Here is a 72,089-nt window from a genome sequence, read left to right as displayed (position 1 = left end):
AGCCCGGGACAGTTTTCTTTCTTCTCTTTTTACAACTAGTGGCATTTGTGATCGTCTTATCTACACTGCTGATCTTTATTTTTTATTTTCATTAGTATCATTGCTTTAGTTTACACTTTACTTTCTGCTCATAGCTTATCAACTTGTTCCTCTTTTGATGGCTCTTTTTGTCATAATCAACTAACTTTAGTGGAGCCAGAATATCACTTAGTGCAGCTTGGTTTATTCTGTTTTAAGACTCACATTGCTAACTTGCTCATAACTCTTTCTTATATGATCAATCCAGCTGAAGGCAGAAAGGTTAAGGGAAAATTAAGTAGTGTGATTTGTCACCTAGATTTTACATTGCTTAAGATTTAATTGAAGAGTTAAAGTAGTTGTTCTTATTTTTTTTAATTGAGTTAATGTAGATGTCATTTTCAATTTCATTTTCATCAGCAGTAGAGGTACTGGGCCGATGCCATTGGTCTTTATTTGATGCCTTCATTTTCCTTTAAGAGTTGATTTCATTTCAGTTGTTCTTCAAAGCTTTCTTGTAGATTACTTTTAAGTTTTAAGAAATCATTTAGAACTCATCACAATCACACACACTTCACTCACTTTATTTCATTTCCATCACACCATTGTAGGAGAAATATATTTGAAAACAAACTTAAAAAGTTAAAAACGACAAAAACGTAAGAAACAGTTGCCTAAGTACATACAGTACACATCACTTCATCAGCTTACGAGCCCCGGGTTGACATTTAAAAGTTGCAATTTAGACATCACTAAATTGACCAAACATTTTGGCGCCGTTGCCGGGGAAGTGAAAATTAGGTAGCCAATTCTTAAAAAAAAAAAAAAACAAGAAAATTTCAAGGAAGGAAAATTAATAACCTCTCAAAGTATGCTCTCCTCTTGCACCTAGAGTGACCTGGAAGATCAGAAAGAGAATTATTACCCTGACTTGAAGGAAAATAAAAAATGACATGCATAGAGCAAGAGATTCTAGGGGAAGGTTTTTAGCTAGAGCTAAGAGTTCGATTTTTACAAGTCCATCTACTTCAAGGAATAGACAAGAGACACCTCCATCATCTCCAACTCACACTCCTAGCCCTAGGATTCCTGGAATTCAAGAGGCAATAGTTGACTCTCCCACACCATCCATCAAATCTGAAAGAGACCCTTTTCTTCCTTCCATAGGAGGACAAATTGTAATTGAAGAAGTAGAATCATCTGAAGAAGAGGGAGAAATTCCTTCTCGTTCACCCTTAGTAGAGGAACCGGAAAACTCTGAAGTCTCCGAGGAAACTACCATGACAGAAGAAGGAGCACCTAGATTTGGTAGGGGTAGAGGTAGAGGAGGAGGAGGAGGAAACAATGGAGGAGGTCGAGGTAACATTGGGGGAAATAGGGATGGAGATAACTCATTCGGGTTTCCTATAGTCGATGAGGACTCCCGAGCCACCATGAAAAACATCTCACCATCTGTCCTCCCAAATTTCCATGGGATGAGGAATGAGGACCCTGAAACATTTCTATTTGAGTTTGAAGTCGTTTGTCGAACTTATGATTATCTGGAAGACTCTCAAAAACTCAAACTGTTTCCTTCAACATTGAAAGGAGCAGCTCTGAAGTGGTTCATGGGATTACTCACTCAATCCATTAGGTCTTGGAATGATATGAAACAAACATTTTTGGATAGGTACCTGGACTATTGTATGCCCACCAATCATAAGGATGAGGTATTCAAAATGGTACAAAAGGAAGATGAAAATTTGGAGGATTTGCTTGAAAGATTTCAATACAATTTGAAAAGAGCAAAAATGAACAACTTAGATGAGGAGACCTTGAAAGCCCTTTTGTTAAAAGCCATTAGAGATGAATGGATAGACATTTTGAACATGATGGGGAAGGAAGATATATCTCAACTTTCACTCAATGATATAGCAGAACTATGTGTCCATCTCTCAAGGGGGAAATCTAAAACTCAAAAAGGGCCTAGAGATCCTTCTCTCCTCAGAGCAAACAAATCTGCAACTGGATCAGTAAGTAGGGCTGAGATTGGCAGTATGCTTGATGAATTTAAAACTGACATCTTAGGGAGTCTTAGTGAACAACTAGACACTCTTAAGATTCACAATAAGCAGAAAGCAGAAGCTGAGGCTTTGGCCATCTTTTGCCCAAAGTGTAGAAAGAAACATGCTCTAAGGGAATGTCCCTTGGAAGCAAAAGTTGTAGAGACATGTGTAATTTGCTCAGAGAATCATGAGACCAAGGATTGTCCTTCAATCCCTGGGCTCAAAGCTGTTTTTCAAGAAGATCCAAGTACACTTGAATCTCTCTGTTTTGTTGCAAGAAGACCTTGGCAGGGGCAACAAAATCAAGGGTTTAACAACTCTATGAATTTTCAACCTCCACCAAATTGGAATCCTTGGCAACAACCTTGGCCCCAACCTCAAAATCCTTTTCAAGCATGGGTACAAGGTATGCAGAATCCTTATGGGAGATTTGCTCAGTTCTACCAATATCCTCCATCTTTTCAAAACCAACAAGCTCCACAACTTCCAAATCAAAATCCACAACTATCATTACCATTTCCACAACAACAACAACCTTCTCAACAGAATCCCAATTCTCAACTCTTGCTTCCATTCCAACAGAAGTCAAATCAACTTCCTTCTCAGCCATTGCCAAACCCCAACAATAAAAATCCTCAAAATGCTTACATGATGGAAGGACAACCTTTTCCTACCTATATGATTGTTCCTCTCAACGAAGTACAACTCAGATCAGGTAGAGTTTTAGACAAACCTTCTATAAAAGCTCAAGAGAAAAGCATTTTTGAGGAAGAATCTCTTGATGCCAATAAGGGTTCTGAAGCATCTCTTCAAAACCCAAACACACAAAAAGGAAAAGAAAAAGAATTAACCCCCACAACTCCCATAGTTGAGCAACCTACATCTCTATCCACACCTCCTTTTCCTGAAAGATTACAAATTGACAAAGGAGTGGAAAAACAAATTTGGTTGCCTGACTATAATTTCCTAGATGAATTGAAAAATGTCTGTATCAAGATTCCCTTGTTACAAGCCATTAAGGAAATTCCTATTCTAGCAAAAACAATAAAGGAGTTGAGCCTTAAAAGACCAGGAAGGAAACCAAGAGATACCAGAAGGATCCACCTGGTAGGAAAAATTGCAGACATCATGATGGGAAAGATTACTATGCAGAAATATGTAGATCCCGGTAGTCCAATTGTCAAAACACATATCAATGGGGTAGAAATACCAAATACTTTGATTGATTTAGGGGCTGCTATTAACATTATGAGTAGACAGACTATGGAACAGCTAAAAATTCCTAATCTTCTTTTTACACCTACTTTATTGCAACTTGCAGATCGATCAATTATTAAACCAGATGGTGTATTAGAAGACATTCTTGTCTCCTTAGATTCTTGGGAATATCCAGTGGATTTCATGATTTTAACTCCCAAAAGTAATCTAGGAGGACATCCTCTTATTTTAGGAAGACCTTGGCTAGCCACAGCTGATGCTTTCATAAGTTGTAGGTCTGGGGATATGTACATTTCTGATGGTAATTCGACAAAGAAGTTCAATCTGTATCCTCCAGCAAAAGCAATCACAGAAATAGGAGATAATGAGTGGGTTGATGATGAAGATACTATACAACCTGTCTTTACCATTTCTGAGATTAGTGAAGATAGTCAAATTCTGAACACATTAGAAAATTTTGAACCATCTTCAGAATATGACTCCACACAATTTCAGTTGGATTCTGACATAGAGTGTCTATCATCTAGACAAATGTCTCTTTTCTCTATGGAAGAGTTTGGTAGTTCTGCCATTGAGATCTTTCCAGGAAAAACACTAAACATCAACAGAAACTTGGAAAAATCACAACAGGGAGAGCTAACCAAAATGTTGCAAAGACATTCTACTGCATTTGCATGGGAGTACACCGATATGAAAGGTATTGATCCTAAGACTTGCATTCATCACATCTACATTGAGGAAAACAGTAGACCAATCAGACAACCTCAAAGAAGGATGAATCCAAACCTTAGGGAGATAGTGAAAGAAGAGCTCCAAAAGTTACTTAATGTAAACTTCATTTACCCTATTTCAGATAGCCGGTGGGTTTCCCCTTTGGTTATAGTACCTAAAAAGAATGGTAAATGGAGGGTTTGCATTGATTACAGAGAATTGAACAAAGCAACCTTGAAGGATCACTTTCCTTTACCCTTTATTGATCAAGTATTAGATACTCTAGCAGGTAAAAAGTATTTCTCATTTTTGGATGGTTTTAGTGGTTACAATCAAATTCAGGTAGCACCTGAAGACCAGGACAAGACCACATTTACCTGTCCATGGGGAACTTTTGCTTATCGAGTACTTCCTTTTGGATTATGTAATGCACCTGCAACATTTCAAAGGGCAGTACTAGGAATCTTTTCTGATCTAATTCATGATTGTGTAGAGGTCTATATGGATGACTTTACAGTTTATGGTAATTCATTTGAAGAGGCATTAGAAAATTTGGAAAAAGTCCTTGTAAGATGTAAAGAAACAAATCTTTCATTAAGTCATGAAAAATGTTTTATGATGTTTACTGAAGGGATTGTTTTAGGACATCATATTTCAGGAGATGGAATCAAAGTTGATAGATCAAAAGTCGAAGTCATCTCCAAGTTACCTATTCCAAATTGTCAAAAAGATGTTAGAAGTTTTCTTGGGTTTACTGGGTATTATAGAAGATTTATTGAAAACTTCACCAAGATAGCATCTCCACTCTTCAAATTACTTACCAAAGACTGTGAATTCAAGTGGGATCCTGACTGTCAATCTGCATTTGAAACTTTAAAAACTAGAATATCTGAAGCACCCATTTTGAGAGGGCCAAATTGGAAACTCCCTTTCCACATTTCTACAGATGCTTCAGATACAGCTCTAGGAGTTGTGTTGGGTCAAAAGGATTTAGTTCCTTATGCCATTTATTACACCAGTAAAAATTTGACTCCCACTGAGTTAAATTATACTGTGACTGAAAAAGAGTTCTTAGCCGTTGTTCATGCAATCAACAAGTTTAGACACTATATAACAGGCTATGAAACTTTTGTCCATACTGATCATTCTGCAATTAGATATCTCATGAACAAACCTGTTACTAATGGCAGAGTTACAAGATGGCTTTTACTTCTACAAGAATTCAATATTACTGTGTTAGATAGACCAGGAAAACAAAATACAGTAGCTGATTTCTTGTCTAGAATTCAAAATACTAACGAAGATTCTCCCGTAGAGGATAAGTTTCCAGATGAATATCTGTTTGCAGTAACTACTAAAACTCCTTGGTATGCAGATATTGCTAACTATTTGGTTACAGGGAAGCTACCTCCACACTTATTTCCTAATGAGAAAAGGAAATCATTCAGGAGAGCTCAAAGTATTCTTGGATTTCTAATGAATTGTTCAAAACAGGGCTAGATTGTGTGATCAGAAGATGTGTTCGGGAAGATGAAATGCCTGACATCCTTAAGGCATGTCATGATGAACCGTGTGGTGGACACTTTGCTGACAAGAGGACAGCATATAAAATCCTTTCTTTAGTATATTATTGGCCTTCTCTCTTCAAAGATGCAAAGCAATATGTTAGAAGGTGTGACAGCTGCCAAAGAGTTGGGAGACCAACTCCTTCAAATGAAATGCCACTACAGCCACAGGTACTCATCGAACCCTTTGAGAAATGGGCTTTAGATTTCGTTGGACCTATTAATCCACCATCTAAACAAAAGAAGTATATATTGGTTTGCACTGATTATGTTACTAAATGGGTAGAAGCCAAGGCATTGCCTTCTGCCACTGAAAATTCAGTTGTTCAATTTCTTTTTGAGGATATTTTTACTCGTTTTGGTGTCCCAAGAGAAATTGTGACAGATCAGGGAAGTCAATTTACATCTAAATTGATGGAGAAGCTGATGGAGGAATACAAAATCAAGCATAGAAAATCTACTCCATACCATCCGCAAGCAAATGGTCAAGTGGAATCTACAAACAAAGTTCTTGAGAGCATCATCACCAAGACTGTTCATCTCCACAGAAGAGATTGGGTAGAAAGGCTTCCTGAAGCCTTATGGGCCTATAGAACTACATGGAGGAACACAACAGGACATTCTCCCTATGAACTTGTTTATGGGAAAGAAGTCTTGCTCCCCATTGAGTTTCAAATCAAGACCTTCAAGATGGAAGTTCAGTTGGGGATGAGTCTATCAGAAGTCCAAAAGCACAGAATGGAGCAGCTGAATGAGCTAGATGAAATAAGACAAGATGAAATTTTAAGGACCGATCTAGTTCAGCACCAAAGAACTAAGTGGCATGACCGATATATCAAAGAGAAGAAGTTTCAAAAGGGAGATTGGGCGTTATTGTTTGATTCAAAGTTTAAAGACTTCAAAGGGAAATTTCAAACTCATTGGCTTGGGCCATATGAGATTGATGAAGTCTTTAGTAATGGAGCAGTTCGAATCAAGACTATTGATGAGTTTCAAACTCCTCTCATTGTGAATGGCCACCGATTGAAAATTTATCATAAGCCACTCTCAAAAGAGGACTTTGTCAAAGTATTTCAAGGAAATTCTGCAATGAGGCTAGTGGAGAAGAATTCTTCTCCTCCATCAGCCTAATCTTTGTTTCTTTCTGAATTGAAAAAATAATAATAATAATAATGTGTATAAGCCTGAAAACCAATCTCAGATTGGCAGTCTTATACAGAAAATATGGAGTGAAAATCAGGGACACCTGACACTCTATATTTTCCAAAAAAAAAAATCTCTCTCTCTCTCCATCCTCACTTCACCTTCATCATTTTTCATCTCCATTTCACTTCATTCCATTTCATTTTTTCCACTTCACTCCATCTCATTCCATTAATAAAAGTCTCTTTCAGGACTATTTCCATTCAGTTAGTCTTTTTCTAACTAACTTTGTTCAGTTAAAAGGGAGATGTTTTAGTTTCCGCAGCTCGCACCAGTTTCCGCAGCCAGAAACGATTTCCGCAGCCAGCACCACTCTGTCTCTACAGCTAGCAGCACTCTGTTTCAAAAAGATTAACATCATCATCATCATCACTAAAGGCAAAAAGGATATGAGGCACCTGCAGGATCAAAAAGCAATCATGGATCAGCAACCTTAATCAACAAATGGCAAACCCATGAAGGTATGATCAAAATCTTTTCCAAACAACCATTTAAATGTCATTTTATGCATAATTATTAAATCGTGGACAGAGCCACTAAATGCAATGATTCGGCAAGATCATCCCACTTCTCCTCCACGATAACACTTCATCCACCTCATACCCTCCTAACGGTCTCATAATCACTCTTAGTTCAAACTCAAATTGAGACTGTGCTTTCATTTTTTAGCCGTACAAGGAAGAAGAGACCTATCGTACTACGTCTCTTCTCCACCACGATCTCCGCAGCCAATGATGAAACGTGTGCGTAAGCCACCCGACTCCAAGGGATTCGGCCGTTATTCCATCCTCTTATCACCCCATTTCCGCACGAATTTGAACTCATTCTCGTGTTTGTCTTCTACTCCCTCGCACTCACACCATTTTCACTCTCATTTTCACTGCAAACTCCATAGCTCTGTTTCAAACCCCGTAGCTCTGTTTCAAACTCCACAGTTCTGTTTCAAACCCGTATTGCCTTGCATTACGTTGCGGCTATTCCACTTACAGTCGTAATCCATCTGTTTTTCCCGTGAGCATCCTCCTTGAGCATCCATACACAGTCAAAGCTTCAGCCGAAGTTGAGAGCCGAAGATGGGGAAGCTGCTTAGAGCTGAACCTGAAGGTTCAAAGTATTTAGAAGGGTACCCACAGACGAAAGAAGCATTAAAGAAGGCAAAATGGTTGAAGTTTATTCAAAAATTCAGAGGATATGATAAGGAGGTAACGAAAGCGTTTGCTCGATCCTTCAATGGACACACTGTGGAAGTAGGGGACCTGAAATTCACAATAACAGAGAACACCATAGCAACAGCAACCAGTCTACCTCAGGTGGGAGACAGATGGTTTAAGAACAGAGGAGTGGAAGATCAGGGATGGAAAGACATGCTTAAGAACCCAGGTATGGACACTTCAATATTCACCAAAGGGATTCATGTACATGTAATTAAGGAAGAATGGACTGCATTGTTATTACTTGTTCAAAAGTTTGTTACATGTGAGGGCCGCTTTGGCACTATGTATATGTACCATGCAAGAATTATGATGAACTTCATGGAAGGCCATGCCATCAATTTACCCTACTTTCTGTTAAGAAGCCTAACGAAAATGAGTTCCACTGTCCAAAAGAATATAGGCCATATTGAACCTCACTTGTATCATCACGGGTTCATTAAAATTCTCATAGAGGACCAATTGAAAAATAACAATGATACATGGGAAAAGTTTTTAGTCATGAATCATTTTCAAGAGGTAACTGAAGCTTCCGCTAGTAGTTCTCCTAGAGTCCCAAAAAAAAGTAGGAGAAGGAAAAGAGATGTTGCAGCCCAAGATCCTCCTATTGTAGAAACTCAGGAAACTACTCAAGAAGAAGAGGAAGAGAGAGATAAAACTAAGAAACAGAAAAAGGATAAAGGGAAAACAATTGTTCAAGAATCATATCCATCACCTGAACCTTCAGTAGAAGAAGACTCTCAAACCTTGGCTGATAGACTCTCACAACTTCAAGCTGTTGCCCTCTCAAAGAAGAAACAGAAAGAAAAACAGAGTGCCCAGCAAAAGAGCACTAGTACACAAGTGAGAAGAAGCAGTAGACTTAAAGAAAGAATGAGTGTGACTAAAGAAAAACATTCACATTTCATTGATTTGGTAGAAAGAACACCTGAAAAGGTTCCAACTCAGCTTGACCTTGAGTCCACTCCTCCACGGGAAGAGAGCCCCCTTCAGCCAGAACCTCAAACAGAGTTTGATTTTGAACATAGCCCAAGAAGAACACCTGAAATTGACCCTGACCAGCAGGAGGTATACAATTATTTGGAGACCTTGGAGCAATCAGTTGCAGGTCCAAGCACTATATTGCCTCTTAATGAACAGGTCCAATCTTTAAAACAAGAGGTGTTTGAGCTAGAAGTCCTGAACCAGCATATTAAACAAGAAAATGAAGCATTGAAAGAACAAAGCAAGGTGGACAAAATTGTCCATGACAATACCATGCTTCACTTAGGACTCTGGCAGAAGAAGAATAGAAAATTGAAGAGAAAATGTAAGAAACTGAGCAGGGCCTTGATCAATTTGAAATTCAGGTGTTTAATCAAGAAACCAAGAACAATTTTGGCAGCAAGAAGAAAGAAAAGAAGGCTAGATGTTTTGGCAGAAGCATCTGAGCACATGGATTGAAAAGCAATAACAATGTTTTGGTTGCATGAGGACATGCAACACCTTCACAGTGGGGGTATGTTGAGCCTCAAACCTGCACTTCTTTACACATCCTCTCAACCTCCTTTTCCTATTCATTTCCTTCTTTTGCCACTCATTCCCTTCATCAAATTGCTCAAATCATTGTATTTTAGGACTTTTTACATGGTTTGTTAATTATGCTAATGACTGTGTTGTTGGTTTAGAATTTTGGTTCAAGTGTTGTGTTTCCGCAGCTCACACAGGGTTTCCGCAGCTGATCCCGGTTTCCGCAGCCAACCCCGGATTCCGCAGTTGTTTTATTAAACGGTATGTTCCAGGTGTCCTCCGGGAAGAAGAGCCACATGGGCAAGTTCGTGGAACCAAGGACATGGTGTGTGTCCTTCCAGCTCAGCCAAACCAGTCATAAAAACCCATGGTCAACGAGGAGGCAACTACGGTCAACAGAGGTCATTGGCGGTGGCACGGCTCTGCGTGTTCTGTTTTAGAGCACGTGAAGAACAGCTGGCCTCTTCCTCAGCCACGCAAACAGTGGGAAACACGAATCCAACAGAAGATTTAATGCCCACCACGACCGTTGCCTAAATCCGAGGACGCTGCCAGATTACGTGTTTTTACACAGCTGATAGAATAGCCTAGTTTGCGTTAAGTTAGTTTGCTTTCTCTGCTATAAATAAAGCGTCTCTAAATGCTGGATAGTTAGCTGCTGATATGTAATTTTGAACCCCACTGTACTTTCTATTTTGATACATAATATATGAGAAGACTGTTCTCCATTTGAGCGTGTAATTGATCTTTGAGCTGGCTGGAGTAGGCAGAGGGCCCCTGTTTACTTAAGGCCTGTACAGTGCTTTTAATTTCCTGCATTTCTTTTTATCATTTTATGTATAATAGTTGTACAGAATGCCTTTGATTGCTGTGTTTTGATCATGTACAATAGTTGTATATAACTTTGAATTCCACTTATCTATATTTCTGCACTTTTGTTCATGACTGATCAGTGTGTTTTTGCAGATTTCTTAGGAGCCCGGGACAATTTTCTTTCTTCTCTTTTTACAACTAGTGGCATTTGTGATCGTCTTATCTAGACTGCTGATCTTTATTTTTTATTTTCATTAGTATCATTGCTTTAGTTTACACTTTACTTTCTGCTCATAGCTTATCAACTTGTTCCTCTTTTGATGGCTCTTTTTGTCATAATCAACTAACTTTAGTGGAGCCAGAATACCACTTAGTGCAGCTTGGTTTATTCTATTTTAAGACTCACATTGCTAACTTGCTCATAACTCTTTCTTATATGATCAATCCAGCTGAAGGCAGAAAGGTTAAGGGAAAACTAAGTAGTGTGATTTGTCACCTAGATTTTACATTGCTTAAGATTTAATTGAAGAGTTAAAGTAGATGTTCTTATTTTTTTTAATTGAGTTAATGTAGATGTCATTTTCAATTTCATTTTCATCAGCAGTAGAGGTACTGGGCCGATGCCATTGGTCTTTATTTGATGCCTTCATTTTCCTTTAAGAGTTGATTTCATTTCAGTTGTTGTTCAAAGCTTTCTTGTAGATTACTTTTAAGTTTTAAGAAATCATTTAGAACTCATCACAATCACACACACTTCACTCACTTTATTTCATTTCCATCACACCATTGTAGGAGAAATATATTTGAAAACAAACTTAAAAAGTTAAAAACGACAAAAACGTAAGAAACAGTTGCCTAAGTACATACAGTACACATCACTTCATCAGCTTACGAGCCCCGGGTTGACATTTAAAAGTTGCAATTTAGACATCACTAAATTGACCAAACAGTTAACTGAAGATTCCCTCATGAGAAACTCATGCATGTCAGTTCTGAGAAAGACCCAGTTGAGACTAGAGTGCAGGGACAATGTACTGTCGGTTGTATGATTTACTGAGTTGTAAATATCATGCATGCAATCAGAGAAGGACCTATTTTTGGATTGCGCAGTTCTGGAAGCATGAATTCCCTTTAAATACGGGTTATTCATCCTAGGAATTGGGAAAAGAATTAGAAGCGTGGAGGCTTGGAAATTTGGCTAAGTATTAGCTAAAGGAAGTCATCAGGCGGAGGATAGGAAATACTTGTGCAGGTTAAGCTCAAGGTTGAGCAGAGCATATTGTATTCATCTAAATTCTTTATCCAAGGGCGCAAGTTAATAAGGGCTTGGATGGTAGTAGAATTGGCTAAGTGTTGGCCAAGAGCTTGTTTGTGCGCTGAAAGAGTTGAGCATACTTGTGCGGAATTGTTCTAGTGAGAACAAGCTTTGTATCTTCACTCATATTTCTGATAAATGCAATACAGATAACGGGGTTTAGAGCAGTGACCTCCCCTGGATAAATTTTGTGTTATGTGCCATTGATTTATCTTCTTGTTGTTCATATTGTTTTCATCGATCTATTGGCTTCCGCTGGTTGAGAGTAGAAATAGATTCTTGTCTTGTGTTTTAGTACATTACATGAGTTGTTGAATCTACAGGAAAATCTACAATAAGAAGCAAATATAGCAAAACATATAACATAAAATTATATATTAATAATCCAATGGAAGTATCAAAATCTGGCTTTATTATTAAAAATAAGAATCATTACACCTAATGAGGAGAGATTGTAGACTTCGGTCTGCAAATCCCCCTCCGTGGGTGTGGTGTAGGAATATTCTCTATGCGAACAGAGACAATCCCTCTAGCCCAAGAGAGTGGGTTTAGCCACAAACAAGACAAACTACTGTAAATTTCATTAGATTAGAATTGAATAAGAGGACCTACCTCTTATAACACTAATCCACTTAATGGTGATCTTGCTTCCTTGCTCCAGCTTCCTTTCATTCAAGTACCTGAAACAAACATGCAATAAACAACAACAAACGTGATAGCATGAAATCGAATCCAATCTACTTAAGAGGTCAAGGAGTTCTAAGCTATCAAATGTAATATTACACCCGATATAGGAAATAAACCATTAGTTGTATTAAAATAAACTTCAAAGAGAAATAAAATTGAAGCCTTGATGTTGGAGAGCTCCTTTGCGGTATCCAAGTCCTGCTACATGCCTTTTCAACACTCTTCTCCTCCTCTAGCTTGACATGAAATGGCTTCCAAGCTCTAACTCTCTCTCCTCATGCTTTAGCTACCAAAGACTAGCCTTTTGTCATCTAAGACTAATCTTCTTCTATCAAAAGCTAAAGATTTCATAAATTCGTAGCTTCACTATGTGTTGTATTGTGTGTATTGTAACCAAAAAGGGTAAGAGGAAGTGGTTTATATAAGGAGAGGAGGATAAAAATGAGATCCACCCAAGGGGGAAGAAGGTCTTATCTCCTTGGGAAGGTCCACTTTTAAGGGGGAAAGAACCTTATATGGAGTTCTCGGCCCTTATCCAACCAAACGAACATCCAGCGCATCGCCACTAGAAGTTTCTAGACGTGAAACTCCATTTCTTTTTATAAAAACTTTCCAGAAGTAGACCAACGTGGGTATTGGGCTAACAGTAGCGTTGATCGGTGCGGGTCACAATGTAAACTTCCGCCATCGATGCGGGTGAGACACTGGGAAAGAGTGTTGATCTTAAAAACTGGGTTTTAAAAAGGATTGTCTGGAAATGTTATGGAGGGAGTGAGGACTTCTTTCTTCAAACTTCAAGGGATGAAAGAGCATAGGTTTCATGGTGAAAGTATAACATAATAGTCACTACTAGGGTTCTCCCAGATCAGGAACGGGGAGTGACAGCAGAGTGACAAATTACTATGTAATAGTGGGATGGGTCCTTTTGAGGCCATGTGCTTCAACAATGTATTATCTCTCTATAATATTATGGAATAAGCAAAATGGGAAATATTGACAATGGTGAACTCGAAATGGGAGATCAAATGTCACAGGACGATAAAGGGGATGATGAAAATGCTCATAGTGAAGAATGAGGAGAAAACCCTCCTATTTATAACAAAATATTGAGATAGGTTGAGATTTATAAAATAATAAAATATTATAGACTAAATCATAATCTAGTTGTTGTGAATATTTTATTATAATTTTTTTAGAAGGAAAAGAGATTTGAAATGGTCAAATATATTTATTTAGAAAATGGTTAAAGTAACTAACAAATAAAAAATGATTTATTAATTACTTTATGATGATTAGGTCAAATTTGAATTAGAAACAATTATTAAATCATTATTTCATGAGAGAAATAAGGAAATAAATAATAAATAATGATTTATTTAATTATTCCTAACTCGTTAAGTGAGAAATGGTTAGAAATAATCATTAAATAATGATTTAATAATTATTTCAAGAGAATAATAAATAAATAATGATTTGTTTAATTATTCTCATGGGATTTTTTGGGTTTCAATGAGAAATAATTTACGAAAATAGTTCACTAAATTATTTCCTAAGGTGAAAGTGGGTTTTTATGTGTAAAAACCCATCCTACATGGTGTATTTTGATCAACCTAGTAGGAAATAGCTAGATGATCATTTTTTGGGTGATAACAGATTGTTCCCCAACATAAGAGTGTCTGGAGAAAATCGTCTGACCAAATTATGTTGTAGGTTCACTTTCACGAGACACTTAAGGGGAGTCAGAGAGAAGAGAGAGAGAGAGAGAGAGAGAGTTGAAGTAATGACAGGGAGGACTGAAATTGGAGGGGGTGAGACCTACTTGCCAGATCGAAGTCTCCTTTTATCAATGAGTACAACATCTCAATAAGGCGAGGGAGGCATAACCATACCTGCCAAGATAACTGAGTACAAATGATAATGGTTTGCCCAACAATGTGGGTCTTAGCTACATAGTACATGATAAATGATATGTTGCATCAATGGGCTAGAAAGTGATACAATGATATAATGAGTCCCATATACATATATGCTTGGAATACAGACGCTAGGACTGATACAATGAAGTATGTTGATCTAAGTACATGAGACATAATGCCCTCAAATTGATATGGTGAGGGATTTCTTAGCTAAAGAAGCCTTGTTGAACAAGAGAGGGCTCTAAGGATCTAAATAGACCATCTGAAAGAGAGGTACATGTTGTGGCATATGCGATTTGCAGAAATTGAGCCAGACGAATCAACGAAACTACATCCAAGGCAGGATCATAATCTGTTATCATCTAGGCATGTGGGGGTGTACCTAAAGGGACACCCCTTCATGAGCTTTGGAACATATCACAAAACCTCGGGGAATGTTGGTACAATCTGCTTGATCACTGGTGCACCAAGTGTATGAATCTCGATCATGTGATAATGAGCTAGAGTAAAGCACACAAGAAACAACCAAGTCAAAGGGAAATAATGATTCTCTTTGCTTAATCTGAGGCACCAGACAATGAAGAATGTTGGAGCCAAGGTACACCATCCTCTAGACCGCACCATCCTCTAGACCGCTATCCTGGAATAAATGTGCTGAAGTTGACAAAAGAGGGTCTGCCAGAGTAGGCATTGAGGATTCCTTGATAAAGGCATGAGGATCATAGTAATATGACTGAAATAAACTAACATGAGGTATGGTGATAGAGGACTAAGGGGACTGATGGAATTATGACTTCCCTAGTCAGAGGATTATATGCAAGGTTGACCTAGCAGCAATTGACACAGTTATGGAGGGGATGATCAATTACTCAAACAAAGGCTTTTCAAAGACAGGTTAGGATAGCTGGAGGCCAAATGTGAGCAAAATGGGATGAATGCGAGACATGAAGTAAATAATATACCGCAACAGGACTCTATGGGGCTCTGAATAAAATCCATGGATGGAGGGGTGACTCCTCTTTGATGCTCTGAATAAGGGTGACTCAATGATGCGGCCACGGGGAAGAGACTCAACGGGCACCATAAAAACATGAATAAATAGTCGTTACTCACGACAAAACTCGACATATAAGTCAACAAGTGTAAAGGCAAAGTGATACTAGAGTACAAGCGACTCATATGAAGAGGTTTGATTTTAATAGGCAACAAAGTGAGACCTCATGGAAATAATGGCTTCCCGACAAAGTTTCAAAATACTAGAAACAAAGAAATACCCATAATAGAGCTTGATGAGAGCTTTATAATGGTGTAGATAGTTTTTCAAACCGAGCTACGGTTTGCTCGTAATGGCTAAGGGAAAAATTAGGGTTTGTCCTATAAAAGGGCTCCTTTCCCCCAATTCCAATTCATTTGCACATTAAGCTCTTGGAGAATTTGGAAAGGAGGAGAGAACCCTAAATCTTGGCAAGCTCATAGTGGACAAAATGATTGGTGGATTATGGGTTTTGGACTTTGAGGCAGGTGGACTTACTTGTCTAAAAATGGCCTTAACGTTTCTTGTAAGGATGGTTCCCTTTGAGGAATTAAGGAAAGAAAAATGAGAGAATGAACTATTAGAGGAGGTCTAGAATCATCCTTGCCCGCCAAGTCAAACATGGGGACCAAGTGTTAAGTGGGGTATTACATAAAGTAAAATATTTGAAGATGTGGTATCAAGAATCTATGATATGCAATGTGTATATAGCTCATCGGAGAGACCGGTAAGACAAACTATCCAAGGAATGAAAGGATAATCAACCATACCTATATCGTTGAGGTCTAGGCCAAGACTTATGGTAATCAAGTGAGAAGGTGACCAGGGGTTCCATCATGCCCCCGAGCATGAGATATTTCCCCCTAACATAGGATGATGGAGGGAACTTATAAGGTATGCAAAGGTGGGAATGATGCCCCCTAGCTGGAGGAGTTTGTGGAGTGCAATTGTGTCCAAGTGCTTGAATAGTGGGAATGATGCCCCCAAGCTAGAGGAGTTTGTGGAGTGCCATTGTGTCCAAGTGCTCGAATAAGGTATTCGAGCATCCAACCATACTGACACGAGATCCTATAGAGGATGATGAGTATATGTAGGGGATAGGTGCCCCCCCCCTTGCCCCGCACCCCCTATTTTATATGAATGGTTAGAGCATTTTATGGATATGCCAAATGTATTTAGAATAGTGGATTCTAAACACTTTTCATGGATATTTTGATACATAATATCACTATGCATGGTTTTATGATATGTTTGCCATTTGTTGTTAATGGTTGTCTTCTTATGGGAAGAATAGATAAATATAGTAGGAGAAAGGAAATCGTGGATTACCAATCTCATTTGACATTGCATATATGAGTCAAATGGACTAAATTTTTGGGTTCGCATACATAGTGTCACCATACCAAAGAGTGGCTTTGAATATAATAATTGATGCTCACTTAGATGACATAGTGGTTTAACAACAACAATATATAAGGGATTGGGTTATTGATTGAAGATGGAGGAATGATTAACTAGATCATCCCTAGGGCGATCTAGAGTGATATGGGACCTTATAGGTTCTTCAAGGTGGGGAAATAATGGTACTAGAGTCAACACTACCAGATGCACTATGAGGGTTGGGGATATTTTCTTCTCGTGGACTCTCAAACATGGATGCCCCCTTACCCAAACATTGTGTGGCAATGTAATGGCCATAATGTGGATGTAGTTCGAATTCTCAGGTTCGAAGTAAGGGGTGATGGAACTAATCATCATCATGGGTGATCTGAATGGAAAATGGCATCAACTCATGGTATTCATCCATCCATGTTATTCATCCACCCATGGAATTTACCCATGGTATTGTAAGTGGCATCCACCCATGGTATTGTAAGTGACATCCACCCATGGTATTCATTCACCCATGGTATTTGCCCATGGTATTGTGACATCCACCCATGGTATTTATTCACCCATGGAATTGACCCGTGGTATTGTGACATACACCCATGGTATTCATTCACCCATGGAATTGACATGTGGTATTGTGACATCCACCCATGGAATTGACCCGTGGTATTGTAACTGAAAAATACTATAAGTAACAAGTCACATTTTGTAAAAGAACGGATTGTCCACCACAATGTAGTCCTTACAGTTATTATTTGTTTTAATAAAAAGTTTCTTTGTGGTTTGGTTTATTGGGCATTCTCCTCTTTTTCTTCTGGCATTTCAATTTTTCAGATCTTGGGGGCCTCCTCCCAAGATCAGGATTAGTGGTATCGGAGCAGGTTATGATTCCATGGGAATGAGGGTTTCATGCATATTTCAGTTTCAAATTTTTGTAGCAATATTCAACAAACTTCAAGCACGTGCTATGACCTCCATAGAGCACTTTCATGGGCCATGCAGGAAGAATTTTTCTCTTTTTTTTTTTTTTTCTTTTCTGTTTTTCATTTTTTTGCAGGATTTTTTTTTGGCGGCGAGTTTTTAGATCAGATATGAAACATTTGGTGCAATATTTACAAAAACAAATACCGAACCTAGATTCCTTTTGAAAAAAAAAACAAAATTCAAAAAAAAAATCGGCCGAATTGGAGTTTGGATGAGGGAGATATCGCTGATTTAAAATCAGCTATGTTGTAGAATTTTTTTCTAACGACAACTAGTGGACGGCAACTCTCCTATCATTTCTTGAAGATTTTGTGTAGAATTTCAAAAAAATGATTGTATATTTGAGTTTCTCTTGAAAAATCACCCAATTTAAAAAAAAAATGGGTCGAATCAGAGTTTGGATGTGGGAGATATCGCTGATTTAAAATCAACTATTTTTTTCAGAACTTTTGTGACAAAAATTGCAGCGCGAATATGAGATTCTAAAGTGTCCAGATAAGGATTTCCAACACATGGGAAGATGAAAAATGGTCCTTCTGCTTCCAAAAATAGGTTATAATAAATATTATGAGTTATATTGACCGAGTTATGTCCATTTTAATTTTGGAGCAGCATTCGAAGTAGGTTCTCGTTGGAGACGTGCCCTCCCACCCCACTTTAGTAGGCACCTGCTTCACATTCATCATTTTCAGCATAGCAGCATTCGGCTTGGGTTATTTGGAGACGTGCCTTCCCACCCCAGGTTATGTGGGCACCTGTTACTTCATCAACAACCAACATTATGGTTATGGTCAACCGCACAAAAGCCTTGTCATCGAAGTCCATTTGCTAGGCCGCATACTGTTAGTATCGCAGTTGGTCACAAGCATTACAGGGTATCTCTATCCTCGGATCTTCATTTGTCATGGTTATGGGTCATCCACAAACCCACACTTCATCGAAGTCCATTTGTTAGACCGCACATTGTCAGTATCACAGTTGGTCACAAGCATTATAGGATATCTCTATCCTCGGATCTTCGTTCATCATGGTTATGGGTCATCCACAAACGCACACTTCATCGAAGTTCATTTGCCAGGTTGTACATTATCAATATCACAGTTAGTAACAAGCATTACAGGGTATCTCTATCCTCAGATCTTCGTTCATCATGGTTATGGGTTAACCACATAAAACCCTTCTCTTCAGGGGGTCTTCATATTCAACAAAGCCTTTGCAAGAGGGAACTTCACGCAATGGGGACCATTGCTTCTTAAGGAGGGAGGAATGATCCGAATGGAAAATGACATCAACCCATGGTATTCATCCACCCATGTTATTCATCCACCCATGGAATTTACCCATGGTATTCATTCACCCATGGTATTTGCCCATGGTATTGTGACATCCACCCATGGTATTTATTCACCCATGGAATTGACCCGTGGTATTGTGACATCCACCCATGGTATTCATTCACCCATGGTATTGTGACATCCACCCATGGTATTCATTAACCCATGGAATTGACCCATGGTATTGTAACTAAAAAATACTATAAGTAACAAGTCACATTTTGTAAAAGAACAGATTTTCCACCACAATGTAGTCCTTACAGTTATTATCTATTTTAATAAAAAAGTTTCTTTGTGGTTTGGTTTATTGGGCATTCTCCTCTTTTTCTTCTAGCATTTCAATTTTTCAGATCTTAGGGGCCTCCCCCCAAGATCCAGATCAATGGGAGACATGGTTCACATGTGCATCGTCATGAGCAGGAGACAAATGACTAGTGGATGTGACATCCACTGATGTTGAGACCAAAGTGTCTTGCGAATATGGCTCGAAAGAAGCACAATAAGAAACTCCCAAAGAGTCTGAATAAATGGATCCCATGGGTGACGACGAGTAGAGAATGGGTGTTGAATTATTCAACATCTAGACATCAAGAGAGGTAATTATGATGGTGGGTTGAGAGACCTCATGTCTTGGTGAAGAATTGGTACCAAGATCCACAGGTGGAAAAGAAGGAGAGTCACCATGAGCGACAACGAGTTCGCGAAGAACATGGAGGGTTTCACAAAAATCTTTGAGACAAGGATAATGATGGGAATAATGTTTATACGTATCGCATAAAGCACAAGGGTGATTCATGTGTAACTGATTATTATTCTTGGCGGACTCAGGTAAAGTCACTCGCACCTCAATAATGTTGAGGTTGGGTTGAGTATCTGAGACCACACTTTTAACATGGGGGAGGCTGGGGCAATTATTGATGGCAATGCTAGGAACATCACACAAAGAAAATGGAGGAGTAGGCTTCAATGGCTTAGGAGGAGTGGTAGCCACTTAGGTTGCGTTGTCTTTTCCCCCCTCATCAGATGCTTTCGCAACAAGAGTATATTCCTGCTAAGATTATTGTGGAACTGAAGCAAAGGATGTGGAAGTAGGAACGGGTTGAACCAAAGTCAAACCCATGTAAGGTTTGAGCTAGTTGGGAGGAGTGTTTGCTGGAGGATTGATGTACCAAACTAGGATCCCTAAAGTCATGTTAGGGAGACTCAACATAGCCATTAAAAGAGTAGAAAAGATTCAAGATGGCGGGAATAAGAAAGGTATCTGACCAAAGGGATAATGAACTAGAAGAGCTCCTCTTGAAGGAGGGCCAGAAGGAAAATCACCTAAAGGAGGAATTGTTCCTAAAGGACAAATTGAGTCTTGAGTAGTAGATTGCTAAGGAGCTAGCTACTTGAAAGATGTACCAGACCGCTTATTGACAACCCGTGACACGTGAAGCATGCAAACACTTGAAGAGCTAGGCTCAATGGAAATAGGAAGTGGGCCATAATAAGCCCCAAGCGACGTGAAATATCTATGGACTCCAGGAAAACATCAATGAAGGTATAGGTGGTCTTATTGCCCGCCATTGATGAAATAATGTTTTGCGGAGAGGTCTACAACTGAGGGTCATAGTAAGTCAATTGATCGACAATGACGATTTCCATTATGGGGAAAGCACATCTTGCAAAAGATACAAGATGTGATAACTAACATGGCATATGTGTAACTATGACCAAGCAAGAGGTTATAATTTAAAGGGACATCGATAACTTTTATATCAATCGTGACGTCTTTACAACAACGGTGATGGGGAAATTTCGATATAAACCAAGAGGATGCGAGGGGTGATTGTCCCAAACACAAAGAGTGATAGTGGATGGTGATCGGTTAGGGGAACCAATTTGCTTTTAGACACTAGCAGCCATCGCACAAGTGGAGGTGCCTTCGTCAATTATGCACCATTGAACTGTGGCATTTTTTTTATTGAAACTAGTATGTGAAAAGAAACAAATGAAGGGAGAGGGGGATGTTTTGCTTTATGAATGTCAAAGACGATCAAATGATCATTAAAAGGATCCACAATGCATAAAGCAGATAATAGAGCTTTTTGTTGGGATGGGCACATCTGGAGGACTTCCAACATTGACATGGTGGAAGGAGACTGCACTAAGTCATCTACTATACTATAAGTATGTGCAGCTTTAGAACTAGCAGCGTTTCGACGTAATTTTCCTTTGGTGATCTTAGTATGAACCTCTGCTTTTGGCAGAGGGATCTATAAGGTACCATTTGGTGACAAAATGGGCTCAATGGAACCTTTGGGTTGAGAATCAATTACTGAATTTTTCGGAGGATTGTCATACTGACGAAATTGAGTCTAGAGGTTGACATATTTAGAATTCACCATGAGAATCTAATAATTTCCATTCCCAGGTTGCGAAGGTTGAGAAGTTGGAGGATTTTAGGCAAGTTGAGCGCCACATATCATTAGTGAGGGAATGGATTGATAAGCACTACCAGTTGCGAAGAAGAAGGAGAGGGTTGAGCAATGGGTTGCGACCCTCTAGAGGAAGTTGTTTGAGATTCCCATGCCTGATGTGTCTGAGGGAGAAGGGGACATTCATGAGTATAATGGACATAAGTCTTGCAACAAGTACAAAGTTTATTAGTTCTAAGATCCTTGTTTTGATTGTGTTATCTTCCGCCTTGTTGCAGGATTGGACTGGTCACCCTTATTGGCATTAGGTTGTCTACCTTGGTTGCCTTTATTACTCTGAGATGATTGGTTCTGGTTAGCTTTCCCCTTATTCCTTCTCTTGGGGTTAGGGGGAATGGTAGCACTCTGTTGAGCATACACTTGAGTCAACGAAGGTGGTTGTTGTTGTAGCAGGTGTGGTAGAAGCATGGAAGGTTGAGGCACTAGTGTCATTGGGCAGGAGTGCTAGGCAATGCAAATGGATAATAAGGGTTCACAGTAGCATTTTGGTAACCAAGTTGAGCGACAACTGGCCCTGACATCGGTTGATGTGAATGGGAAAATGCATATGATGTGCTTGTACCTTGGTAAGAGTTGGCACGTGAAGGACTAGGAGGAGGATAGGTGTAGGTGGAATTGGTCCCCTGCTTAGCTTTACCATAACTCATAAGAGGTTGAGAATATGGTTATGAATGAGGGTGGGGAAGGGATCCAATGATACCATCGATGACATGAGATGGCCCCAGTGCATTAGTCGTACCCCACCTAGGGAGATTAGGAAGGATGGCATAAACATAACATGATTGTGCGTAGATCATATCATATTTCAAGGCTATTTGGAGAGATTCTTCCTCAGTTTGAGGGAAGTGAGAGGCAACATCTTTACCTATGGGGGCTAAAAGAGTTATAAAAAACGAATCCATATAAACACGGTCTTCAAACTCAGGAGCTTTACAACGGCTCCTTTTGTGTCATTCTTGTACATGGTCAAAAAGGCGAGTGGCAAAAGTTTGACGAAAGGAAGTCAATAGTTCAGTACCAGTGTCACAATCGAAGAGGTAATTTGGAAGTATGAAAGGAAGGCATTGGCAAGAGTCCCAAAGGTGGAATGAGATGCATGTAGTTGGTTGACATATCATTTGGAAGCAACTCTAGTTAGGGTGTGTTAGAAGAGACGAAGATGAATGGAGTCCTTGGTGATGGAATTGGATGAACACCTCATGTGGAAAGAGAGAACATGATTGGTAGGGTCTTCTTCAGGATTACCTTCGAACTTGGGGATGTCTGAGGGAAGTTTAGTTGGCATGGGAGGCCGATTCCAGTCATGGAGAAGGGGATCATTGATGAGATGACTTAAGTAAGGGAGGCTCAAACTATCCATGTAGGGAAGGAGAGGTTGATTAGCGACCATACCTGAAGAGGTTCTGATATTGCCTCCTTGAGGGTTACCTTGGTTAGAACCAATGTTACCTTCTTGGTTTCCACCACCTGCATTAGGTCTAGAATTACCGCTTGCGTTAGCGCTTGACATGACAACGGTGTGGGTTGGGAGGATGCAGAATCAAAGGAGGAACTAGAAGAATCAGAAGAACTAGAGTCCATATGTGGACTCAATGGAGGACAAAGAGGATGGATCCTAACTCGACGAGCGAGAGTAAGAGGATGTCCTAAAGGAAACTAGGTATGAAGGCCACAAAGTCTCTGCAACAGGCGCTAGGGGGTGCAACAATGTTAAAAAAAAAAATAACTCTAAAGGCTAAGGGGTGATGATAGAGAAAAAGAGTAAAAAACATCAAGCAAACACCTAGTGCAATGGTGCCAAGTGTAAACTAGCAACAATGATATGCTACTCTAACAAGCAAACACGTTCTATAAAAAAATGACCTCTAGCCTAAAGGTTGTCTAAATCCTCTAACAAGTCCTAGTTCTACTGTTTTATATGGCCTTTCAAAAGACTTCTTACTTTATGGGGTCTGATGTCTGCAAGCAAAGTTTTCTAGAGAAAGGTAGGGTAGATAGTTGTTTGCTTACCCACAAGCACCCCTATAGGTTGTTTTCCTAAGATTGGCCATTAAGGTTACCTTTGTCCCACGGGGACAATCGATTCTTGGACTTCTTGGTAGTTAGTCAACAATGTGGAACCCTAGACCAAAGAGTCGCACACACTAAGACCTAAGCCTAACCCCTTCTCAAATGGGTCTATAGTGTGCACTGACTTTGGACCATGGGATTCTGAAGGATTTAAAGCTCCCGACAAGGAAAATTGTCTATGTCTCAGTGTAAGTGATCAATGGGGTTTTTTGGAATCCTATCCCACCAATTCTAAACCTAACTATAAAGATTGTTTTTCCCTACTGCCCAAGTGGGCTTTATCTATGTGAGTTGAGTTATTACTAATGTGGAGTGTCTCAAGTCTTGGCTTGGCGGTTGTAACCAAGCTCATATTTGCTTAGGGTGTGATTGTGTGAATAATGTGTCAGTGGATGAATTAATTGAGTATGTTTTATGATGCCATTGCTGCTGAAAATAAAGTGCATAAACTGTAAATAATACTAAAAAAGAATAGTAAAATAAACAACAAGTCAAGCACACAATTCCCCACCCAAGAAGGCTATCAAACAACAAGAAAAGTGATGGAAAAACAAGCAACTCAAAGACACAAAATGACCAAAAGATCTAATGTCTAAAGGGACTGGGATCTTAAGGCGAAAATATGCTAAAATGATGTAGAAAAACCAGCAAAAACCAGCAAGCCAAGTGCTGGAAAATTGCAGAAAACAAGTTACTAAAAGAAGGATGCTCAAGGGGGTCCTAAAGAGGGAAAGAAACAAAAGTTTCTAAGGGAAACAAAGTCTTGTAAAAGATGCCTAAAAAACACTGCAAAAAGATGAAAAAAGTGTTGGAAAACAGTGGTTGAAAATTTTGCAAACTAGACTCCTCAAATCAACACTTTTTCTCCTAAATTGGTAGAGGTGTGCTCTAAACCCTAAGGGATCTTTTTCCTTACTCAAAAATGAGAAAAATTCTAAGAGACTCTAGGCCTAGGGGTGACTAAGAAAAGTACATAAACCATTCCCGACACACCAGCAAAACTCTGGGCAAAAGCTAAAAATTCTGGGTTTTTTAGAAAAAGAGCAGGACATAGGTTCTGACTTGTTAAGTGCGCCCGAATGCAGAAAGTGGTCCAAAAAGTGCATTATGGGGCACAAGTTTTGGTCCAAAAAGTGTGCTTTGTTCTCGAGGGTTCCGCTCAAAAAATCTGTTGCAAACTATGTCGTCTCCTGTGCGGCTGATATATGTGACTTGCAAAAAAGACATGGAAACCTAACATAAGCAAGGCTTTTCTAGAAATAGTAGAAATCTAAAAATAGAAATGTGAATTGAGAGATTTTTTTTTGTTGAAAATACTGAAATAAGCTGAAACAACAGTCGCCAGAGCTTTTGAATTACTACACCAGTGGGGTCGCCATTTGTTAGTGTGAATTTTTTCTGCAAGTGTACAAAAATCCCTTCACTTAAGTTGTTGGTGACTAACAACCCTAACAACATAAATGGCTATTGAAATGCTTTAGATGTGCAACAAAGAATTAGAAACCTGCAAAAGATAATATGCAAATAGAAACATACAATAGCAAAAAGAACGCAATGGAAGTATCAAAATTTTTGTTTTATTATTAAAAATAAGAATAATTACACCTAATGAGGAGAGATTGTAGACTTGGGTTTGCAAATCCCCATTTGTGGGATGGGTCCTTTTGAGGCCCTGTGCTTCAACAATGTCTTCTCTCTCTCAAAGATTATGTGATAAGCAAAATGGGAAATAGTGATAATGGTGACTTCAAAGTGGGAGCTCAAATGTCACGGGACGATAATGGGGATGATGAAAATGGTCATAGTGAAGAATGAGGAGAAAACCTTCTTATTTATAACAATAAATCAAGATAAATTGAGATTTATAAAATAATAAAATATTATGGACTAAATCAAAATCTAGTTGTTGTGAATATTTTATTATATTTTTTAAGAGGGAAAAGATATTTGAAATGGTGAAATATTTTTATTTAGAAAATGGTTAAATTAATTAACAAATAAAAAATGATTTATTAATTACTTCGTGGTGAGTAGGTAAAATTTGAATTCGGGCCTGGAGTATGCCCTAAAATTGCTTCTACTTGGTTAAGAGCTCGTCTTCCTCGGACGTAAGGAAACAGGTTAACGGCCCAAGACCCAGAGGCATCCGGCAAGAGCGAAAGCCTGCTCCCTTACGGACCACCAGCGGGTTATTCCAGGTGGTGTGGTTTTCCTTGATAACATTGATACGTTAAATCGACAGTCGCGGTTAGCAGCCAGAGATGGTTGTCCTCATTGTTGGTTTGACAATTGAGTTTGATAGGTTTTTCCACCTTTTGGAAAAAAAAAAAAAAAACACAAAAAAAAAAACAAAAAAACAAAAACAAAAAAAAACAAAACAAAAAAAACAAAATAAAACAAAAAACAAAACAAACAAAAACAAAACAAACAAAAAAGATACCAAAAAAAAAGAAGAAGAAAAAAACGAAAAAAAAAAAAGGGGTCAAATTTGAATTCAAACAATTATTAAATAATGATTTCATAATTATTTCATGAGAGGAATAAAAGAATAATAAATAAATAATGATTTATTTGATTATTCCTAAGTGGTTAAGTAAAAATGGTTAGAAATAATTATTAAATAATGATTTAACAATTATATCAAGAGAATAATAAATAAATAATCATTTATTTAATTATTCTCATGGGCCTTTTTTAGGTTTTAATAAGAAATAATTTAGGAAAATAGTTCACTAAATTATTCATAAGGTCAAAGTGGATTTTTAATGTGTAAAAACCCATCCTACATGTTGTATTTCGATAAACCTAGTAGGAAGTGACTAGATGATCATTTTTTGGGTGATAAAATCTATTATGAATTTGAAGTTACAAGTGTGTCTGAGATATTATCCCAAACAAGTTAATAAATATTTATGTGACTATATATGCATTAACTAAATTGATATTTATGTTATTATATATGTCTAACTTTTAATCAATGCACAAGTTAGATTTCCTCTTGGGAAAGAAGTTAAATTACAATCAAGGTAATTTTTGGTCTCATATATGGGATTATGGCTAGATGCTCTCAGAAAGAACATGAACTCACTAGAAGTAGTCGTAGCAATGACCAAAAGGGGCATTTACTTTCTTACATATACTATGTAGGTTGAAAAGTATGCCTTTTGGTCCTAAAATAAGACCTAAAACTACCATTGATTTTCTAAGAGTTCATCTTCCTCGAACATGAAAAGCAAGTTAATGACTCAAGACCCAAAGGTATATGGCAGGAGTCGTATAAACCACCAATATGTTATTTTAGGTGATATGGTTTTCCTTCAATAATGATGACGGTTAAAGCTAAATTTGTAGATACAAACTAATAAGTTATGCTAAACTCTAATCAATAGTTAGCACATCCATATAATTAAATAACCAATAAACATCCATAGCCATCAAAATACTTATGTGTTATTTGTAATTCTAAGAATTTGTAAAGCCACCACAAGAGGAGTGGAGGTAAAAAATGGAAAAACAGTTTGGAAACCCTTAATTCCATTCGTTGGATTGTGTTTATGATGAAGAATATTCTTGAATTATTAAATCTAAACCATCCATAACTTTTATATTTAAAAAAATGGAAATTTTGGACACCTTATTTCAAAATAAACCACATCTATCAACGTAACTAAATTATGATAAATTCTACCATCGTTTAAAAAAATTACAAATTATAAGATAACATATTAATTATCATTCAATTGATTACACTTTTTATTTTCATAATTGTCGTGTTCAATAGAAATTCATCAATCAAACTAAATATAAGATTAACAATAATTTTCTATACAATTTTTTTTAATAAAGAAGTGAAGGATGATATTCATCAAAATGATTAATTAGATATCCTTTTTCATATCCTAATTAATAATTATGCTAATTACACTATTTATTATTATTATTTATTTATTTATATAAAAAAGAGATAAATATCATCAAATGTATTTCGATTTATAATTTTTAATGTTTGTAGAGTAGGGATATGTATTTTGAGGTATATCAATAGTCTTTGGTATGTTTATGCCTCCATAAGAATGACTTGTAATACTCATAGACACCAATATATAGTAAGTCAACCACATAATGAAAATAGTTTTAGAGTATGTTTAGTGACAGCCTTGCACCAATCTTACTTTGTTGCAATTGAAATTCAAGGAGCTCAAAAAAGTTAGTCATGAGTTTCTCTCAACGAAAAACTAGGTTGGATTTAATTGTATTGATCTTGCATTAGTTAAGCTTAGACCGGAAGATGTTATGCCTTCTCCAACCCTATGTTGACTTTATTTGATCTGGGCATAATGGGTTTGAGTTAAAGTTTTATTTATTTATTTTATATTCATTGCAAATGGTGGGTTCAATCACAATCATATCTACTTTTATCTAGATCTTGGGGTGCTAAGATTTAAAAGGTTTTAATGTCAATAGAGAAGGATAGAAAACATATAAATTTGCCATGAAACTAATCACAAGAATATTGATAAAAATACAAGAATTGAATACATCACAAAAAGAGAGAGAGAGAGAGAGAGAGAGAATTGGTGAAGAAGGATTCCATTAAGAAGAACCATTACATGCAATGAGGTCAATTTTGGGACCTCTCCTTCCCCACCTTCACTCTCTTCCTATTGCCTTCTTTTAAGGTGTCTTGTTGATAGAGTCAACTTTAATTAGAGTTTACCCCGTCAATTACATGTATATCAAATTCCCTTTACATGTAAATATGACTTTATGAATTATACATATAAACTTAGACTATAACCCCCCTAAGATTCGAATCAATACCCCCCCTTTAGAAAATGATGGTCCCCATCATTCACCCATGCTAAAAAAGAGGGACCCCATTATGTTTAATGCACCATCATGATTGCAATATGCCATGAGCCAATGAAGAAAAGGGTTTTGTGTGGTTAACCCATAACCATGGGTTTGTGGATGTGATGTATTTAGCTCTTGCATTTTTATCATTGTTCTTGTGATTAATTTCATGGTAGATTTGTATGCTTTCTCTCCTCCTCTCTTGGTATTCAAGCCTCTTGGATCTTATCCCCCAAGATCCGGATCAATTTTACCCCTAATTTTATACAACACTCAAGAAAACATCAATCGTTGTGATTAATCTCTTCCATTCAAACCATCTTAGTACATAATTGTAAGTATCGATACATGATTATGCTCTGCAATGCCCTTGAAATCGAAGGGGCATTCGCCTTAACAACCTTCATTCTTGTTAGTGGGTAGGGTTGAGCGGTAGTGACACCATTCTCGTAAAATATCTACAACATTTAGAACAATGAATTCCTACTACATCTGACAAGTTCCAACGTGTACATCTTAACATCATGTGCACTTCAATAGTCCATTTGTATATTGAATATTTATGCACCAACCATCACTAGGATGATTACACACACATGTCAAAATAAATGCATGGAACACTAAAAGACAAACAATCACACACAATTACAAAAGCAAATTGCCTTTAATACTCACATGAGCATTTTGTGGTTAAAATATATTCATATGTATATAATGCTTTATATGAAACATAAGAAACATGATATAATTTTTTTGCATTATGGCTTACTAGTTGGGACATGGCACTATAATTCAAATGACCCCAATTTAAACTCAATGAGTTTAGAACCTTTTCTTGTGCAAGGGAAGGTGTTTAACCTAACCAAGATGTGTTTCCCTTCATTAGCAAAGAGACTTAACGTACATGACAAGTCAGATTGGTTTATGTGTTAAGGTGGCAGGTGTAGAGAGAATCATCCTTAATCTCAGAGGGGGAACAAGAACTATCGTATGAATGTGGTTTAGAGACAATCACAAACAACTAGGCTGAGACATGCTCTCCTCTAAGCACTCAAAGCAAGGACATTGATTGTTATTGGTGATTCAAGCATAATTATCATTCTTATGAACAACAATAAAATCACATTTGACATTAAGCTGGCTTGCCTCATCACGAGAATGAAAAAAAGTCTCTTCAATTCAAGGGTGTCATCTTTTTCTAAGTTTTGAGGACTCAAAATCATTAAGTGAACACCCTCACAAGCAAGGCCTCGAGATTGAACAAAGGAAGCCTAAGAAAAATAGGGGGTATTTCCATTCAAGCTATCCCCCTAGGTTCACTTCTAATATTAGTTATGCATGGTACTACATATCAAGCTTACTAATCAACACATGTCAATGTATACAAGCCATCATAGTATAACAAGAAGGAAGCGAGATGCAAATCACATCACCCTTACGAGATCCCCACACATGTTAGCCTTTATGTTTAACTGGCATTTTGAAGCTTGTGGAGATTCCATGCAAGGGAAAGGTGGGTTACTGGCTCAGAGTGCAAGTACTTCATCTAGTGAGGAGATTTGGCAATGGTTGGATTTAGTTCAACCATAATTTTGGGGAAGCACTCCATTTCAAATTTTGTTGGCACTTCATAGCATTTTCTTAATGGCTTTTACTTTCTTTGGCGTTTCTTTGGGGTTCTATGTTATCCTTGTTTGGAGTGTTAGTGTTTGTTTGGTGCCCCAACTCCATAGCCTTGGAAACAAGGGCTTAGATTCCTTCATTTTTTGGCTTGTTGAAGGAGGTTCCAAATCCCAAGCCCATTCCTTGGATTTTTATTGATTTAAAGGAAGGATTCAAACTAGTTGTCTACAACAACTCTATTCTCCTGTGTGTTGTGTTATCTTGCGTATACTGTGTGTTTTCCTTCTTGGGTTGGAATTTTGATTTAGTTTGTTGTGCCTACCAATTGGGAAACCATGATTTGATATTTTGGAATGATTCCTTTGAGAGTTTACTATATACTCCTTATTTAGACATCCATGAAAGTCTTTGGTCATGAATTATATGGAAATTCAAGAAATGCACAAAGTATTGCGCGGGCACTTAGTTTATATAGATTTAATAACTTCAAACTATAATTCCATTAATTTTTAGTAAAAAATTAAACAAATTCATAACAAATATGTTAAATAACAAAAACATAAAACATTTAAACTTTAATAAATATGAATGCTTTATACAATTTCCATTTATCATTTATTTTATTAATTCTATTATTTCTATAAGCAAAAAATATATAAACTCAGAGGAGTATCAAGAAGCTGATCTCTTGGAGGCTCTGATGGCGCGCACGCGTAAGGGACTAGGCTAAAGGGTTACTCCGTGGCGACTGCAAAATCGACGCGACTAGGGTTTTTTACTGTTTTCGCACAGCATCACCGTCGCGGTCACTGCACAGGGACAATTCAGCTACAGCACCTCCATTGGATTCTCCACCCGTCGCTTTCGGTCGCCGTTCAGGAGACAGTTATGGCTGACAATATGGAGCTAGAGGCGGTGGACTACACGGAGGATCCTTCGCCGGACAAGGCTATTTTCGGGAACCCTAGCTTTGCAACTCGCTCACAGTTTGCTCCTTCCTCATCAACGAATGCTCCGGATCTGCCGCAGTACCCGCCCTCCGTCTCGCTGGCCGTTCACCGCACTCCTCAGACTATTGCTGGAACAAACCCTATCGATTCACCGCAATTTGAGGTCCCCCCGCTCTCGCCGGGCTCTCTGCATTTCCTGGCTACACATACGCCCCCTTCGCCCTCTTTTGATCCGCTCTCCCACCCCCTCCTTTCGGTGCCCTCCCCCCCTCCGCCGGTTCCCCCTGCAACAAATCCCTCTTCTTCGGGAGTCCGACCCTCCGGCTGCTTCGAAACCCCTGCTGTCAAAATTAAGCCCGCAAAACCCCCATCTCTGGATGGTATTACCAATCCCCTGGTCGACCATCCGTCGGCTCCTCGCACCTGCAAAAAGAAGATCAAGTGCATAAAGGCTACGACAAAAGACATTACCATTAAGTTCGACGAATCAAAGCCTCTCGGCGACCTCATGGACATTGCCAACACTGTACTGGTAGGGCATGTCAGGGGAAGGGCATACTCGGTGAAACGGCTCACTCAATGGGTAAAGGAGATCTGGGGCGGTGTTCTATTCGACCTTCCTGTGGTCCATGTTCTCCCCAGAGGATGGTTTTCCCTTCATTTCTCCAAGGAAAGTCACACAAATCTGGTTTTGGGCAGATACTGGCATATAGAAATGGCCCCGGTCCTCCTCAAGAGATGGAGTCCCCTCTTTGACCCAGAGCGCGAACAGATCGGAGCCGGACCAATTTGGGTGCGCCTGCCAGGCCTCCCACTGCCGTTTTGGGCTGAAGAAGTCTTCATTAGGATCGGAAATGCCCTGGGGACTTACCTGGATTACGACCGCACATTTGTTGAATCTGGGAACCGAACCCTAGCGCGGATATTGGTCCATCTAGACACCCGTGATGGACTCGAGGAACAGATCACTCTTCAGTGGGGAAGGTGTATCAGAGTGCAGATACTTGACTATGAAGGAGTCCCCTTCCGTTGCAGACGATGTCACAAAGTGGGACACCTTGCGAAGGACTGTCCACTCAACAAGAAAGCAGAAGAATCTCCGAGGGCTACCCCGGCTCCAACCAGAACGGCATCTCCTATTACCTCTCGACCTACCTCTTCGGGACCGCCCCCAGCGACAACCTCTCCTGCGGTCGATCCGGGACTTCGGCAACCCTCACCGCCAAGGACCAGGGCACGCTCGGCAGCAGAAGCTGGTATGGTCTCGGGTACTCTTTCCCCTCCCTTGCATTCTTCTTTTGATGTTATGAATGAATGTGGATCCACCTCACAGACCTCCATGGTTCACTGTGCATTATCATCCCCCCCCCTGATTTGCACCACTGATCCCATCATTTCCACCTCCTCCCCCTTGGCTAGCCCCTCCCTTTCACCCTCGGAACCCTCCCCACCTCATACATATTTCCTTCGGTCCAGGTCTCTAGCCAAAGAGCCTCCCATCAGACATTCGGGTCTGGGCATTGCGGTACCAGAGGGGGGAACCATGAATACCAGAGGAAGAAAATCCCATCTCTCAAAGGCTATCAAACAAGCCGGGGCAGAGGTTGTATCAGGCCGGCAATCTACCATTGACGGGGTCCTTAGAGCAGGACACACCCCGAGAGGTGTTCCCCCATGAAGTGCCTATCCTTCAACTGCAGAGGATTGGCTAGTTCCTCCAAGAAACTAGCCATGAAGCGGCTCATAGAATCTGATCCTATCGATATCATCATGCTCCAAGAGACCCTCTGTTCCGCAGATCAGATTACTCGAGCCATGCAAGCCTTTGACCCCTGGCTGGATCTTCTCTGCCATTGATGCCGTAGGCCGATCTGGAGGTCTGGCCATTGGTATTAACCCTCGCTCTATTAAGGTGGACTCGACTTGGGGAGGATCGGGTTTTCTGGGGCTTGACATATACTCTGCTGAACTTGGTATGAACCTTCGCATTGTCAATGTTTATGCCCCCTGCACCCAGAGAGAATCGTTCTGGCAGCATCTTCTACATCTCACCATAATGAGTGAAGACCGGGTTGTTATCGGAGGAGACCTTAATTTCTCTCTAGGCTTCAGGGAGTCATGGGGTTCGGCAGCACAAATTGACTCCATTACAGACTTCATGACCAACCTGCTTGAGCAAACAAATTTTATGGATATACCCATGCAGAGAATTCTTCCCACATGGAGGAACAGACGGGTAGGGGATGCTGCTCTAGCCCGCAGACTTGACAGATTCCTTATGAAGGAGACACTCCTTCAGCGACTGCAACACTACAAACAATGGGTTGGCTCGGGGGGTTTGTCGGATCATACCCCAATATACCTGGAGATTCAGGGCCCTTTCAAGAAGCCCAAGGCACCCTTCAAATTTAATCATACCTGGCTGAAGGATCCATCATATGTCAAGATGATATCTGACTACTGGTCCTCACACCCTATCAACGGCACAGAATCACTTGCTAAAGGATTCTGCAGGAATCTCTCTGAAATTAAACATATATCTATTGTTTGGGCAAAGGAGAAACAGGCCCGAGACATTGCTCAGCTTACCCATATTGAAGCTGAATTATGCTCTCTCACCGACGAAAGGGGGTTGGGGTTCATATCAGCAGCAGATAAATGCAGGCTGATTGAACTGGAGAATCAAAAAGCAAAGATCCTCAAAGAGAGAGAGGAATCCATAAGACTGAGGAGTAGGGCATTATGGATTCAAGCTGGGGATGAAAACACGAAGTTCTTCCATAGCTTTGCCAAGAGCAGGAAAGTAACAAATACTATCTGGAAGCTCCCTACCCCTGATGGTGAAATCGCAGATACTTTTAACAAGCTCGCTCAACTGGGCACCACTCACTTCAGGGAACTATACAAGTGTCCCCGTGAAGTAAATCTGCCTGATATCATTAATGTGGCAAATCACTTCCCGAGATTTGTGGAGGAAGAAGACGTGGAGGCTCTAAATGATCCGGTCTCGGCAGAGGAGCTGGAAGGAGTACTGAAATGGTTCAAAAAAGATAAGAGCCCTGGCCCGGATGGATGGACCATTGAATTTTATTTAGCCTTCTATGATGTCCTGGGACAGGATCTGCTGGGCGTGGTCGAGGAGAGCAGAACTACAGGATCCATCTATCATGCCATCAATTCTACCTTCATTGCTCTCATCCCAAAATCTGACTCCCCTGAATCCTTCGATGATTACAGGCCTATCTCCTTGTGCAATTGCCTCTACAAAATCATCTCTAAGACTATTGCAAATCGACTTAGACCTATCCTCTCCAGATCCATTGCCCCGCAACAATTCGCTTTCCTTGAATCTAGGCAGATTCATGAGGCCATAGGTCTGGCCCAAGAAGCTATACACTCCATATGGTCCAGGCACCTTAAAGCCATCCTCCTCAAAATTGACCTCTCTAAAGCCTTCGACCGGGTCAGCTGGCTCTATATCAAAATGATCCTAATCCACCTGGGTTTTCCTCATGCCTACATCTCATGGATCATGGCCTGTATATCCTCCCCTACTTTCAGCATCCTCATTAATGGCTCGGCCTCCCCCTTTTTTCATTCTGAAAGAGGGCTGAGACAGGGTTGCCCCCTATCTCCCCTGCTCTTCCTATTGGTCATGGAAGGACTTAGCCGTCTCATGGACTCTGCAAAGAGAGCTGGAGATGTCCGGGGCCTCCGCATATCCGATCTATGCTCTCTCACTCATCTGCTCTTCGTGGACGATGTTCTCATCCTTCTTGATGGCAGTGTTCGAGACTCTCGGACTTTCTCAAAGATCCTTCAACTTTTCTCTGCTGCTACAGGTATGCTACCAAATCAGTTGAAATCAACCATCACTTGCACTCGCACTTCGGTACAGGAATCCCAGCTAGCCCTTCAGGTATTCCCCTACAATGTTCTCCCTCTGGATAGAGGTCTCAAATATTTGGGTTTCAGACTGAAGCCTACTTGTCAAAGAATAGCTGATTGGGTCTGGTTGGTTGCCAAATTGGAAAAAAGACTCTCAGGCTGGAGCTTCAGATTCCTCTCTAGGGCTGGCAGATTGGTGCTCATTAAATCCGTCTTAGAGGCTACCCCGGTTTTCTGGATGGCACTTGCGTGGATACCGAGGAATATCCTAGGACGACTGCAGCAGCTGTGCAACCGATACCTCTGGAATGGGAATCAGGACAAAAGAATATTTGCTTGGATTAGCTGGAAGAAAATCTCTTTGCCCAAAAAATGGGGTGGATGGGGTCTCAAAGACCTTCCTGATTTCGCTATGGCTCTTGCTGCTAAGATGGGATGGACTCTATTAACCAGTCAAAACCTATGGGCACATGTATCCTATCACAAATACATCTAGCCCCAGAATATTATGGATTGGGCTAGATTACCATCTTGGACATCGAAGGGATGCTCATCAATCTGGAAGGCCCTGATACATTCCCTTCCCCTCATCCGAGATAACCTAGTATGGAGAATAAATGATGGTACGCTGGGCAGGATTGGCCTGGATCCGTGGATTAATAGTGGGGGTAGACACATCCTCAACCGCGACCTCATTACACACCTTCATAATCGAGACATTCGAAATTTTGCCCATATCGCCGATCAACTGCGCACAGACATTTTCTCCCAAGCTTGGAAATCGGCTCAGCAACTCGATCTCCCCCCGCAGTGGCATCAGGAATGGAGTGATTATATTCTTGCATTAACCGAATCCCATATCCGCATCAAACAAGGACCTGACGAACTTATTTGGTGTAAGGCGGATCATGGTATATACGCACCTAAGTTTGGATACAGAGCACTCATCACTCACAGAATACCTGATCCAATGCCATCGTGGTGGCATGTCATTTGGAAGCTAAATGCCCCACCTCGCTCCAGATTATTTTTCTGGTGTGCCCTCAAAGGCATCGTCCCCACGGGCGAACAACTTACTCGCAGATCCATCTATGGTCCTTCCTGGTGTACATTCTGCAAGGCGGCATCTGAGACCTCGGATCACATTTTCCTCCATTGTCCGGCTGTACACACTCTATGGAACAACATCTGCACACAACTGGGCATAGCGGGGAACTGGAATGGGGATGATCTCACGGGTGCATGGACTGCCTGGACCCACAGCCACCCGGGCTCCAAACTCCTAAACCTTCCCCTCGTGGCAACCTGGTTCACTTGGCTAGCGCGGAATCGAGTCATATTCGAGGATCAAGCTGTAATTTGGCCCCGGACTGAAGCTACCATCATCGCCGCGTACCAAGAATTACCTGACCCTCCCCCCACTTGAACCAGGACGATACAGGCACAGCCCACTATTGATAAATCGACTCCGTGGGCTTTTTTCGATGGGGCAGCAAATCAAACGGGTTGTGGAGGTGGATTTGTACTGCATATAAATGAACACCACAGATACCTTGTAAAAATGGGATTCGGCAGAGGATCTAATAATTTTGCTGAGCTCTCTGCCATTCGAAATCTATTGCATTTCGCATTAACACATCAGTATACAAATCTTAACATATTTGGGGACTCAATGATGGTTGTTAACTGGATCAATAATGCCTCTATATGTCATACACACACTCTCAGCAATATATTATATGATGCTCTCACACTCAAAGCAGCATTTAATCATTTCTCTTGTTTACACATTTACAGAGAACATAACAGCGAGGCTGACAAATTATCCAAAGAGGCCTCGATACTACCCAGAGGCGAATGGCTAATTGTGGAGCAGCAAGGGACTGAAGAACACAGGTTTTATCATAGGCCATACATAGACCAGAGAGAACAGCGGGACAACAGTCCCGATAGACGACAGTAATGAAGTATTTTTTGTCATGATGGAAAACTGTACATAACTATGGTTAATATTTTGTATGCAAATGGATCCTATGCGATCTCGAACAGGCTAAAACAGCCAGACACATATATGTATCTATCTCTTTTTTGTAATATGCTCTGATACAGCACCCTGCGAGGTGGATTTTGTATGAACATCACAGCAATGCCAATGGCATCTACTTTATGTAATTTTCTAAACTTAATGAAAATTACTGATTTTTCCAGTGGAAAATATATATATATATATATATATATATATATATATATATATATATATATATATATATATATATATATATATATATATATATATATTATTATATATATATAAACTCTATTATTTTTATATAAACTCTATTATTTTGATTATTATTATCTAATTTTAAGATGATTGCCAAGCCAGACGCCAATTAAATCTATAGCATATATTTTTTTCTAATGAAATTCATATAATATTTTTTTAAATAAATAAATCCATAAAATAATTTTCTCTTTTAAATCAATAATAATAATAATATGATATATATATATATATATATATATATATATATATATATATATATATCCAATTTACTAAATTCAATATTTTTTTATTCTTCTCCTTAATTAATATATCGAGGAATTTGCCCTAAGCACTGTGTCTATTTGGCTAAGGGCTCGTCTTCTTCGGACGTAAGAAAACATGTTAATGGCCCAAGACGTAGAGGCATCTGGCAGGAGTGAAAGTCTGCCCCCTTACATACCACCTACGGATTCCAGGTAGCGTGGTTTTCCTTGAAAAACGGTGATGAGTCAGCTTGCATTCGCAATTAACAACGAGAGATAGTTTGACAACTAAGTTGTAATAAGTTTTTCCACCATAAATTTTATATTCCCTACAATCCAAGTTCATCGAGGTTGCCTTTAATGACAGATTGTGCAAAAATAAAAATAAAAAATTGGATGCGACAAAATATCAAATGGTTTAGTAAATGGGGTATTTGCTTGAACGCGTGCCCCATAAACAACAAAGAGATAAAAACTTTTGTTATGAAAAAGTTCCACAAGCATACTTGGGATAAGGAGCTAAGAAGAAAGAAAAAAATACTATATTGAAGTGTTTAATCCCACTCATAGTCATCAACCAAAAGCATACATAGAGGCCAATATCTCTTGGAGAGGCAAAATTCTTGTTGCTCATTTAAGGACTATTTCTCATCAACTCCATTGTGAAATGGGGCGTTGGAAAAGGCCAAAAGAAGTGTGGGAGGAAAGAGTATGCATTTTTTGTTCTTTCGGAACAAAGCCAAAATTCTTATTGCTCATTTAAGGACTAATTCTCATCAACTCCATTGTGAAATGGGGCGTTGGAAAAGGCCAAAAGAAGTGTGGGAGGAAAGAGTATGCATTTTTTGTTCTTCTGGAAAAGTGGAAATAGAAAAACATTTCATTTTAGAATGTGAGACCTTCAAATGAAATGATATTTTAAGGTCCACGAGACTAAAATTAGTCTATGAGACCATTAGTTCCCTGTTTTTTGCTTTTTGCAATTCAATCCTTTTCCGATTCAAATTGATGATGAGTTGGCCCAACCTTCCAACAATCCCCTTGCTAAAAAGACAATGCCAAGAAACTGATGCTAACATGTTCTCATAACTTTCCCTGATATCTTTGAATGCATCACATTCCAAAACGAAATGCTTTGCCGATTCCACAGCCCCAGACGTGAAAAATGTACACACCCCTTCTTCCCAAGTTTCTTTAGGCCCTTTCCATCGTCTTGTTTCACACCAAAGTTGATATGAGTTGGTCCTTAATTAAGCAATAAGAACCTTTTCCCTCCACAAAAAACTAGCTCCAATGAACTCTTTTTGTTGTAGATCACACGTAGGGTTGAATTCCTCAATGTAATATTTCTTATTTCTACCCAACTCTTTTCCCCATACCTTGTTACGAAACTTCTCCATAACAAAATCCTTTAGCTCATTGCTATTTGTGGGACATGCATTGAGGTAGATATTCCATTTTTGCATCCATGTGTAGTTTTGTTTCATCCATGTTTTCTTTCTTTCACTCGTGCCTTCATTGAAGACAACATTCGGCCACTACCTACTCTCATTTGCTCAATTCTTTTTAGATATCTTATGAGCCGCACCATAGCAATTGCTTCAATGGGAGTTGCTCCTGTTTCACTCAACATTATCTCATAAGGTACTGAACTTTTTATTTTGAACTTGCTCATGATCAAGCGTTTTTGGGTTTTCTCAATTTGTTTCCATTTTGAGACGGGAGTGCTACTAGCCCACAATTCACACCCATATAGTATCACTGGACAAACTAGGAGTCCAAAAAGCACTTTAATCGTTTTCCAATCCCATAACTCTACCTCTCTACATCTGTTTTGAGGAGCATATAATGCTTTCCACCCTCCTAAAATTCTCTTCTTTCTGTAGTCCTCCCAATTGATTTTGTTGTTGAAATCAATCCCAAGATACTTGTACTCATTTACTTCTTCAAGAATTTGTCTTCTAAGAAGAAAGTACGATGGCTCTGCTTCCTTTTATTAGAAAAAAATCATTATTTTGGTCTTGCTAGTATTGACTTGCATACTCACTGCTCTACAAAAACGCTCAAGGGCATATAAGTGTATTTGCAATCCATAGACTGACTTAGAAAACAATACAATATCATCAGCGTATAAAAGAAGCTTTATCACAAACTCCCCCAACCAAAGACCATCTCCACCTTGCAGATTTAGCCACTCTTCCAATATATCAATATATAGGCCAAAAAGAGTAGGGGATAGAGGACAACCTTGCTTGACTCCAATGTCACTTCTAAATCTCTATGAAATACCTGTTGAGGTTCTAATTTTGACTTTCACTTCTTCATAAAGTCTATGGACAACGAATAATGCATAGGAATTTCAAGTTCTTCTATTCTATGCCGCAACTTATCCCCTAGGGACTATGTCAAATGCTTTTTTGAAGTCAACAAAGAAACAAAATACTTCTTTTTTGTCCTCTCAAACCTTTTCAACAATGTGTCTCAACGTGATGCCATGATCCATTGTAAAATGTTTCGGCCTGAAACCCGCTTGTCCTCTTGCCCTCTTTTCTTTTACTTCTGCCCACTTGCTAATTCTGTCTTCTGCCATGCTGTCAAAAAGCTTTGCAAACAAAGGATTGATCATAATTGTTCTATAGTTGGATGTATTACTAATGTCTCCGCTTTTAAAAGGGGCATTGCTAGGCTAATTGTCTAGTCTCTTGGAAATCCTTGCTGAATGATGTTGTTGAATATTTCCATGATGTGTGGTGCAAGAGCGTTCATTCCCCATTTTAGATACTCTGCTTGAAGTTCAACCAAGTCCTTTGCCTTTCTTGTTTTCAGCTTCTTAATTCCATTCTCCACCTCCTGTAATGTGAAGAGTTTTGAATTTGTGTTGATCCTAGGGGGGAACTTTGCCTCAGATTCTTTCTCATAGAGTTGCTTTGCATATTCAAACCATTGATTGCCTATAATATTATTTTCAATTTGCTTCTTCCTTGGTTGCAGTTCCTGCCAGAAAATCTTTGGATTATTCTTGTTTAAATATATTAATTCTTCTCTCCTTGTTTTCATGAACTCATCTTTTTTGCCGTTTTAGTATCTGCTTATATAACTTTACATTCATCTTCTCCTTTCCTGCCTTTTTCAAGGTTCTCCTTGCCATTTTGCATTCCTCATCGAACCAAGCACTTACATGAAAACAATTTGATTCTGATTTCCTATTTTTTGCTCGTTTGAACTTCTCAAGTGCACTTTGAATTATATTTGTTAACTCATGATTGTTGAAGCATTTGAAACCAATTTTCTCCTTCCGAATTAATTTCTCTAACATTGTCTTGAAGATAGTACAATTTTCTTGTGTTACAATAATTTTCCCCTTGATAGTGATTCTCAAGAGCATTGGGTTTTCCTCCTATGCTGCCTTTCTTCTAACCATGACAACCTTATATAAATTGGGTTATGGTCTGATTTTAAGTCCCAAATATGTTCTCCAATACTAACTTCGTCTATCTTTTCTACCAAGCTTTGTGAGCACATCACATAGTCAATGACACTTGCCCCATTGTATGTGTTGCAAGCGAAGTTCCCAGACCTTTTCCATCTATCCAGACCATTGCAAATAATTAAGTTGAAAGCTCCACACAGTTCAAGCAACTCCTTTCCAAAATGATTGCTAACTTTGTCATCTTTTGAACACATCACCTATTGGGGATTCTCCTTTTCAGTGAGCCAAATAGGATTGTTATCCTCTTTGCAACAAATAATGATAGCTTGATTATTTGTTGTTCTAACATTGAAATCTCCCACTAAAAGAACTTCTCCCTGCCGAGAGTACACGACAATATCTTCTTTTAAAGCTGCATACGGATCCTTGCTGTCAAGCCCCTTATTTTTGTAAGTTTTTGAGACTTGAGGGGCAAAATAACATGCTGCAATTCTTATGTGATTCTCATTCTCTGATATTTTCAACCATAAATCTTGTTTATTTGCATCTTCTTTAATTAACTGAATGTGACAACCTTCTTTTTCTTTCACTAAAACTAATATTCCCCCATACCCTTTACTATTTTCCGCTACCTTGTTCCAAACTACCAACTTCAAATAACCGTCAAACACATGAATTTTGCAACCATCATGCTCATGAGTTTCCGTGAGACAAATTGTCTCTGCCTTCTGCAATAGGCCCTAACCCAGGTCCCCTCCTCCAAGGGTAACCTCTAAAGACAATAGGGAAAGTTATGCAGATATGTGGTAGCCAGCTCTTGGGATAATCTATTTAGCGAGGAGTTTATTGAAAAATTGGGAGCATTTACTGTGAAGCTTCACAGAAAAAGGGCCGAATACATGAAGCAGATGAAAAAAAATCTATCCCATAAACTATCTTTAACCTCGTTGACGTTTTCTAAAGTTAAAACCTTTCCATTAAAAAAAACACATCATTATGTGCTGCGAGTTAACTCTAGTGGAAATACTTTACCCTTGACTAAAAGTCTTAAGCTCATGCATGAAATCACGGACTTCATTAGAAGCGTGGTTGATCGAGTGGCCGGAAAACACTTTCATGAAGCCGAAGGAAAAAAACGTGGGGCCTCAACAACTTGGAAGTTCACACCCCCTAACCTAGGGTTTGACATGGGTTAGCCCACTTTCAATAAACATTTTCTATGCCTTCTAGTATATACAATGCCTCCGTATTGATAAAATCTGTGCAGTTTGAATATTTCGTGTCTCAAATTCAATCCTGCACTTTTAGCTCTTTTCTGTAGAGATGGCTGCCTGCACAGCCTCTACATTTCTCTCATGCACTCAATTTCACGCTGCTCTGGGGCCTCCCAGGCAAGTACAGGCCTTCAGACGACGGTTTCTTGGAATGCCCGCAAGACACTCCAGTGTAAAACCAGGTACTTCAGCTTCATCTGTTAGCTTCCTTCAATATAGAATACGCTCCGCAGGGCTGGCTAATGAAAGCCGGCCGTAAACAAGGCTGCAAATTATTGCATTGAATTGGTTACAGGCAAGGTTACTGGTCAATAGTTGATAGGATTCATTTAGGCTTTCAGCGTCTGTGCCCAGTGTAACTATTGTAGGGTTTAATCAAGTTTTATCCTGCAGTAATGGTAGACTCAGGGTTTGTTTTAATGTTCAGGGTTTAGACTAATTCAACTCTGGTCTGCGTTTAATCCATGGACCTGGACCTTTCTGGCATTCATGAAAGTCCATTGATGGTTTTATCATTATAATGTTTTCTGTTATTTGTGTGTGGTTTTATAACTAGCGTGTTTTCTGTTACTTATGTGTGCCCGTGCTTACTTTTTCCCCTCAGAAAGCAGTAAAAATGGCTATGCTAAGATTGGAATAAGGGAGCCTGGGATTTTATTCGTTTATTTATTTTGTTGTTATCTTTTGAATAGCATTAATTTATTGATTGTACTCAAATGCATGAATCTGTCAGTTTGCGTGGGCGAGGTCAACGAGGGGCGACCATGTCACTCAGGGGCATTGATTGAACCTTTGGGCCAACGACAACACTCTGCTTGCACCAACTAGGCAAGCCCTCGTTGATAAGGGGTGCCTGGGAATTGAATCCCATGTTACCAGAAATCTGACCAGGAGCCCCGTTTCTTATTCAGTTCCTGTCTCATTCCCATTCATATCTTGACACTGCATCACTCCATTAATAATCAATTTGATATGTGTAACCTATGGTGGGAATTGTGGAGGGGGGGGGGGTTGAAGATTATTATCCCTTGAAACTCTGTAGCCCTGTTTTTCAGTCTGTTTCTGATTCCTGTTTCGGGTAACATAGGTTGAATCTTTTAGCCTATTGAAAAATTGGATATTAATTAAGTTTGAACAGACATGTGCCAGTCTGAGCCAATTCCAAAATATCCGTTCGAACTTTGAAATGTAGTTTGACATTTAAAATAGCAGTTCAGGGGAGTTGAGCCTTCGTGGGGCCAACAACAACACCTTGTTTGCACAACCACTGTTTTAAAAAACGGCTGAGCTGGAGGAAACAGCCTGGCTAGCCGGTTTGTTACCTAGCCGGCCGAGCCGGTCATTGACTCGGGCAACTCGGTAACAGACCGGCCGGCTTGGCCGACTTGGCCAGCAACGCAAACGCACGGCCAGCGAGTTATTTTGGGGGAAAATTGGACCCCACATTCAATCCTAATTTGCTTTAGGGTGTTTTCCAACGCCCTCTCATTTCCTCACTGCTATCTCATTGCATTTGTGTGAGAATTTGTGAGGAGTTTGTGAAGAGTTGTGGAGTTTGTTTTTGGAGCAGTAGTGAGGAGTCTTGGGCAAGCATTGGAGCAGCAGTGAGGAGTCTTGGGCAAGGGTTGGAGCAGCTGTGAGGAGTCTTGGGCAAGCATTGGAGCAACAGTGAAGAGCTTTTTGGGCAGCCATTGGAGCAACATTGAGGAGTTGGTTTGTTGGAGCAACATTGAGGAGGCGGTTTGTGCCCAGAGGTATTTTTTTTCACTTCTAAAATTTGTGTTTGCTTGTTTTTTCTTTGTGCAAATCTTGAAATTGAAAAGATTCTTTTTTGTAAAAGAAATGAAAATTGAAGCAATGTTATTTTTTTGTTTTCATTTTTAGATTTTTTCCGTTCATTTCCAAAACAAAAAATGGCTCCTAGAGTGAAAGATGCTGCTTGGGCATATGCTGAAATGATTGATAATCAAATGCATTGCAAATTTTGTCATAGAAAAATTAAGGAGGGTGGAGGGGGCATTCATAGGCTGAAACAACACTTGGTTGGTATTAGAGGCCAAATTACTCCATGTGAAGCACCATTAGAACAAATTGGGGAGATTAGGAATGAGCTGCTAAATAACTTTGAGAAGTTTGAGCAAGAAAAAACTAGGCAAAAAGAAATAGAGGCTGAAATTGGGAGGAAGAGGAGTATACAACAAATGACGGTTGCCAACCCCCATTTTGATTTTGAGGGCTCTTCATCTATCCCTTTTACTAATGAATCCAACCCCTTTCGCTATGTTTCTCTCTCTTTGGAGTCTATGCAAGAAAAGGGTAAGGGTAAAATGAAAAAGAGGGGTGATATCAAAAGTTATTTCACACCGTCCTCTCCATCAGATGCACATGGTCCTCAAGCTAATAGATGTCATATGCAACCCACTTTAGATGACCATTGGAAGAAAGAATTGAGAGAGACTGTTTGTGATTACATAGCTAGATGGTGGTATGATTCTGATATCCCCTTCAATGCTTCTCGTTCACTATATTATGAACCTATGTTTGATGCCATATTTGTTGTTGGAAAGGGCTTCAAAGGCCCTACTATGCATGAGTTAAGGGGGTCCCTTTTGCGAAAAGAAATTTCCTCCATTGATGAGTATTTGAAAGATTTCAAAAGCTCATGGGCAAAAACAGGATGTACCATCATGTTAGATGGATGGACTGATCAAAGGAACCATACCATCATAAGCTTTCTTATCTTTTGCCCATAGGGAACGATGTTGATGTTTCTAAAATCAGTTGATGCATCTGATAGGGTAAAAGATGCACAATTATTGTTTCAGTTGTTGGATGAGGTTGTTGAGGAGGTGGGGGCGGCTAATGTTGTTCAAGTCATCACAGATAATGCCTCTAACTATGTTCTTGTTGGTAAACTGTTAGAGGAAAAACACAAAACCATCTTTTGGACCCCATGTGCTGCACATTGCATAGATCTCATGCTTGAGGATATTGGCAAATTACATTGGGTCAAGAATACTGTAGAGCATAACAAAATGTATCTACAATCATTCATGGATTTTGAGCCTGATGTGGAAAAACACAGGGGGCAGTGATATTATTAGGCTTGCCATCACTAGATTTGCAACTCATTTTTTGGCATTGCAATCTATGCTTTCCTAACATAGAAACTTGCAAAAGTTGTTTTCTGGTGATGAATGGAATGAAAGCCATTGGTCTCACAAACAGGGTGGCAAAGATTTGAAAAAGAAAGTTAATGAAGAAATATTTTGGAAAAGGGCAGCAGAGATTGTGAAGGTTGTTGAGCCACTGGTTAAGGGGTTGCGGTTGGTGGATGGGGAAAGATTGGCTATGGGCTTCATTTATGAGGCTATAAATCAAGCAAAGGAGCAAATAAAGGCAACATACAAGGATAGAGTGGCTAAGTATGGGCCTATTTGAGCAATCATTGGTGAAAGATGGAACAATCAACTCCATCGCCCTATATATGCAACTAGTTTTTTTTTGAATCCAAGGTATCATTATAAAGCTCTGGAGACAAGAGCTTTGACTAGAGAGGTTAGAGATGGATTGATTGATTGCATTGATTGCATGGTCCCTATGGAGAGTGATCAACTGGAGATACATCGACAGATCAATTCTTTCAGCAAAGCCACAGGCACCTTTGGCAAGAACCTAGCAAGGATTGCAAGGGAAGCAGATGAGCTAGGTAAACAAACAATTTCAATTTTCAAATTCTTATTTTGTTAAATTGTTTATAATTTGTTGAGCTAACTCATTAAACAACTATGTTTTTTGCAGAACAATGGTGGGAGGTATTTGGTATCCATTGTCCTCAATTGTAGAAGTTTGCAATTCGTATTTTGATTCAAACTTGCAATGCTATTGGGTGTGAGCGCAATTGGTTTGTGTTTGAGAGGATTCACACGAAGAAAAGAAACCGTTTGGATAAAAAATGGTTAAATGATCTAGTCTATGTCCAATACAACCTACGGCTCAGACGCAACAAATTGCTGAACAAAAGACCTGATTCAGATCCCATTGTGTTTGAAGATATTTATCCAACATCAGATTGGGTAGTGGAGAGTCATCCGATAGAGTTTGCTTATGATGAGGATATTGGTCTTGATTTGGATTTACAGACGGAGGCATTAGTTGAACAAAATGTTCAATTGAATGCAGATCCACTTGTACCAGCCTCAGGCCCAGCCCCAAGTCCTCTAGTTGTAGGCGCTTCCTCTACTCAGCGACGACGGAAATGCATATCTTGTCTATCTCAGCGTGCAGTTGCTGCGTAGGTTGCTAGTGCTACCACTTCTATAGTTGCAGTTGGAGGTGATGATGATGAGGAGCCATGGGTTTCCCTGTCTGACTCTGATTCAGAGTCTGAGCCAGATGATGTTGGCTCCTCTAGCAGTAGCCAGTAGTACTGGTGACTAGCGATGTTTCATAGTTTACTTTTGTTGTAGAGGCCATTTCTAGCTTCCTCGGTTATGTGTTTTTGTTTTGAACTCTATATCATCATTCATGTATGTATTGGATAGTGCACTGGGTGCCATTTTGATATAATGGATATATTCATGAGCCTACTTTGATCATATGTTGTCTTCTCTCTATATTCTAAAGCTTTGTGTTTGGAAACATGAATGAAAATCTTTAAAAATATGTTGTTGTTGTTGTTGTTGTTTTTTTTTTTTTTTTTTTTGGTATAATAAAAATAAATATTTATTGTATTTTTAGAACGACCGAGACATTGAAATCAAACGAGCCGAGTCGATACAGAGTCGGAGTCGGAGTCAGAGCCGACCGTCGGCCATTTCCGAACTGGAGGTGAAGTTTTAAAACATTGCCATGAACTAGGCAAGTCATCGTTGATAAGGGGTGCTTGAGAATTGAATCTCATGTTACCATAAATTTGATTAGGAGTCTTGTTTCTTATTAAGTTTGAACATACATGTGCAGTGCTTGAGAATTGAATCTCATGTTACCATAAATTTGATTAGGAGTCTTGTTTCTTATTAAGTTTGAACATACATGTGCACGTTTGGGCCAATTTGTATGTAGATCTCAACTAGAGGGAAAAATACTTGGTTGATGTTGGTTGGTAACATGATCCGGTTTGAATAGACAAAGGAGTTCCAGGGGGATTTAGGCCAACATAGACAGATTCCATGGAATTACATAGATAATTAATTTGACCAGTAAATCAACATGGTTAGTAAAAGAAAATGAGATAGACGACTTTGTGATTGGGTTGGATCATTTGCCCAAATTACTTCAATGATTCTCAAGGTAGATTTAAGATTTTCAAGCTATTGTTGCATTGAGAGGCACTCTATTGTCTAGTATGGGGGAGATGTTGTCATGTAACATTACATTAAAAAAAATGCAAGTCATCTTTGTTGTAACTTGTAAGTACACACACATATCGAGAATACCAATTATCTAACCAAAATATACATACACTTTATGTGGAGGGTGAAGTTGCACATATCGAGAATACCAATCATCCAACCAAAATATACATACACTTTATGTGGAGGGTGAAGTTGTTTGAAGAGTAGCCAAGGAGTGCACAAGGAGCAAAGAAGCTACTTACAATTATAAATTTATATTTTACAATTTTGCATTCATGCAACCATTTTTGTGTTAAGAAACAAAAAGTAGAGAAAGTGGAAGGGCAACCTGCGGTGGGGTTGAAGGTGATCCCCTGCCACTACTGGCCTGCTATTTCATATTCATATTGTGATAAGAAAGTCTGACGATGTTGGTCCTTGAGAAGGTCTAGCCAATTTAGATATAAAGCCCCCAATATGTCTAGCATTGGTTGATTTATATTTTTGTGATATATATGCCGATTTTGTTTATCATGGGGGTTACAAGGATAAAAATAAAGTTTATGAAAGGGTCTGGTGGGACCCCACTTTTTTTTAATAATTTTTATTGATGGTCACTCTTCTTCTTCTTCTTCGTTAGCTCTTGTTGTATGAGGTTCACGAACCCCTAAGATCAGTGATTGCTACGTCCATAGAATAATTGTACCAGGCAAATCCACCCGAGGGATCACTTCCTGCTAGTTCAACCATGGAACTTAACCCTGAGAGTGTCGAGAGAATTGAACCTGTGACCTCTCAGTGGCAAAGGTGCTTACAATGGGGACTCGACCAATTGAGCTAACCCTCAGGGCTATTGATGGTCATTCTACCAAGCTTGAGTTTGAAGAATTGTGGTATCTTCTTGTCTTGGTCATTCTACCAAACTTGATTTTGAGGAACTGTTGCATCTTATTGTCATAATAGTGTTTTGACAAGTATTGCTTCTAAAAATACTTCTTGAAGTGTTTTCAAGAGATTCTCTTATCATCAATGTGCTCGACCTACATAACCTAGTTGCATCATATGGAGGCTTTTCCCTATAGATGATAAATGGCAATTCGTGATTCCAAATTTGATCAATAATTGTGAAGTTAGAAATGCTTTCTCACACTCAATAACCATGCTTCAATATATTCACCCTTTATGTGCTCTTCATCAAATGTAGGTGGCGTGAGCTTTTTGAGCCCTGCATGCAATTAATCCAACTCAATCCTCCTTTTTTGATGTCTCATGGGAGACAACTTGGGTTGCTCTATGATCTTAAGAATGAATAGACTCTTTTTTCCAAATGCCTTGGGGAATGATAATGCTTACTAGCACTACTTGGATGCCTAAACCCTCTAAGTTCATCTCTCCTTTCATGAGATTTGTGATCTAATGCATGTCCTACACTATGTGCATGGATTGTAGTAGACTATTTATGGAACTTGCTTCTGCGCGTTAATTTGATTATGCTCCTCCTAAGCTCCTATCAACTTTTCGTTATCCTCTCTATAGCTCAACACTTCCTTCTGCAAGCTCTTCATTGTCTCAACCAACACTTAAACTCCATTCTAGTTCTATGCTCATTGAACTTTGTTTTTGCATTTCCTAGGTTGATATTTGGACCTCTGATTTCATCTCCATGGTTGTAAGAACCTTGGGCATCCTCTATAAGTATATCTCCAGTCCTCATTTTTTAACCAAATATGTTCTAGCTATACACTTTATTCTACAAAAATGTACATAAAACAATCATTGTTAGGATTATGCATATTGTGAAATATTGCATTAGTTAGGCTATATGCCATTCTTCATCTCAATTAATGAAGAATGTGGATATGCTAAACCCAATTATAAGTTTTCTCGACACATTCGTCTCTGGATCAACTCTCCATTGGCTATGTCCATGCCTCATTCTGATTTTTGAGCTGACAATTATGGTCAATTTTGCCCTTTTCCATAGTTGTCTAATTGGTGAAATAAATCTCAAAGGCCAAATTCTGCCACTTGTAGAAGTAAATTTGTCACGAACCATGAAAACTTTTATATTGGGCATTTGATAATACTAGTGTGAGTGATTGCACAACATCTTCTTGATTGGTGAAAGTACCTCATGTAGCCTTTCACATATATCACCTTGAGCTGATTGACTTAGAATATCCTTAGGCGAGAAATTGGGAAGCCTTTCGTGTGGTGAAATTACACTAAAGAGCAAGAGGTGAGTGCTAAGGTGACAATGGCAACCACCTTGTTGTTGCATCTTGGTTTGGCTCTTTGCCTTCTGAGGCCTCTCACAAGGCCTGTTGGATTTTGAGGCAACAACAACCCTTCCTCTTTTTTGTCATAAGGTCTAGCCCCTCACCAAGTGAGGCTTTGCACCAGGCTTGCTAGATTTTGTGGCAACAGACACCTCGAACTTAACTCCAAAATTTCACTTGATTTGGAGTTAATTTGTTGTTGTTATGGCAAGAACAATTTTTTAGCTTATTTATATTAATTAAAACAATGATATTGCTAATGTGGCATGGCAATGTGGCTATTGACACAACACTAATTTCCATCTGTCAATGTGAATTGAAGAATTCTTCTATTGGCAGTTGCCCAATTTTTTCTACAGGTGGTTGATAATTTAATTATCCCATCGACTATTTCCAAAATTCACTTTGGCCATCCCCAAAATGATTTATTAGGTGGTTCTAAAATTCTTGCATTTTGATGAACTCAAAAATTCTTTTCGGTTGTCAATCCACGAAAATGAACTTCGACAACCTACAAAATGGTTTCATCAACGGTTTCAAAATTTTGTCCTTTAGCAAACTTAAAAAGTTCTTTTATGTTGTGATCTACAAAATGCTCTTTAGTAAACTACAAAATGGTTTCATCACAATTTCAAATTTTTTGTCCCTTGGTGAACTCCTTTTTATTTTCTGTTGCTGATGTACAAAATGCACTTCAACAACCCACAAAATGGTTTCATCCATGGTTTCAAAATTTTGTCTTACAATGAACTCGGAAATTCCTTTTTGTATCAATCTACAAAATGGACTTCAACAAACCTACAAAATGTTTCGTTGGCAGTTTCAAAATTTTGCCCTTTGCTGAATTTCGTTGAACTCTAGATTTCTTCAGTTCATTGATCTCCAAAAATCAAATCAAAAGCAATTTGGGTTGTTGTTTTCACCCAACTTCATAACCACCATGAAAACACAAAATTTGACCTCCTAGGCCAAATTTAAGTCTAAAACATGTTGATCAAGACAATAAATCATCTCTCTGACGATTATAAGGACAAATTTGACTTGAATTTATTTAGAAATTTGGGGATTTCACTATGTTTTTACATATTTCCCCATTTGACGTAGATCAAAACTTTGGAACAACGTGTTTGTCAAATTTGTGCTTGCCTTTGGCCCATATAGGTTTAGTGTTGAACCATAGCTTTGACACCATTCTATAATGTACCTGGATCCCACTTTGATGCACATTAGTAGTAATTCGACTTTGATACCAATTTAAAATGAAAATGTGTGCCGCATGACATACATGTGCCTGTGCAACTAACATACATTTATATTATTGTGAATGTAAATTAATTAAATATGCATAGCAACATTTAATCATATAGAACGTAAACCGATCACAATATTCAAGCATGGCATCAACATCATAAATAATATAATGGCCGAATAGTTTACATGATTGATTGTAGATTTTGGAAGTTCCACCCAACATAGACTTTAGTGCTCCAATTCTCTTAGCCGTAAGTCACCTCTGATCTAGGGCTATGAGTCCACAAGAATGGGCAAACTCCTATGGGTGTGTAGTGCACTCGCTAACATCCCAATACCCAGTAAAAACCCAATGATGCAACTACTACAACTATTCCCCATCAGTCTATAGAAGCTAGTTTACATGATTGATTGTAGATTTTGGAAGTTCCACCCAACATAGACTTTGGTGCTCCAATTCTCTTAACAATAAGTCACCTCTGATCTAGGGCTATGAGTCCACAAGAATGGGCAAACTCCTATGGGTGTCTATTGCACTCGCTAACATCCCAATACCCAGTAAGTACCCAATGATGCAATTACTACAACAATTCCAATTGCTCAAATCTATTCCCCATCAGTCTATACAAGCTAGGGGATGAAATTTTCTTCTCTGCAACATAGTCCCTTAGATACTCTCCATTTCCTCCAGGGCTCCAACACGAAACTAACTAGGAATTTCTCAATCGGAGGCTTCAAGAAAACCTAACTATTACAAGGATGTTCACAACGACCTTTATACAGGCTCTTGGGTAATATCTCAATGAGAACTCGTAGCAGGCATGCCAACCTAGTTCTCAATATCAATCCCAGCTCTAAGGACTGGTTTTCAATGCACAATATGACTGCAGCCTATTGCATCACCAAAAATTCTATTTTTCCTTGCTCTCTTACTGTCTGTAAAATTGTTCTAAAAAGACATCTTCCAGTCCTACCCGAATTTTCTTTTTCTTTCTTCCCTATGCCTGCTCAACTCTCACTCTTCCCAAAAGTGATTGTACTTAGCCTATGCTCTCTTAGTTGAATTAGTTGACTTTCTCACCCACCTCTTCCATGAGTGCACTTATCCCCATGCTTCAATAACTAGTCGAGGTGATTCTTCTACCAACCTCACACGTACTTCTAATTACTGGCTTTAATAAGTCAAATGGGGATTATGTAGTAATGACTAATAGGAAAATGACATAGGATTATAGGCATTTGGATTTTCCCCTTGGAACCCCTTTCAACCCGCTCTCTTGTGGAATCATACCCCCCCCCCCCCTCATGACTCTGATCGTGTTCATCTTGCAACTAGCGATGTATTCCATTTTATTGTTTACGTATTACACTGTGGACCCTTGACCATTCATAATATATACAATTATACCTTGATAATTGTGAGGATCAAAACTGGGATGTTACATAGGATGCCCAAGAACAAGTTGAAGCACCTAATTAACATTTGGGGTGAGCCATCCAGCTAAGAAGTTTCCTACTTACGTTGCATTAATGATTTCTATTGTTGAGACTTTTTCTCTAGTTGATAGGTTTTCTTAACATCCATTTAATATAAAGATTAACTACGGCAGTATACTAAAGAGAATAATGTCTTTTGGAGCCATGCTGAACAATCCCAGGATCTAATTTATTCAAGTTGTAGCTTGTCATTTTAGTTCCTGCTTGGAGATTAATGTTGGAATTTTGACAGACCCTTCTCATCCTATGATACTAAGAAGTTGTATAAGGCGTAGACCAAAAATCTAAATAGTAGGTAGGATCAATAAAAGGTGGGCCTAGACCATCATCATCAAATAGGCTCTAGCACTGGATCATTGAGATCCATGTTGGCCAATGCCAACTCAACACTGCTGTCCATACCCATATCATCAAGAAATACATCCCACATCTTTGTCTTTCCCTTCAACCACTCTTCCCTTTGCCTGTAAATAAGACGAAGGTTGGTGTGCACATACACCATTGTCTTTGCCCTGGACTGCTCAAGCCTGCTCTTCTTAGCACTATACAAATTCTCGTATGTGCTCCAATTCCTCTCGCAACAAGAGGATGAAGTCACTTGAGAGAGGAGCCTCATGGCTAACTGTTGTAGAGGAGGGCTTGTTGCCCCATGATTTTCCCACCAAGAATAGGGCTTCTTAGCCCCCCTTGTCTCTAATCACATCATATCTTATAAATCGACTAATGCCAGTGGAAAACTCTGCAAAGGCATCCTCCACCTCATCAAGCAATGCTCTATCCTGAAAAACCCACCTGAATGCATCTTTCCTCCCCTGTGAGATTTCACCATCCACGTGAGGAGGGAATCTGCTGGAAGGTCCACCATTTAGCCACTCATGGTGTTAGGCCCCTATACTACTAGTGTAACCCCTTGTTATTATTAGTGTAACCCACTTATTATATTGATGTACCCATGTAGTGCCCATATTGTTACTATTGTGCCCCATAAAAGCCCACTATTGTTATTATTGTGCCCTTACATTATTATGTTATGTCGGGTTTGATTATGTTATGACCCTTTAGACTCCTATATATAGAAACGAGGTCTTTTCATTTGTATCATCCAAGAATTGCTCATTTATGTAATGTAAAGGAGGTTGCCTCCTCGAAGAGGCTGAATTCTAAGGCGTGGATCTCTCTTTTCTAATGTGAGCTGGTTTCATAACATTTGGTATCAGAGCTTTGGATTCTAGGGTTTCGCTGCTCCAAACAGGTCATCGTGGCATTTTCGCTATAACTTTTTTCTGCGACGTTTTAGAAGCTAAATAAAACCCATTTGAGAAGAAATCGCATTGAACCTCGGGTCTGAATTTCAGAGCTTTTTGCGCTATATTTGCGGAGATATGATCTGAGGAAGTTGGTCTTTTTGAAGACTCCCGAATTAAATTCCAAACAGGTGACTTGGGGAAAATCGTCATTAATTTCTCTCTAAGCATCGGATTGAAATTTTGTAAGAAGGTACAGAAAGAGGACGGACTGTAGTTTCTTGTATATATTTTTTAGTGCCAAAGGTCGAAACAGTGACACGTGGCACTTCATACAAGTTCGCTCTTCTGGAAAGGTCTATAATCAGGTCATCTTGGGAGATTGTGCATAACTCTTTCTTGGAGAATCCAATTTGGATCAGACTGGTGGCATTGGAAAGAGGACACATAGGGCTACTATAGGTTGTAATTTCAGAACTTAAAGATCCGAAAGTACAGAGTTACAGTCGTTTCAAGATCGAGCTCCTAAAATCAAGAAAAAGCAAGATGATGAAGTTTGATGGCAAGGATCCGGTAAATTGGATACTTCAGATGGAGCAACATTTTGATCTACAGGGTGTACCACTGTTACAAAAGGTATGTATTGCATCTTCATATTTAGAACCGGATAAATTTTTATGGTATGAAGGGCTTTGTTCTCGTAAACGACTTGTTACATGGTCAATTTTCACGAAGGAAATGATAGCACATTATGAGGATACAAAGAGCAACACCTTCTTTAGAGCAACACCACAACAATTGGAAAGAGTAAAAGGGCTTTGTGACATAGTGGAAAGCAAAATTATGGAAACCAGGAAGCATACCATTCACAACTATAAAGATGGAAGTGTTGTTGCCCCTAGTCTTCCACAACCTATAAGGTTGACACCACAACAATTGGAAGAAAAAAGAGCAAAAGGGCTTTGTTACAGTTGTGATAACAAATACACTAAAGGCCATAAGTGTGCCGAGAAGAAATTATTCTACATAGATTGTGAAGAGGAGGAAGAAAATGATCAAGAAACATCAAAAGAAGAAGATATACGCCAGGACCCCACCCCAGAGAAAGAAGAAATGAATCAGACCATATCTTGTAAAGCATTGGCAAGAATTACCACTCCTCAAACTCTCAAGATAGAAGGACATATCAAAAAGAAAAAGGTGCAAGAAGTGAAAGATCACATCGAGAAAAAAGAAATGAATCCAACCATATCTTGTAATTCATTAGTCGAAATTACCACTCCTCAAACTATCAAGATAGAAGGACATCATATCTTATAAATCGACTAATGCCATGATTTGCCCACCAAGAATAGGGCTTCTTAGCCCCCCTTGTCTCTAATCACATCATATCTTATAAATCGACTAATGCCAGTGGAAAACTCTGCAAAGGCATCTTCCACCTCATCAAGCAATGCTCTATCCTGAAAAACCCACTTGAATGCATCTTTCCTCTCCCCTGTGAGATTTCACCATCCACGTGAGGAGGGAATCCGCTGGAAGGTCCACCATTTAGCCACTCATGGTGTTAGGCCCCTATACTAGTGTAACCCCTTATTATTATTAGTACAACCCACTTATTATATTGATGTACCCATGTAGTGCCCATATTGTTACTATTGTGCCCCATAGAAGCCCACTATTGTTGTTATTGTGCCCTTACATTATTACTGTTATGTCGGCTCTGATTATGTTATGACCCTTTAGACCCCTATATATAGAAATGAGGTCTTTTCATTTGTATCATCCAAGAATTGCTCATTTATGTAATGTAAAGGAGGTTGCCCCCTCGAAGAGGTTGAATTCTAAGGCGTGGATCTTTCTTTTCTATTTTTTTGAGCTGGTTTCATAACAAATGGCTGTAGTATTTTGGGTTCAATGAGTGAGCCAAACAATGTAGAGGTGTGCAATTCTTGTCCCATCCGCTGACAAGAATATCTTGTATAGTACCACAAAAGGCCTCTGGTGATGTCTCATACTCGGAGCACTCACTCTGTAGAATAATGCTCCTCACAGACTCAATCATGGAATCCCATCCCTCATAAACCCCTCCTAGGATGGGTTTGTTTGTATCTGCAAATCGAAGCAAAGAAATGATAGGGTCCATGCTCTGAATAATTAGATCTCTCTCTCCCACCAAGCATCATCTAGCACTGTGTCCTTCACTCTTTTAGAGGCTAGTTGATCTGTCTTTCTCCTAAAAGGCCAAAACTTTGAAATAACCATGGCCCTAAGAGCGGTCTTGACCTCCCTCAACCTCTTCAACATGATGAATGAAGAGGCAAACAGTGTATCAACAATCTTCAACAATGATAGATTGCTGTTCTCCTTGTAGATAGTGAGGGCATTTGTATGATTTTGCACAAAGTTACAGATATGCCGTGCATCCTCAATAATGTTACCAATTCAAAGCACATTAGAAGCAATGGATTTCAGTGCTAAGTTCAATGAACGGAAAATGCAAGGTGTCCAAAACACTTGTGGATATTTAGCTTCCACAATCATGCCAACAGCCTTGCAAACATGTGCATTATCTGTAATGATTTGCACACAAGAATCAACACATACATCTTTACTAACTTTAATAAATAACTCACCCATAAATTGTGCATCCTTGTATTCTCCAAGTGTATCCACTGCTTTCAAGGAAACTGGACCATTCAAGGAAGACACCATGAAGTTGATGAGTGGGTGTCGTGCTGGATTTGCCCATCCATCAGAAACAATGCTAACCCCAGATGTTGGCCATGATGCTTTCATAGGCTCAAGCATTTTTTGCACCTCTTTTTTTTTACCTTCGTCAACAATGTGGTTCTAAGCTTCTCTGAATCAGCAGGCACATACCATGATGGAGACTCTGAGTTAGAGCTCAACACATCTCAATAAATAGAGGTGAGCATGCAACATTAAAGGATATGAAGTTTTGATAGAAAAGAAAGGCAATGGTGAGATCAAGCTCTTCTCGTGAGATCAAGCTCTTTTTGAAAAATCTTGTCCATGGACCAAGTGAAATTGCCTTTCTTTTTGCTGCTTGTCCCCCAATAAAACTCTCAAATGGAAATTTGGTGGTGCCTTTCCTCAAAAATGGAAGGGGGTCATCATTCTTGGTTTTTTTGATTTTGCAGCCACATTTGCCATACCAACAGTGAACTCTTTTTCCATTTTTTTCCTCTTTTGTAAAGGAACTTGTGTACAAGCTCCAACTCCACAACCTAGTAAAGCCAACAAATGGCCTTTGGGGTTGCGGGGGAGCCCCCCCCCCTTGCTCCCGCTCCCAATTCGCACTCCGAGTGGGAGCACGCTCCCTAAAAAAAACTCTCCCTGCCTTTTTGGGAGCGTTTAGCCTTTTTTGGAATTTTTTTTTGCAGTAATGTTCCAAATGCAATTTTTTTCAAAGAAACAAATAAGTTTTGAGTGAGGAAGCTTAATGATCAAGCCTATGGCCCTAGTATTGATATGTGATTCATGGTAATGTTAAATTCTTAAAGTAAAAGTGACATTCTCCTTAATCTTCATTTTCATCCTTTTACTTAAATTTTTAACATTACCATGAAATGACTCGGGATGTTTGAGAGTGGTTTCGACCTCGTTGGATTTCATATCGAGAAAGTAGAATTTTAGATTTCATTCAAAATCTAGCAAACTTATCAGTTTTTCAGGATTTTAGGATTGGGGGATTTCAATGTCTCCATTGAATTTTGTCATGTATTAGGGTATGGAACTCGTATTTAATCAAGAGCACTAATCCCTCTATGTACCTTGACGTTAGTGACATTGGTTGTCAAACTCCTCTATCATGACCCTCCTAAAAATGTACGCATCACTCAAACAAAATCTTGACTTGACATGTTATGCTTTTTCTATCTTATGTTAATGCTTAGAGGGTGATATTAATGACAAAGATCCCTATATAGATACAGAGGTAATGACAAAGATACCTCTGGATATTAATGCTTAGAGGGTGATATTAATGACAAAGATCTTGATTTTCCAACAAGACTAAAAAAATAGACATTTCTCCTGGTGGCAAGAGGTCCAAGCATAAGTAATAGATAATAGATTTACTTGTCTTTTATAGTTTCTAGTAGTTTTTATAACTATTGACTCTTTCATATTTATTATGATATTTTTTTAAACAATATATCACAATTTAAGTTTGAAGTTGGCAATTATAACTCATTAGTAATGAATTATGAATATGATGCTTCATGAAAGTTGAAAGGTGTTTCATTTCATTTCATTTTATAACATTTCATTTCATGTTAGATATTATTTGTTGTAATGGTTAAACTTAGCTTACAAGTACAACTTTGGTGATCAATGATGATAAATGTTATATATTGAATTTTGAAAGTTTGAAACTTTTAAGATTGATGAATCATGAGACTCAATATGTTGTATGTTACTATGTTACTAACTTGTGGACGTGGTTGATGAAGATTATAACTTCTAGATGATGTTGTTATATGGTTCAATCTATGTTTTGTTGTTGTTGTATGTTTTTTATATCTAGTTCATCATTCTACATGTTTTTGTTGACATATATGTATCAAAATATAAAATATATATATATATATATATATATATATATAAAAAACGCTCCAGGATTCGCTCCCAAACCTGGAGCTTCTGAAAATGTCGCTCCCGCACCCGTTTTCGCTCCCGCTCCCCGCTTTCACTCCCTCTCCCAAGTAACACTGGGCCTTGCTTGTGAAAGTACTGTGGCAAAAGTTGCATCTTCAATTCACATTGCCTCCTCCCTTCCCCTTACTGCTTGGCCCATCCTCTCTTGTGACATATTTCCACAAGGGATATTTCTCAATGTTACCTTTAGGAGGAAGCCTTCCCTCAACATTACTTGCAGCAGGCTCTGATGATACTGGGGGAGGAGGGGCATCTCCAATGGGGACATTCTTCCCCTTCCTTTGCCCCCTACCTGCTGCCCTTGATTGAGCCATGAATACTGTAAAAAAAAAAAAAAACAAAACATGCACAAATTTGTAAAAGAAATGCATATACAAACTGCTGTAATACAAATGCAAAAAAATAGAGAGGAAATGCACTTACCTGTTGCTTGAATCTCTTTGAAAACGCTCCAAACCCTTGGCTCCTTGCTCCAAACTTCTAACAGCAAACCCACAGCTCACTTCTTGCAAAAGGAATGACACAAAATAATAAAGAAAATGACAAAGTTTGCCTTTTTATTGGCCCGTGGGTCCCGATTTGCCGGATTCATGTCCGGATTTCGTGACACGTTGTGTCCGAACGGGACACCCGAACGGGACACGATCCAGATTCAATCTTGTCCCATCGGACACGACAAGTGACATGTTGTGTCATGAAATTCGGACACGATTTAGGGCAAATCGAATCCGATTCACAGGATTCAGACACGTGGCCAAAAAAGAACGAATCTGGTTTCAGAGGTTTTGTTGTTATTGTTGTTTCAGGGTTTATTTATCCATAAACAGGTCAAGGTCCTACTTCCTTTGTGGATCCTGCATTTATTTATTTATTTTGCCCTGGGAAACATGCTGTTTCAGGCATTTTGGACAGGAAACGTCTCATGGGTGTTTGGTCCCTGTTTCTTGTGTGGAAACATTTCCTGGACAGGAAACAGGGGAGCAAGAGTTCCCTGTGGCTTAATTTATATGCATATTACAATGTTCTAACTACAAGATGCATGATGAATTAAAGAAAGAGTAGGGGAGATACTACAAGTAACGAATGGTTAAATAGTTTGACTAGTTATAGATACTAGCATTTTCTGAGGAATATGCATAAAAGAATTAGTTGTAAACTGGTTATAGAAAAGACAATAAATTACATAATATTTATAAAGTTTGTTACAAGTTATGTGGTTATACCTTAGTTTAAGTCATATAACATGTTAAATTAAACTACTCTGTTGCAAATTTTTTTCAAAGCAATGTTTTATACTCATTTCTGTTTTTTTCTTTTAGAAAAGACATGCAACGGTCTTAATTGGTAGGTTAGGTGCTAACCTTGCCTGTATGTTTTCAGCTGAAAGCATTGTCTTGCATTAAGACAATTGAGATGAATAAAATGAAGAGTGGCCTAAAGATTTCCCTAACATAAATTTAAACTGCTTGCTTTCTTTATAACAACTATTGCATGTGTCATTTGGTGGCATTCAAATTTAAGGTTGTTCTGTTACCAATCATAGCCTTGTAGTGAACTCAATTTCTGCAAATCTGCAATTGCCAAGGTCATTTCAGGGGTATTGGAATTTGGGCCTGAATGCTTGCACACATAAATACCCTTCACATTTTATTATTTTTTGTGCCTTATTCCTTTTTGTTGTTGTACAGTGAAAAGAGTTTCCTTTTCTCATGAGAATAACTGTATCTTAAACTCCTTTACTTTTGTTTCCTAAGGCTGTTTCAGATCCCCTAATAATATTCATGTTTGATGAACAGAATCATGCCCAAAAGAAAGTGATTTTCTATAGAAATTATGCCTTCCATAGGAAGACTGCTATTTTACGAGATTGGATGCAAATTCATTTTTGTTGAATTTGCACTGGTACAACCTTCATCACTGACTATAACATTTACACCTAGTCATGACAGAATCCTAAAATGTCTTTCATATGATTCTTTATTGAGGGATGGAAAGATATGTAAAATCAATGGGGTACGTATCCATGTTTCATTTTCCTGGTATTCAGTCAATGGAGCATTTAGTCCTGTTTCCAGGGGGCATTCTCTTCTGTTTGTATGTGTCTATTCAGGAAATTTGTAGTCAGCATAGAATGGATCTGCATCTGTTTGTTTGTTTTGAAAGTTGATGACAACTTTTGAGATAACATTTTGGTCTTCCAAAAATTCACCATGTACCTCAGTTCTAGAGCGTAGTAGTGGAAATATTGACGTCTGGTACTTGTGAAGGAGGCCTTAAGCAATGTATTTTTATTGTTTTGTAGAAAGAATGCGCTTTGCCCCTCGACCTATCAAAGCAACAACTTCAGAAGATCCTTCCAGTTCTGTCTCAAAGGATTTTGATGAAGCCCTTGGTGACTTGAAAGAGAAGGTATGGATGGTTTGGTTTCATATTGCTCATTTTTCTTTTCATAGTTTGTGGAAAATGTCCTAATTGCAAGTCTTGGCATATATTATTTTAATGTCCAGTAGCATAGTATTTTTTTGGAAAAGGGGGAATTTTTATTATTAAGATCAGTAGTACATATAAATGACAGGTTTGTCAATTGGGTCCTCTCTACCCATCTCCCATTCCTGTAAGTGACATGACAGGACTTTGAGCTTCTACAAAATCCAGTTTATTCTGGGGACCATCCTTGGAATGAGGGGAAGTGCCTAGTGGGTTTCCTTGGGAAATGCATCACGTGGAAAAAATAAAAACATATAAAGGCCAGACAGGGTGACAAGATGAAAATTTGTACTGAGCATTACACTGACCCAACATCCTTTGAACTATGCTCCAGCCTTCAATACTAGTTTGAAATTTTCTTTACGTACATTTATAAAGCAATCAGAACCAGAACCAGCATACAGCATACATGAACATTGAGGCTAAAAATGGCCTCTAGGATTCAAAAAAACATCACACTGCTGATTCAAGTGAGTGCATAGGTCATCTGAAGTATATCTCACTAGAACGATTCAATTGAGTCTAGGAATTTGATGTTTTGTCAAAGTTTTCTGGTTTATTGCTGGGTGAAGGATATTCGACTGATGCGATTGAGCGAACACTGCACTCATCATATGGGAAATTTAAAATGTTGGCAGTGAAGTGTTCACTCATCATCACTTCTAACATTTTCAATTGCCCTGATGATGAGTGAACTGTTCACTTGAAACGCATTAGTTCAAAACCCTTCATGCAGTAATAAACCAGAAATCATTGATAACTGCACAAACCTGCATATTAGAATTTGAAGTTCATTTTCTCTTGGGGGCTGCCATTTGATGATTTTAGTCAGCTGGCATATTTGAGCATTCTGTAAGCTTTAATCACTAGGCACCATTGAGTAAGTTATTCCCCTTTTAGGTTTCAATCTTAGAATCCTACAATTCCCAGCTTAAGTAGTGAAGAAAGGAGTACAGGGTCCTGTCTTGCATATATATGCTGAAATGCCGAAAACCTGTTTTAAGTGTGCTAAAAGCTGTAAAACTAAATACCCCAGTTTCTATTTTCTCCATGTGTGGTATGATGGGTCAGATTTCACGACCACACATTTTGAAATGGGTTTCAACTTTCAATGTTAAGTTTAAGAATTAATATTATAAATTTATAAGTTAAATACAGTTCTGAAAAGGAGGTTGATTGGCTGACATGACTAGGTCTGAAGTGGTCACTTGGAGGATGAAGAGGGTTAGGTTTCTTTGATGACTGGACGACAAAGGTGTTTTCCCTCTTTTTTGTTTTTGGGCACCTGAACTGGCTGGTTGGACTGGTTTGCACCTGAACCAGCTGGTTCTGATAGCACTGCATACATTCACTTCTTTGCTGCTTCTAGTGAGCATTAAAAGTTACAAAAAATGGTTGGTGCCCAATAAAGACAATCAAAATTACTCCTGTATCTGATAATTCTGCTTTCTATCTGAAGCGATTATAGGACTCTAAAAATCACTGTAATGCCAGAATTAATTTCTAACATAAAGCTATTAGCTAAGTTAGGAAATACTAAAGTCAAGATTTGGGGTCGAAGTAAATACCCTGTCAAACATCCACAATATAAATAGATTCTATAGTACTATTTGATTTATTGAACTGGACTATTGCTCTTCACATTACTCACATTATAGGTGCATTTAGGTATTAACTCCTGCTGGAAGCCTTACAACCACTAAACTTTGGTCACATTATTGGTCCCTGCAGATATTAGCTCATTGGGGCATGGAATATTTGCAACCACTAGAACAAATGTTTTGCAGACAGATATCCACTTCTCTCACACTGCTTTCAAATTTTGGAGAATACCAGTGGTGCATATCTCAAGAGCTTCCAATCTGCCCCTAATCTCTTCCAGGATCTCTGCCCTGTCCTCAAATTCCATTTAATTTAGTCAACTGCTTCAGGTTCATCTTTATAGGCTCCTGCAAGTTCTTCTGGGGCCACTTTATTAAAAATCATTTTAATCTGATAGATGGAAATATAAGAAAATGCCTGGCTTAGATTATTGTCTTTGAAAATGTTTATCAACTTCCAATTGCCTACTTTCTAATCCCCAAAAGGGCCTTAATGAGCAAAAGGGAGTCCCCTCTAACCATTCCTTTTAAAAATTAAATCTCTTCAGATCCTAGGGCATCTATAAGAGAAGAAAATTATGCCTCATTGTTGGACACAATTTCAATTTCTAAAGCAGAAGCTACCAAGTTATGCCTCCCTGAATCTCTTTTAAGCCTCCACCTCTCATTCTTTGATTACCCTGCTATCACAAATTTAAGGATTATCCTGCAGTGGAAACTTTAGTACTGATCAGGATCACTGATTGCCTTTCAACAGCAATCTAATAACGTATTTGCTCTTGAAATCAATCAAATGTTAGTATTTTTACAGTTTTCTTCCAGCCTTTTGCAAAATTATTCCCTTGCAGGTTTATTTAGAGGATTCGTCATTGGCTCTTATTGAGAATTTGAGACAGCTTGACTAGGATTTAACTTCAGATACTGCTTCAGGATTTATTTTTAAGATGATCAACATATGTAGTTCCATAATGAGCTTTTCCATTTTTTTCGTGCAGTGGGATTCTGTTGAAAATAAGTCAACACTGCTTGTCTATGGGGGTGGTGCTTTGGCAGCTTTGTGGCTTTCATCAACTGTTGTTAGTGCAATCAACTCCGTTCCTTTGGTGCGTGCCTGTTTGTCACATTTGTCAAAAAATTAGAGACCTATGTTACAAGAAACTTCTATCTGCGTTTCAGACATTTAGATGACAGCTAAAACAACTTTTTGATGAAGTTTTAGGATAATGTTGACATTTCTAATGGTTTGGTTATGTGAATTGTCTCTCAATTTACAGCTACCAAAATTTATGGAGCTTATTGGCCTCGGCTATGCGCTATGGTTTACCTACCGCTTTCTGCTTTTTAAGGTTGATGCATTGAGTTGTTGATGATGCCGTTTCGATTTTATACAATAAGTTGTTGCCTCAAATTAAATAATCCAAGTGGTTTTTGGCTACAGGAAAGCAGGAAGGAACTAGCGACTGATGTCGAGGAGCTTAAAAAAAAAATTACTGGATCCAAAGATGATTGATTTTATGAACAAGCAGCAAGCCCAAGTATAAGTTTTCTGCCTTCAGAGGGTATTTTTTTGTCATTACATGATGCAGTAATTAAAGTTGCAGGTTTGCTCTCAAATGTATTGCGTGGTTTGTTGGATTACTATGGCAAGTTTTTAAAACTTTCATCATTACCTGAAACAAATATTTGGCTCTTCTGCTGTATTCCTCGATGACATGCCAAGTGCCATAAAATTCTCCGAGGTCGTGTTAGCATTTTCTCAGCTAGTATTGGCGTCATCCATATCTTTTGATATTATCTTGGAAAAAAGATGATGTCTTAGATATTTAGAGTCTTATTGTCTTTGGACAATCACATTGATTGATATGTTGAAAATAAGAAATTGCTTTGGCATTTGTATGTTTGTGCATAGTCTGATGTATTGTGGAACGCAAGATGAGAAGAACGACCAAATTTTCTAATTGCAATAAAAGAGATTGAAGCACTCTTGAAGAAATGGAAAATTCTACTGAGAAATTTGACTTACATATGAAACCCAGTCTATCTTTAATTAAAAGGTGTTTACCTCTAAATGGAGGGAAGGGCCTTTTTACACCAATTGCCACCTTACAAAACTAACAATTCTCTAAAGTCCTACATTGGAGTAACGCTTTTAGTTAGCCACCTAATTGGTAGCTAATGCACAATCAATAATGATGCCACCAAAGAACTGCACAGCACTATAATATGAAACCAAATACTAAAACTTGGTATTACAATATATGGTTAGCGCAAAAATCCCAAGGTTTAGGCCAAAGTATTTGTCATTTCCTCCCCGCATAGGAATTTGGTAGATGTGGAAAACTATTGTTCCCTAAGTAGATTGGGAGAAACTCTTGGATTGCCTTGTGTGTATCATTAGTAACTGGATCAGATTTCATATTGTCCCAAGTTTGGCACATTATTTTTAAAAATGGTAAGGAATGGAGACATACAATTTTTAGAACTTTTTGGGCCTTTGGCAGAGGAAACATAAAGATCAAATTACAGTATGTGAGGCAGAGAGCAATTGAAAAATCAACTAGTTGGTATGTGATTAAGAGGTGTAAGAGGTGAAGTTTTTGCAAGCGTTGATGCTGTTAAGTTTTGGTCGGGAATTCAGGGATTGAAGAGGTTGGTGATTTATATGCTGGGTGGTTCCTTGCCAAGAGGATGTTACTAGCATTGAAGTGCTTGGTCGGCTAGAGGCTTCTATTGGGTGGTGCTTTAGAACAACTCCTAATACGACATGGGAGGATCAGTCTCATCTATTAGGTTTCTATGTCGAGAGGGACAAACATAGATGTTGGAAATAAAGTATCCCTCTTGGGGATGAGAATAATGGATGGTCATTAAGTTGAAGTAACATGTTACAAGTTGCCTTGATTAAGACATTGGATGCTTCTTTCCAAGCAAATGTCACTAGGATTGAAGTGCTTGGTCAGCCATAGGGTATTCCTTTGGGTGCCCCTGCTTTAGAACAACCCCTAATGTTATTTGAAAGGTATCACTCTCGGCTGAGCTGTTGTACATCGAGAGGGACAAAACATGGATGCTGGGTATAAAGTGTCACTTTTCAGGACTAGAAGAGTGGATGATCATTAAGATGAAGCAACGGATGATCGGCTCTCTTGATTAAGACGTTGGATGATTCCTTGCCAAGAGGATGTTACTAACATTGAAATGCTTGGTCAGTTACAGAGGATTCTATTGGGTGTTCTTGTTTTAGAATTACTCCTAACGTAAGTCAAGAGGTATCACTCTCATCTACGAGGTGTTGCGTCACGAGGCAGAAATGCAAATGTTGGTCATGGAGTATTCCTTTTCAGGATGAGAAGAGTGGGTGATCATTAAGTTGCAGTAACACTTCACAGATTGCATTGGTTTAGTCATTTGTCTTTGAAATTGAAACTGTGGATGTGTGATAGACCAATTGATTAGGCCCTGTAACATCACGTGGCTCCATTGAAAGTAACATGCTTGCAGACCAAAGAGGGATACAACTTTGAATGAAATGAATTCATAATGTTTAGAAGGAGATGGTTTAAATAAGTTATCTGGGTTCTATTGGGACATGATTATAGCAAATGAAGAAACATCATGTGGCTCCATCCAAAGTAACACGCTTGAATACCAAAGAGGGATACAATTTTGAATGAAATGAATTCATATTGGTTGAAGAAACATCATGTGGCTCCATCCAAAGTAGCATGCTTGGAGACCAAAGAGAGATACAATTTTGAATGAAATGAATTCTATTGGTTAAAATGAGATAGTTTAAATAAGAAGTTTTGCCGAAGTATCATAAATAGATTGACAACCAACCTCACCAAGAGAATGTAAATTCATCAACCAGTTCCGAAGAATTACATTATGGTTTAAGTTTTATGTATACATATCAATCTGAGTAATTTTCATAATTGTTGGCAACAGAATAACAACTGTCTGGTACCTGACTGTTTTACATATTTCAAATCATATCTTGTGTTTGTTTTATATCGCAGGCTAGCTGTTGGTAATGTACTGTTTGTTAAATGTCAAGCATAGTTCTTGGTGTGATGTTGCGAAGTCATGCAAGCAGTCGCTGTACAGTTGTTCAGCTTATGAAGTAGTTTGCGGATAGAGTAATGTTGATGAGGTCACATTGAGTCGCATTAAGACAGAAAATTGATAAACTGTGAAGGAGTTAATGTTTCTCGCTAGAAATATTCTGCATTAGGACAAGCTAGTCTTGCATAAGGTCATAATGCGGGAGTAGTGGAATTCCTTGTTTAGTTTTACATCATAGATCATTTGAAAGACTTTGAAGAACATTTATTGAATATTTTTTGAAGACCTCCAAAAACTGAGGTCACGATGTTACGGTAAGGGAAATTGATTTTGGTTTTGAAACTTGTCGTAAGAAGGCATGAAGATTTTTCCATCATGCAATACTTGGGATAGAAATAGTCTCTGGGATTTTTTTGCATGACAATAATTTCAGGCTGCGTAATATAGAGAGAAGAAGAAATGGCACTGCAAACTAATGTCAAGCATAGATGTAGGGGAGTAGGACCTTCCAAATCCAATTTGAAAGCCTTTGAAGAACATCTATTGAAAATGTGTTTTTCGAAGACCTTCAAAGTTAAGGTGTCTTGTCATTGGGAGAAAACAATGTATTGGCATGTGAAATTTGTTCACGAGAAACTCTAATATTCTTCGCTGGGGACACCGACTAGGATAGAAAATGGCCTGTGTGAGATCTATTTGCCCGGCAGTAATTTCCGTGTGTAGAGTACATAGAGAGGAGATAATAAGAGCACTGTAGACTATGGTCAAGCCTATATGCAGGGGAGTAGGACCTTTGATGAAAATAAACTAGGCTTTAATGCCATTGCACTGTGAAGAGCAAATTTGGAAACAATGGTGGGAGAATATGAGCATGTCGGAAAAACTTAGCTTATGCACAAAAAATAACTTATATGCATAAAATTAACTGTCTTTATATAAAGAAGGGAAGGCCTTAAAAATGAGGAAAATTACGGAAAATCCTTCCATGTAATTTTCATCTTATAAACTTATAATTCTTTGAAAATTCAAATGGAAAGCTTAATCTAATACAAACTTAGTTTATGCACAAAAATTAACTTATTTTATATAAACAAATAAAGGCTTTTAAAATGAGGAAAATAATTTTATGTAATTTTCACCATTTGGAAAATCATCATCCTATTTACTATTAGATGAAAATCATTCTATCTAATTTTTACTATTACATGAAAACAATTCTATGTATTTTTTACCATTTTTATTATCTATACCTGTTATTAAATTTCAAAATGGATATTACAAATAGCATTTATATGTTAATGGACCTTCAAATTAATAAATGAAAATCATTCTATCTAATTTTTACTATTACATGAAAACAATTCTATGTATTTTTTACCATTTTTATTATCTATACCTGTTATTAAATTTCAAAATGGATATTACAAATAGCATTTATATGTTAATGGACCTTCAAATTAATAAAGACTTTTAAAGGCATTTATATTTTATATAAACAAATAAAGGCTATTTGATATAACTTAATTGATTACAAATGGCATTTATATGTTAATGGACCTTCAAATTAATAAAGGCTTTTAAAGACATTTATATTTTATATAAACAAATAAAGTGACCTTCAAATTAATAAAGGCTTTTAAAGACATTTATATTTTATATAAACAAATAAAGGCTTTTAAAGGCATTTATATTCTATATAAACAAATAAAGGCTATTTGATGTAACTTATTTGATTACAAATTGCATTTATATGTTAATGGACCTTCAAATTAATAAAGGCTTTTATTTTATATAAGCAAATAAAGGGACCTTCAATTAATAAAGGCTTTTAAAGACATTTATATTTTATATAAACAAATAAATGGACCTTCAAATTAAAGGCTTTTAAAATAGGATATTAATTTTATGTAATTTTCACTATTTGGAAAATCATTCTATGTAATTTATTTTACCATTTTTATAAGTAGATGAAAATCATTTTAGGTAAATTTTATCATTTTTACCATCAGATGAAAATCATTCCATGTATAAATCATTTTATGTATTTTTTACCATGTTTGGAAAATCATTCTATGTAATTTTTTTTTACCAATTTTACCATTAGATGAAAATCATTCCATGTATAAATCATTTTATGTATTTTTTACCATGTTTGGAAAATCATTCTATGTAATTTTTTTTTTACCAATTTTACTATTAGATGAAAATCATTTTATGTAATTTTTATCTTTTTTACCATTAGATGAAAATCATTCTATGTATAAATTATTTTATGTATTTTTTACCATTTTTATTATCTATAATTGCATTTTTTTTTGAAGATCCCAGTGGAAATATTAAATGAAATACAAAAGCAATAGATCCAAAATGGATGGATGTAACTAAATTGATTACAAATAACATTTATATGTTTTTTTTTTGTGTGTAAATCAGCTTGTTATATTAGAAAAGTACATAGATTACAAAAAGTCTGCTCGTGCAGACACCGGGCTGCCAAACTGCATTGCAAGACCCCACAATATTACCAAAAGAGTCCACCATACGACCCCGAGCACACCACGCAGGGTGGCAGAGCAAAAAGGGGTTTGACTCAGACCATTTAACTAAACAAACACCTAACTGAAGCAGCAGACAGAGATCACTATCGACATACCAACTAAACCAGGTAGAGAGCACCAATGACCACCCAAATTACAAAAAACCAACCAAGGCAGAAGCCAAGCCAATTACTTCTTGAGCACAATATGTTTCTTGGAAGCTTCCGGAGCTGATTCAGTCATCGAATTGCCTGCCTGCGCAGGCGTGGGATGATTGCTCTGAAAGTTGCCCGCGTGATCGTCCCTTCTGTTCTCAGCCAGCCTAGCATCCTGCTCAATGGTTTGCCTTAGGAGCTTAATTAGAACCGTGAGCTTCTTCGTGATGGTTTCAACCTCTTGTTCCAGGGCACTTATCTTGAAATCCAGGCTCTCTAGGATAGCCATGTGTTCCTTAGACATCGCCTCAATATTACGCTGGATTTGACGCAGTTGGTCCTCATAGCTTCCCTGCATATTTAGGGCTTTGGCTAACAGAGTTTTCATCCTCCAACTTTCAGCTTGCGTTCTTACAAATTGGGTGGCGCGTGTGGTTACAGAGCCTGGATCCTGGATCCAGTCCACCTCCTTCTCCAGTTCTTGCTCTTTCAGTTTCCTTTCCTCTTCAGTGACCTTAGCCTCCAGGTCTTCAATCTTCTGCTCGTCGTTCTGTGAAGTGCAGGACTCATATGCCTCCCTGGCTTTCTTTAGGTCCCTATTGGCAGAGGCATTCCGGCTTCCTTCCCCTGCCATGATCTCACTAACACACACAAGATTGCTCTGAGTTCTGCCGGCGAAAGAGACGGGTTCAAGCTTACAACACGATAAAACAATGCTTTTGCCCCTGCCTGTTGCTGTGACTATATAGATGTCGAAGGAGGAGTTACCGGCAGAAGACCGTTCCTTCCCCTTTAGCTTGCACGTCTTGTCATCATTACTTCTGTGCGGTGACAGTTTGTTTTGGTTATGTCTCGAATTCTTTCCCTTGCTATCACCTCCTCTCTCCTCCTCCGGATCATGCCAAGTGTCCCATTGCTTGACGGGGCGTCGGTGGCGCAAATCCTTAGTAATCATATCTGGGATGAGACTCCCTTCCTCCTGCTTGAGCATTGAATGCTCCTGATCTGCTTGTCCTTCCTTAATAGTGCCTGCGGTACGCACAAATCTTTTCATGGAATGACAAGGTTTTAGATTACCGACCCAACAGCCTCATATTTCGTTGGCCAAATCCTGCCTTGAGAGCAAGGTACACTTCTCTTTTAATTCGGGGCATGCGACGTCCTGCCAACAGCTGTCCCACATGCTAGTTGGGTGCTCAATTCCATAATTCGCCAGATGGTCCGCAACCATATTGGCTTTACGTCGCACAGCCTGAAAAATCAAGCCTTTCAGCTCCCCCAGATGTTCTGCTATGTTTTCAGTCACCTTGGCAAGTCTCCAGTGTTTTGTTACCTTGCTTGCTTTTGTTCCCGCATATAACTTTCTTGCCGCTGTTATCGCCAGCTGAGAATCTCCCTCAACCACCGCTGCGCCAACCTGAATCTTTCTGAGAATTCTGAGACCTTGCTCCATGGCAGCGAACTCCATCTCGTTGTTTGTTCCTTCTCCTAAGGCTCTGCTGTAGATATGTTGAATCTCGCCTGCACTGTTCCTAATGATGCCCCCGATACCTGCCAGACCTGGATTGCCTCTTGACGCTCCATCGAAGTTTAGCTTGAGAAAGCCTGCAGGAGGTCGTTTCCAGAAAGTTGACGTGGTGTTCAGCTCCTGTTGACAGTTCGTTGTGACCATGCTTCTTCCATCATCCAGTTTGAAAGCTTTTAAAATACGTAAGTCTCTAACCGAAACTTGGTTATCTTTTTCTGCTTTGCATCTGACCAGAATTAATTGTCTCACATTTTGGGTTATTGTTTCTAGCGAATGATTTATGTCTCTATGTTCGCTTAGAAAAATTCTTCTATTCCGTTCCTTCCAAATTGTCCAGGTAATAAATCCTGGCAGTGTTCTCCATATACTGTTGATTCTCGAATTGCTGGAATAAATGCTTCGCCAATTCATAATGGAGTCCTAGATAGAGTCTTTAGTTCTGTCTGTCTGTTGCATTATGTTTTCCGCCCAGTTCCATAGGTGACAAGCCCAAGCGCATGTGTTGAAGAGATGATTCATCGATTCTTCATCCATGTTGCACATGGGGCACCTAGATGGGCCGTGAAACCCTTTCTTACGGAGATTTTCCCAGGTGAGTGTTTTCCTACGCATCAGGAGCCAGATGAAAGTTTTAATCTTAGGCCAAAACAAAGAATCCCAAACTTTGCTGCTCCATTGAACCTCTTCAATTTGTTCTGAGTTTCGAGATTATCTCTGGGTTCTTTGAGTGTGAAGTTGCCATTTCCTTTCTTGCCCCATCTTAGTTGGTCTTTGTCCTCAGCTTCCCTGATTTTCCTTTTGTTTAGAAGGTTAAGCAGGTTCTTGACATTGTTGTTCGTCTCAGTTGTGTTTTTTGTTTTGTTAATCATCCATTCTCTCCATTCCTGGTCCCTGCTATTGTGGTTCTAGTACTGATTTACTGTGGTTTTCCCCATCCCTTGACATTGTCTTTGTAGGTTTGCAAACTCGGGTCCTCCCAGCTTCGGGAATTGTTGCCAGGCGTCCTCCCAGAATAAAGTTGTCTCCCCATTGCGAATTTCCCAGAAGCTCTGTTCCTGAACAATTCCTCGATTTCTTCTGGCAAGGTTCCAAATTGAAGAACCGTCTGGACTTTCCTGCATTTTGATTAAATCTTGATCGCTGTACCCTGGAGCATACTTTTCCTTCCAATGTTTTGCCCACCGAAGATTGAGTTCTTTCAGCCATCTCTACCAAAGCTTGGCACCACAAGCTCTGTTGATCGTAGACGGGTCTAACAAATTTAAACCTCCCAAGTTCTTCGATCTGCACAAATTATTTCAAGCCACTAGTGCCCATTTTTTCTTCTCTGCATTGCCAGTCCATACAAAGGATCTTTGAATAACTCTCATCTGC

The 72,089-nt window shown here is 38.7% G+C and overlaps 1 protein-coding gene across 1 annotated transcript; it reads left to right on the top strand.

The window, feature by feature from the left end:
* The first annotated feature begins 41,999 nt into the window (after positions 1-41,999).
* On the top strand, positions 42,000-64,330 carry LOC149138753 (protein CURVATURE THYLAKOID 1A, chloroplastic-like). Its single transcript, XM_089447327.1, has 5 exons — positions 42,000-42,234; positions 60,645-60,751; positions 63,426-63,533; positions 63,705-63,776; positions 63,869-64,330. The coding sequence occupies exons 1-5, from the start codon at positions 42,102-42,104 to the stop codon at positions 63,938-63,940; spliced, it is 492 nt and encodes a 163-aa protein (XP_089303453.1). The 5' UTR covers positions 42,000-42,101; the 3' UTR covers positions 63,941-64,330.
* The last annotated feature ends 7,759 nt before the right edge of the window (positions 64,331-72,089 follow it).

The sequence above is a fragment of the Pinus tabuliformis genome, chromosome X (genome assembly GCF_031772625.1).
Source record: "Pinus tabuliformis cultivar Carrire ecotype Pingquan chromosome X, CPIR1, whole genome shotgun sequence".
In the NCBI taxonomy this organism is placed as follows: domain Eukaryota; kingdom Viridiplantae; phylum Streptophyta; class Pinopsida; order Pinales; family Pinaceae; genus Pinus; species Pinus tabuliformis.
This window is presented reverse-complemented; position numbering and strand designations above follow the sequence as displayed.

Bases quoted from the DNA above. Each gene is read 5' to 3' on its own strand.
- LOC149138753 (XM_089447327.1), top strand. From the start codon at position 42,102: ATGGCTGCCTGCACAGCCTCTACATTTCTCTCATGCACTCAATTTCAC. The intron at 60,752-63,425 runs GTATGGATGGTT...TTTTTCGTGCAG, and splicing joins TTGGTGACTTGAAAGAGAAG to TGGGATTCTGTTGAAAATAA. The intron at 63,534-63,704 runs GTGCGTGCCTGT...CTCAATTTACAG, and splicing joins CAATCAACTCCGTTCCTTTG to CTACCAAAATTTATGGAGCT.